The sequence below is a fragment of the Dermochelys coriacea genome, chromosome 13 (assembly GCF_009764565.3).
Source record: "Dermochelys coriacea isolate rDerCor1 chromosome 13, rDerCor1.pri.v4, whole genome shotgun sequence".
Classification (NCBI taxonomy): Eukaryota; Metazoa; Chordata; order Testudines; family Dermochelyidae; genus Dermochelys; species Dermochelys coriacea.
Genome location: NC_050080.1, coordinates 8,155,502 through 8,226,226, shown reverse-complemented (window position 1 = coordinate 8,226,226; position 70,725 = coordinate 8,155,502). Strand labels below are relative to the sequence as shown.

The 70,725-nt window shown below is 43.0% G+C and overlaps 1 long non-coding RNA gene across 1 annotated transcript; it reads right to left on the bottom strand.

Moving 5' to 3' along the window:
• Window positions 1–22,517: 22,517 nt before the first annotated feature.
• On the bottom strand, window positions 22,518–41,057 carry LOC122456417. Its single transcript, XR_006275335.1, has 4 exons — window positions 40,937–41,057; window positions 28,481–28,484; window positions 25,677–25,681; window positions 22,518–22,529 (listed from the first exon to the last, which is right to left on the bottom strand). It is a non-coding gene; the product is annotated as an uncharacterized LOC122456417 (long non-coding RNA).
• Window positions 41,058–70,725: the final 29,668 nt, after the last annotated feature.

The window sequence follows — 70,725 nt, the reverse complement described above, 5'->3', positions numbered from 1 at the left end:
AGACTATAAGTGATCTTTTTTTTTAGCAGCCTTCAGTATTTTGTACCCCTTTTTTCACGCACATCGAATTGATCTCATCAGTGACTACATTAGAGCTACCTGTTTTGCATGTACAGTTGTCTGCATTCATAAAACAGGTGTGTCCCCTAAACAGCTGCATATGCAAAACATGGGCATGCAAAATAGGAGTGAGAGTTTGAAAAGGTGTCTGTAAAGGGCCTAATTTTCAAGAAATGAGGACTGCAGTTGTGAGCACAAATGACATGTTTAATTTGCATGCATTTACCATGTTGACACATGCAAAATAGGAACCTGCACGTGCAACTGACCAATTAGATGTATAGTTGGTCACGGTAATTGTATCCACAGATTAGACCAGAGGTGGGCAACTGTGGCCCACGGGCTGCACGCGGCCAGTCAGGGTAATCTGCTGGCAGGCCCCAAAATGGTTTGTTTACATTGACCGTCCGGAGGCACAGCCACCCGCAGCTCCCATTGGCAGGGAATGGCAAACTGCGGCCACTGGGAGCTGTGGGTGGCCGTGCCTGCGGATGGTCAATGTAAACAAACCGTTTCGCAGCTCACCAGCGGATTACCCTGACGGGTCACAGGTTGCCCACCACTGGATTAGACACTAAACTGCATACCTAAGCTCTTTGAATGCTAGTTTCCAAATGTCTCACTTGCTCTAAAAGCAGCAGGGAACACACTGTCTTGGGGGAAAATGCTTTAAAATGATCATTTGCATTTGCAACCACTTCCCAAAGGCAATAAATAACCCACCACCTGAAGCCCAGTTATCCAGGTGTGCCTGCCCCTCTTCACGAGTATAACACACCCAAGGTGTGTGTGGAGCCAGCCTAATCACACACCTTGCTGCGTGTTGCAGCTCACATAGCTAAAATATTTATTTGAAATTAATAACCACAAAACAGAATTAGGAACAGATGTGTTAGAAGGTAGTTAAACCTCAATAACGTGTTTTAATAATGAGCCCGTATAACATGAGTTACCTCATTAAAGCCTCTATTAAATGATATCAGCAGAAGTTACAGCTGTGTGTCCAAGGGCAGAACTGGATCCTTCATTTTAAAGTGTGAGCAAAACTTCCTGAGCTGCCTGTGTGGAAAAGCAGCATGGGCTGGGAAACAGAGCAGGGGTGGAAAAAAAACCAAAAAAAACCAGGAGTCCTTGTGGCACCTTAGAGACTAACAAATTTATTTGGGCATCAGCTTTCATGGGCTAAAATCATTAAAAAAATCATTTTGATTTTGAGCAATGACCATGTTTTACAGTTTAAATAAAATGAAAGGAATTTTTTTTTAAAAAGTTGTAAGCTTATGTCTAAATAAATTTGCTTTGCTACCTGCTTCCTCGGGACTGGAATAATGAATTCTTGGTTGTAAAATGCTTTGAAGAGCTAAAGGGCTAAGTGCTATTAATTATTATTATTTCATTCATAAAATGATTAAGTGCAGTGCAGGCAAGGCCTGGAATATCCTGCTGAGGAAGCATTTGCTGTTGGGGACAGAATAGGGAAAGACCAGGTGAATTCCAGTTCCTTCCCATTCCTCAGGTCCTGGCAGACAGATCTGTGCAGTGTCACGGCTTCTACTGCATTTGAAGCATGAGGTTATAAGTACAACAGGACAGCTTGTTTGCTACACATCACTGCTTGTGCAAACAATGGGAGTTACATGGGACTCCTGCATCAAGAGTGGCGCCAAGGGAAATAATGGTTTGTCCCAGCCCCTCTCCCAGTGTGCTTTCAATGGGTCCATCTATCAATGTTTTGATCCATTATTTTGGAAGGGGAAAAAAATGTGGCAACAGCCACATGGTTGTAAACAGATCAAGTTCCTAGAACCAGTCTGATAACTTTATGGAGCACAGAGTCAAGGATCTGGAGTATTTTAGGCCTGGCAATGCCTCATGTTAAAATGGTAAAGTCAGGTTTGGATGTGGGAAGAATGAAGTGAGTGATAATGAACAACCAGGTATTCAGCTACCCCCGACACCCGTGTGGGCTGGGCCAAGTGCGTTCAAGAACCTGAGGAATGTGCCTTACTCATCTGGGTCTGTGTGCTGCACTTTCACATGTTTGTGTGGAGTGTGGACAACAGCCCACCAGATGGATACTCTCCCATCTGCCCTCAACCCCCCACAGCTCTGCCAATGCAGCTGAGGCCCGCGCTGCTTCCTTGGACTCCATCCAGGCCAACTAGGGACTGGAATGATGCCATCGCACTCATTTGCACTTGTAACCTGAATGGGGACTTGATTCCAGGCCTTCAGATGTGAAGAGTTACCCCATGATCCCATTTCTACTTCAAGAGCCCTCCCCTTTATGGTGCATGACACAATCAGAGCTCTATGTCCATTTTGGTTTTGGGAATGTGGTAATCTCGTGTTAAACAAACCCAATGAGGGACTCTTTGATTTTTCCCTTTTATAGAAATCTGCCATGATGACTAAAGTAGGAAATGAAAGATAGATTCAGAATAATAGAAATATAGGGCTGAAAGGGATCTCAAGGAGTCATCTAATCCAGCCCCCCATGCTGAGGGTGGGCCAGGTATACCTAAACTATCCTTGAGAGGTGTTTGTCCAACCTGTTCTTAAAAACCTTCAGTGATGTGAATTCCAAATAACTTAACTATCTTTAAAGTTAGAAAGTTTGTCCTAATATATAACTTTAATATCCCTTGATGCAGTTTAAGCCTATTGCTTCTTGTCTTAGTGGACACGGAGAACAGTTGATCCCTGTCCTCGTTAGAACAGCCCTTAACAGATTTGAAGACTGTGATCGGGTCCTGCCCTCAGTTTTCTTCTCTCAAGACTAAACATGCCCAGGTTTTTTACCCTTTCCTCAAAGGCCAGAGTTTCTAAATTTTTTAGTATTTGTTCTAGTCTCTTCTGGATTCTTTCCAATTTGTCCACATCTTTCTTAAAGTGTGTTACCCAGAACTGGACACAAGACTCCGACTGAAAACTCACCAGTACCAAGAAGAGCAGGACAATTATCTCCCATGTCTTACATACAACATTTCTGTTAATACACCCCCACGATGATTTTTGCACAACAACAATCACATGGTTGACTCATATTAAATTTGTGATCCTCTGGAACCCCCAGATCCTTCTCAGCAGTACTGGCCCCTAACCAGTTATTCCTCATTTTCTAGGAGTGCATTTGATTTCTTCTTCCTCAGTGTAATTCTTTGCACTTGACATTCCTGAATTTAATCTAACTGATTTTAGATCAATTCTCCAATGTGTGAAGGTTGTTCTGAATTCTAATCCTGTTATCCAAAGTGCTTGTAACTCCTCCCAGTTTAGTGTCACCCACAAATTTTATGAGTGCACTCTCCACTCCATTATCCAAATCATGAATGAAAATATTGATTAGTACTAGACTCAGGACAAACTCCTGCAGGATTTAACTATGTCCCCCCAGTTTGACAGTGAACTATTGATAACTGCCCCTTGAGTAAGGTCTTTCAACAGGTTGTGTACCCATTTTATAGTCATTTCATCTAGATGACATTTCTCCAGTATTATAAGGGGAATGACATGTGGGACTATGTCAAAAGCCTTACTAAAATCAAAATATATCACATCTACTGCTTCCACCTACCTACTGGGCCAGTAACCTTGTCAAAGAAGGAAATTGGTTTGGTTTGGCATGGTTTGTTCTTGACAAATCCACAATGCTTAATTTGTAATGAAAACGGTGCTGGGGTTCAAGTAATTAGATGCCGGGGCTCAAGCAATCTTTTTACTTTCATAACTGAGGCAGCAAGCCCAGAGGTGCTGGGGCTATGAACTGCCAAGCCTAGAGGTGCCAGAAGTCCTTGCACAAATTAAGCACTGCAAGTCCATGTTGGATCATACTATTAGCCTCTAGGTGTTTACAAATTGATCGTTTAATCATTTGTTCCAGTATCGTTCCAGGTATCGGTGTTAGGCTGACTAGTCTATAATTCCCCGGGTCCACTTTGTTCCCCCTTTTAAAGTTATGTACTATGTTTTCCCTTCTCTGGTCTTCTGGGACCCAACCTGCCCTTCATGAGTTCCCAAGGATAATTGCTAATGGTTCTGAGATTGCTTCAGTTAGTCCTTAAGTACCCTATGGTGAATTTCATCAAGCCCTGCTGACTTGAATGCATCTAACTTATTCTTTAACCTGTTGAAGATGTTGCATGACTCCCAAAAGACATCAGTGTACTTAGATCACTGGCCAGTATGTGTTATACCAGTCTGCTACAGTTCCCAGCTGGGGATTCAGGCCCAGATCGGCAAGGTGCCTAACTCCTATTGATTGTAATGGGAGTTAGGGGCCTAAATACCTTTTAGGATCTGGTCCTTTAGCTCAAGTTGTAAAGGCTCCTCCTGTTAACTCAAAGGTCCCTGGTGATGACCAAGATAACATTTGTTACGTGTGCACCCCACTCCCTTCTTCTAAAGAATCCAAGCCAGTGCCTGCTTTTTGTAATGACTAGCATAGTTTGCCTGAGACTCTGCGTCACACCTGGAGCAGATGCTGTTGCACCCCGGTTGGATTTGGCCTGCAGGCTCTGAAGAACAAGTCCTTAAGCACCTTCAGGCTCTCCTGGAAAACACAGGCATCCCTACTTGTTCAGCTCATCCGCTTTGCTTTCTTTCCCCTTCACCGTATACTGACTGTGATGTCATGCCCAGATCCCCTTTCCCCCCCAGACTCCCCATTCCTTTGACACCTCCATAAGCTCCTCCATTTTCTCCATGCATTGGCTTTGCAGTTCGGGAGAATTTATTGAGGAAGATGAATTGATGAAGACCAGACCACAGAGGACCTGAGTATTCGGTTCACTCCTCCAAACAATGATTTCATTTATAGCCCCGAGCCTTCTTTAGAACTGTCACTTTAATATATACCAGTTCACCCTTCGACATAGTGCTGGAGTGGGAGCCTTTTGAAGCGCTGTCGAAGCGGAACTGGTCATATTTCACAATGACAGGGGCACTTGCTAAACACATCCTCAGTGTTGGAAGCGAGCTCATTGTTTCGAAGATGGAGCCCTGCCCTTACACCTCTAGGCTGTCTCCATAACGGCAGCCAGGTTCAGAAAAGCTATGCCCGAGGAAAGCTAGAGCCGCTTGAGGGAGCATTTGTCGGGGCAGAGGCGCCTGGCTGGATGCGGTAGCAGTGTGGGAGCACAATGACGTTAGATAGATCAGAGACTGTGAATTTCCTGGCTCACCAGGTGAGTTTTCCATCTGGCCTTTCCCGACAGTGCAACCAAAACACCATCTTAGGGGCATCCATGGAACAATGTTCCACTGCCATGTCTGCTGCTCTCTGCACCTTCACTTCCCATGCGCTTAATAATGTTCTCTGGAATCTGGCTTTGGGTCCTTATTTACCTCCCAGGAAAGAAAGATGCAAGTCCTCCCATTGTGTGACCCTGGTGGGAGGAGCCCCATTCACTTCAGTGGAACCCCCTGAAGGAGTAAGCACTGCTCAGTGTAAGGGTTGCAGAACTAAGACCTGGGAGAAATCTTAGCCCCAATGAGATCAATAGGAGTTTTGCCACTGACTTCAGTGGAGTGAGGATTTCACTTGCCTTAGCCTTTCCTAGGGCCTACCACATGTAGCCTCTCTCTGTGTCACATACACATTGCTTTGTGTGGGGGACACTTCAAAGTTACACCCACACTCCTGGCTGGAGAAAGGAGTTAGGATCTTCTTGAAGCCACATGGTTTTCTCATCTTCTTCCTCTGAACTCCTGGAGCCAAATTCAACCCTGATGTAAGTGGGTAGAATGGCTTTCAAGTTCCTAGTGTTTATTTGCTTGTCTTAACTTCTTCCTATCTCCAAGTACATCCCTAATGGGAAAGCTGGTAGGTTTCTGTAGACATTGCTCTAATAGAAGAATCTAATAGAGAATGAGATAATTTCTATTGGTTTTTGACCCATCCTATAGAATTCTATAGCAGACATATTAGTCTCTAATAAATTCTACAGGATGGGTCAATAGACCAATAGGAAAGTTGCCCCTTTCTGTTCAATTCTATAGGACTTTTCCATAGATTCTAGCTTATAACCAGTACTCCACTTAAAGGCACAGCCATCTCTTCAAAGCATTCATAGTCACCAAGTTCCACAAGTCCTGACACAGATGCATGCTTTGCCTTTTAATCTTTTACCAAATTTTGAAAGACAGGGGCCCAATTGTTGCTCCCTCCCCACCCCCCGACCTGTGCTTGCATCTAAAAACCTTACACATGCTCAAGTAAATCAGGTAATTCTGCTCCTAACTACTCACTGTCATGCACAGTACCACATTTGTGGACGTCCTCTGGACAGCTGCCTTTGACACCATAACACTGAGTGGTTTCTGGTTCCCTGGTGATTTTCCCAGCTTGTCACTAATTTCAATGGCAGTGTCAGTCTCATTCAGAGGGAGCAGCCGGACCCTATGGGAATCTGCAGGAAGGCAGGATTTCCATGAAGCTCAGGTTGCAGATCGCAGATTGTGCCAGTGGCAAGAACTCCACCCTGAGCAGTGTTTGCTTTCAAAAGGAAGCGTGTAGCTGAATATGCTGAAGTATTTAAAATACAAATGAACTTGAAGTTTGCCGGGCTCGAAGGCTTTCGCACTGTGAGATGCAGTGGCTTTACCATCAGCAGTTCTCCGGTGTCAGAACAGATTTACATAGTACGCATGCAGAGGCCTTCTGACATATGATTCCTAGACAGGAACTACTCTCGCTAGTCAGACTTTCATTTCCTGGCTCCCCCTACCTGATCTTTCTCTAATTTTAGAACTCTAACTTGGATTTGTACTGAGAGAGGCTGGAGGATCAGTCATGGAGGGCCAGGGCCAGCAGGAGTACTTTGTAGTCCAGAGTGAGACTGTTTTACTTTTCTGATGCACTGCATCCTCTGCAGCTTTGCTGGGTGTTTATTTATTTATTTATTCATTTTATTTTATTTATCTATTTATTGTTGCAACAGACTTAAGGCAGCACGGAGTGCCCGCAAATGGTGCTCCTGGCTTGCACGCCACAAGCTATTTTCCTACGCGGGTGTTGCAAAGGCCCAGGGACGATGCAAAGAGGAAACTCAGCAGCAGCGATATGAAGAGGCATATGGCTTGCCTATGGCTACCCTGGGAGCAGGATTCTTTGTGGTGCAAAATGCTACCGGTCACAATATAGCAGGGCTTTCATCCAACTTGGTGGGTTGGAATGATGGTGGGAATGAGTGCTTGTGGGGTGGGGTGAGGTGGGGCGGAGCAGTGTAGAACAGGCCCTAGGTTTGTTTGCACCCGTGTAGCAACACCTTGGTGCTCCATCAGTACAACTCCCTCCTGCAGATACCCTTCCCCCATGTAAAACGAGACTTGCATCCATTCGCAACCTCTTCACGAGGACTCTGCACTGCTAGTGCAGCTACACCAATGCTAAAAGCCCCTCTGCAGACCAACAGCTGCTTTGGTGGCTGGATCCAGGTCATACATACATAAAAACGAGGTTGCTAAGTATCATCATGATTGCTTCAAAACAAGCTAAACTTGAATGGCAAGACGGTTAGTTTACAGTGGGGCTGCATGGAACAGCAGGCTTTGGCAGAGTTGCTGCTCCTATTTCTTTACATTCAGTATTTTAGTGCAAGCAAAACCCAAAAGCAAATCCAACTAGAGAAAGCCAAGGTTTCAAGTCCCAGCCTGCACATCCGCTGATTCACTTCAATCCTGTGACGTCTGTTTTGCCATAATACATCAATGGAAACAATTATTAAAAAAAAAAAAAAAGCACCCTGGCGTTCGGGATTGCCCATGTCAATTGCTATGGTTTGCTTTAACCATTGTGGAAAATGTCCAAGTCTATTTTTCCCTTGCTATGCTAGCCCTTCCCCCGCTCCTGGGCATGATCCGCCACTGAGGTGGATAAGACCCTTTATTGTTCAATAGGTTCACCTTATCCCTGCTCCAATAGAGCAGTGCCGGGCAGTGTCTCGTGTATGCTCATCACAGTCCTCACTTTGGGCCCAATCCCGCAGCTTTACCCAGGTAAATAGTCATGGAGCTGTAGGATCGGACCCTTTATGCCAAATCACAGCCAAAGCATTTGTAACACCGACAGACACAGGTCATCGGCAGGCAGGATCGAACCTGGGACCTTTGGAGCTAAACACATGAGCCGCTACTGCATTGGTCACCAACTGGTCGATCGCGATTGACTGGTCGATCCTAGAGGATCTCACAGTCGATTGCGATCTCTGGTGGTACAGCGTGACTGCTGCTAAGGCAGACTCCCTACCCCAGCCCCATGTCGCTCCCAGAAGCAGTCAGTGCAGCCTTGGGGTTGGGGGAGGCAGTGGCCTCCCTCTGCGCACTGCTCTTGCCTGCAAGCACCATCCCCGCAGCTCCCATTGGCTGGGAGAGCTGCGGGAGTGGTACTTGCAGAGAAGGGCAGCAGGCAGAGCCACGTGCCCCCAGCCCTCCTATCCCCCCAGGGGCTGCAGGAGAGTGTTGGCCCCTTCTGGGAGTGGTGTGGGGCTGGGGTAGGCAGGGAGCCTGCCTTAGCCTCACTCTGCTTAATATTAATATATTAAGCTTTGTTCTTCTATATCTGGGGATAACAACCTACCCTCCAAACATTAATTAATTAGGCCTCAATCCTTTGTGAAGTTGGTAGAGAACTGTTGTTACCCACATTTTACAGGGGGGTAAACTGAGGAGCACAAAGATTAAGGGATAAGACCAAGGCCACAGAGAGAGGCAAAAGCAGAGCCAGGAACAGAATTCAGAACACTGAACTCACACACCTTTATGCTAACCCTTAGCCACAGTCCCTCCCCTTAACCAAACCTCTCTGTTTTGGAAATCAGGTTGAAAATAACTTGGAAAGACTTTTAATAAGTTTGATAACAATGCACATTACAGTATCAGGCAATATACACACTATTGTCTTATCAAGGTAACCCTATTCAGTCATCAGTGAGAGATTTTACATTTTTGGTGCAGAAGAATATTCCACTGCCCTCTCTTGGATGGAACGGCTCAGCTCAGTGCCATAGAACTCACACTGTTAACAACTAATGGAGATTCTCCTTCAGCTCATCTTTTTGGACAAGATGGCTGTCATGGTCTAGGGAGGAGTTTGATACTCGCTGAAGGGTTTGCCTGTTCCAAGTTTGTTTCAGTCTCTTTTAAAATATAATTTCTAAGGGCCTCATGTTCGTAACCAGATACATGCAAAAGTGCTTGTGCACCAGTTAAACTCCGTATTTCCATGCCTGGCTATTGGAAGACCAAGAATCCTCTTGCATTCCTGATCCCACATATGCATGCCAGCTTATGTATGCAAATAGGGCTTATGTGGGGGGAGGAGTGCATGAACATTTTGGAAGAGGAAACCTTTGAATGTTAGTTTGACGATTTGGCCCTAGCCCTCATTTTGCTTAGCTCTCTTTTTAGCCCACAAAATTTATGCACTGTGGCTAATTGAATTGTGGATAGCCAAGTTACTTGCACTTTGAAATTCTTGGTTGGCACTTTAGAGCTGATAGGTGGGTGGTTGAATGGCAGGCATTAAAAATGTGTCTTGCAAATTTGGCAAGCACAGCTAGGAACAATGGTCTCCATAGGGCTCAAAAATGCAATTCCCTCCTCATTCCAGCTCTTACTCTGCTCCCCACATGTCTTATTCCACAAATGATGCCTGGGCTTGTACAATTAAGGAAGAATAAAGCTTTTTGTCACAAGAATGAATTGTATCTGTGCTGCTATAAACTAGCAACCTCTGTTGCTGCTGAGTAATGCCAGGTTTGTGCATCTTGAGTCTGGGTAATGAACATGCAAATAAACAGAACAAATTTCTGCCCATTGGGCACGACGAAGATAATGAACTCCTTAATTGAACTGGCTTTTGTCTGCAACATTATTTATAAGAATGGCGTGTGCTCCAGTGTTTCAGACTTACAAAGCAGAACCAAGTATTTGGTACTCCCTTGCGCTGCCTGGCTAGCTTTCCCTACTGAAAAGATCCAAATTAAAGTGTCTTTTAAAAATAGGGAGGGTCACACTAAAGGTAGTCAGCAGCAGCTGGCATTGTTATTGTCAGGTAGATGGAAATGAATGGAAGGATGTCCCGGTTTTCAACAAAACGACTCTTTTCTCGGAATTGATAGAAAGCATCTACTAACAGGTTAATATTAGTCAGACTTTGCTCCTCTTTGCAGGTTGCCTCTCGGCTTCTTCTTGACTCTTAACAACCTTTGTGCCAGGCCTCAGGGCCTTCTTAGGGCCAAGAATTAAGACAAGTTTTGGTGTTAAGGCAGAGAGAGACTAGCCAGATTGAACACATTCATTCTGTCTGCATAAAAATATCTGAAGTTTCCCAAGCCCTGCAGATATTAAACCTGGAATGGATTATTTGTGAGTTGTCTCTCAAAGAGAACTAGCACCATCCTTATTCCCACACCTCCTTTTTCTGTGATCTTGTTGGCTCTTGAGCTAAGTAGGGTCAAGCCAGGGGAGCCTTGATTTGAGAAATCTCTCATCATGAACCAGGTGCTGCTGGAAGCAGGGTGGTAATCTGGTGTGTGACATTCTGAGTCAGTACAGAGCCAGAGGTCCGGTACGGTGCTACAGGGCGCTGTGCTGCTAGAGGTATAATCCTTTAGATAAGAGGCTGTGTGGGGTGTCAGGGAGCCAGCTTCCGCTTCCTCATTCTTGGGCCAGTCTTGATGAATTTTAAAGCTGCTGCCAGGCAGCTTTATAGCCTGCCACTGGAATGAAGCCTAACCAGTGGAAGCCTTCTTCTGCCTCCAACACCTCCTCTACACCAGTAGCAGGAGGGCAGAGGAGCAAAATCTGGCTGCGGTGCAGATGCACCAGTGGAGGAGGGTGTTTGCAGCTGGATTATAACCCCTTTGTGCCAACTCACAAAGAGCCCACCACACTGGCTAGAGCTGAAGCCAGGAATGGTCAGGAAATATTTCCCTTTTCACAGCGGCAGGGGTGATAAACCCCAGAGTCCTGGTCCAGTGCCATCTTGGGTCATTACATTCTGCCCCCATAAAATCTGACTGTCATTTCCAGTGACTAGTCCTCTTCACTTCAGTATAGCTTCATATTCACTCAACAACCCCAAAAACGGAAACATTTTGGTAAGTAATATTCCTTCTGTGTAAGGGGAATAGAGGTTAGAATCTGGGAAAATATCCCATCATTCTTGCTCACAGAAGAAAGGGTAAGTACCAGCCCAATGCACTTCACTCCCCTTCACCTCTTGCATGCTCGGATCGATCCATTTCTTCTTATTGATACAGCTACCAGAACTGCCCATCACCATGGCATCTAGGCTAGCATTCCCAGAGCGACAAGATAGCTGCCAATCAGAAGCCTACTCTACGTCTTGCAAGTGTAAATGGTTAGTCAATATTTGGAAAGAGCTTTGACAACTTAAAGCACCCTATTGGCTTATTCATTATTTAAATAAACTCAGCACAAAAACCCTGCAATCCTTTTAGCTAGGCATTTATACTGGTCAGCAAAATCCAGAGAATAACTAGTAGGAAAGTGTTCTCTCTTTTATGAACAGACACATGTGTTCTGCATTGCTGCCTGCACAGTACATTGCTGTCAGGCAGGGCTAGGTCGATGCTATCCTGGGTAAAGTATGCTCTTTCCTTCAATACCATCTCCATCTCATCCCTGCTCTGGCCACCTCCCTGCCTCTCAGGGCTGCTCGCTCAGGTGGTTGTGTAATATATTGCTGTGATCTGCCAGAGATGCTCTGCATCAAAAAACCTTCCCTTTCTCAGACCTCCTTGGGACTGTTTATTAGCTGCATGTTCCTTCAGGTTAATGGAATGTGATAGCATGAAGTGCAGAACAGGTCCACAGGGCCATAAAGAGGCCTTGTCACTGTGCACACCTACACAATACACATACCAGGGCACTCAAGCAGTTACTTACAGTAAGATTTGCTCAAGTCTCCAGTGTTGGGCAAGCTCTTGTATTTTCATGCTTCCATCACGTTCACAGGATTCTTCGAATGCAAACAATAGAGTCAGTGTTCTGATTAATGCTCTTTGTTCTAAATTCAGCTTTCGGGTCGTTCGTGAGAAGCGATGGCAGAATTTAGGGCCTTATCCTGCGAGGTTTTAAGCACGGTCATGGGCCTTCAGTCTAGTGGGTCAAACACGGGGCTGGGAGTAAAGAGGTCTGAGTTCTATTTCCACCTCTGCCATTTACTCACTGTGTGATCTTGGGCAAGCCACTGAACCTCTCTGCACCTCAGTTTCCCTCTCAATTGGTTGGGAAGAAGAATACTTTTTGGCAGGGTGTAGTGAGAATGAGTGACTGTTTCTGAAAGCGCTTGATTGAAAGACACTAAGTATCCTTACTGTCTGTCCATTGCAGGGGCACATATAGCTACTGTTAAACAAGTTGGAGATTCTACTTCTTGTGGGTAAGATGGCTCACTTCTCTGGTTTAGAAAACAAAAGGCTTGATTTTGCATTTGTTGGAGCAGTAAGCCAGCCTGCAAACCGAAGTTACTACTACAAAGCTAATCTAGTCAGATGCTAAACTGAAGTTGTCCTAAAGCACTACATATTTGCTGACTGGTTAGAACATGTTCATTCCATTCCCTTTCTCACCAAATTTTAGGAGGCGAAAACATTTGTATTAGGCCATGTTTGAATAAGACTTTAGGAGGTCCAAGTTTTCTCTTCTCCCATGGTCTGACCCAGTCCGCCAGGCAAATTAAATTCCCTATTCAGCAAGATACTTTAGCACATGCCCATGGACATCACAGGGTCAATTCACATGCTTACAGTTCGGCATGTGCTTAAATATCTTGCTAAATAGGTGCCTTAGCTGTGTCATTGACAGTGTTGTAAAAACAGCCCTGCAATCCTTTGGTTAGATGATACTGCAGACTGGAAACAAGCTGCTATACAAGAATAGGATTTGGGGGGTCATAGTAGATCACAAGCTAAATATGAGTCAACAGTGTAACACTGTTGCAAAAAAGCAAACATAATTCTGGGATATATTAGCAGGAGTGTATTAAAGAAGACATGAGAAGTAATTCTTCCTTTCTACTCCACATTGATTAGGCCTCAGCTGGAGTATTGTGTCCAGTTCTGGGTACCACATTTCAGGAAAGATGTGGAGAAATTGGAGAAAGTCCAGAGAAAAGCAACAAAAATTATTAAAGATCTAGAAAACATGATCTATGAGGAAAGATTGAAAAAACTGGGTTTGTTTAGTCTGGAGAAGAGAAGACTAAGAGGGGACATGATAACAGTTTTCAGAACTTTTAATGTTGTTCCAAGGAGGAGAGAGAAAAATTGTTCTCCTTAACTTCTGAGGATAGGACAAGAAGCAATGGGCTTAAATTGCAGCAAGGGTGGTTTAGGTTGGACATTAAGAAAAACTTTCTAACTGTCAGGGTGGTTAGGCACTGGAATAAATTGCCTAGGGAGGTTGTGGAATCTCCGTCATTGGAGATTTTTAAGAGCAGGTTAGACAAACACCTGTCAGGGATGGTCTAGGTAATACTCAGTCCTGCCATGAGTGCAGGGGACTGGACTAGATGACCTCTCGAGGTGCCTTCCAGGCCTATGATTCTATGAATATCTCAACTCAAACTGGGAGAAAGAAGTGTGCCTGACACCATGGAAGGTGTGGGAGGACCTTCTATCCAGCACAGTCAACCAGCCCTGACAGTACATATACCTCACTGAGGTCCAATTCCTCCATTGCTCCTCCTGGGGCAGTGAGATTTGAATGGGTCCTGGGAACAGATTATCTCTGCTGGCTAGTTTCCTTTTGGGACATTGTAATGACGTGCCCCAGTGCAAACCCCACAGCCAAACATCCTCAGACCTTCAGGGCTTTGGAATCCAGGTCTGCAGTTGGCAGTTTGAGCTCGTCTGTACACGATCCATGCTGGAAAGTCAGTTGTTTCTCTTTCTAGGCATTAAATAGCTTTTCTGATGAAAAATCCACCACACCTCTTCCCAGCCTAACAATAGCAGAGTGGATAATACAATTCAGACGATGCTGAGAAGCGGGAATCTAATATCCTACCAATGATGAAAAGACATCCCTATGCTAAAGAAAATGACAAAGATTGTCTGACTATTACAACATTCATTTAAAAAGTGATTTCCATAACTCCAACACATTCATTCTTTCTCCAGCACAGCTCTTTGATTTCCTCTCCTAGGGAGGATGGCAACTGATGGTTTATGCAAGGATTTGTGACTTCTGAAAAGTGTGAAAGAAAAGCTTGGCAAGAGCCACTACTATTGAGTCAGGTAGTCACTGAAGGAGTCCTCTGCTTGTGCCCTTTTAGTTAACTGCACAGAAGATAATGGGCAGTCATCAATTTCTATGATGTCCCCCAAGGTTCAATCCTTGGTGTCCTCAGCCTATGAATTTTAATACCTTCTAGGGCTCCCATTAACAAGGCATCTCAGTAATGCCAAGATTTTCAAAACTAATAGGCCAGATTCTCCTTTCACTTACACCTGTTTTACCCCAGTGGAACTCCATTGATGTCCGTGGATTTACTGCTGATGATTTACACTGGCATAGGGAGGGCAGAATAAAGCCCAGTCAGTTTGCTTAAGGTATTTTCCCACCCATCTATGTGGGCTTCCATTTACTGCTGCCATGGCAAGTGAGTGCAGCTCACACATTAAGGGGTGTGTCATAAACATACAGCTAAGGGTAGCATAAAATCCCTTCTTGACCTGTAAGGGGTTAAGAAGCTCACATAACCTGGTTGGCACCTGACCAAAAGGACCAATAAGGGAAGAAGATCCTTTCAAATCTGTGGGGGAGGTTTTGTTTTGTGGTTTTTTTTTGTTGTTCTCTCTGGGACAGAGAGGGACCAGGGCAGGAAAAACCATCTCCTAAAGCCCTACCTGAAATAAGCATCCAAGATTACAAAAACTGTAAGTAATAGCAAGGAAATGCATTAGCTTATCTTTTGTTTTAGCTTGTGAATTTTCCCTATGCTAAGAGGGAGGTTTATTCCTGTATTTTTGTAACTTTAAGGTTTTGCCGAGAGGGGAATCCTCTGTGTTTTAAATCTATTACCCTGTAAAATTACCTTCCATACTGATTTTACAGAGGTGCTTCTTTTACTTTTTTCTTTATAATAAAGTTATGTTTTTAAGAACCTGATTGGTTTTTAGTGTCCTAAAAACCCAAGGGTCTGGTCTGTGCTCACCTTGTTTACCTATTTGGTTGGTATATATCTCAAGCCTCCCCAGGAAAGGAGGTGAAGGGGTTTTGGGGGATATTTTGGAGAAACAGGAACTCCAAGTGGTCCTTTTCCTGAATCTTTGTCTAACTTACTTGGTCGTGGCATCGATACCGTCCAAGGACAAGGAAGAATTTTTGCCTTGGGGAAGTTTTTAACCTAAGCTGGTAGAATTAAGCTTAGAGGGTCTTTCATGTGGGTCCCCACATCTGTACCCCAGAGTTCAGAGTGGGGAAGGAACCCTGTCAGGGTGTCATTCTGAGAGGGGTCCCTGCCAGGGCTTGATGTGCATGAACATCGTTATGCACTGTGGCTTCCCTGCCTGCCATGAATGCTCAATATGACATATGCTTTTAATGTTAAAAGACATCTTTCATGAATGGTGCCTGTCCATGTCCAGAGCCTCATTACACATTGCCTGTGGGACACACAGAGGGATGTGAATTAATCTGAGCACAAGACTGGGAACAGGAACCCCTGAACTCTACTCCCAGCTCTGACCCTGGCTCCTTCAGGCAAATCAATTAACCTCCCTGCCTCAGTTTCTCCAGATGAGTATTAGGGATAATAATGCTTACCCTGCCGCACAGGGTGGATTGTGAAGAGTAATTTTATGGTACCATAAAGCCCGTCTCCTCCTCTGCAGATGTAGAATGGCCTACAGTTATTTTATTTATAGGCACTTCTAGGGCACACATCACCGAAGGGTTTCTTCAATCCTGCCAGTACACAGAATGGAGGGGAGAAGGCTATGGGAGAGTCTAGCCCACCTGGGCAAAACTGCCATGCATGAGAGAGTGCACTATGGACACCACCTCTACTAGAGCAGCAATTTCACTGGTGGCTTCCTTCTTCCTGAGGTGAGGAAAGGGAAGATCCCATCCATGCATCCCCACAGAAGCATCTTGCATAAAGCCCATTGACTGCCCCTTGCACAGGAGTCCAGGTTTTGGACCCTAGCATTTGCAAAGCAATTATAAGCTCTAAAGTGCTATATAACTGCTCAGTGTTTTTACTGCACCAATGAGCATTGTCCAGCAGACACACTGGTGCTGGACCTGACAGCAGAGAGATACCACACTGGGATGTGCTGAGGGTGTGGGAATCTCACAGCATTGTGAGCATGGGAAAGAAACCACAGCAATCTGATTCCCAGTTCTCTGTGGGGGAAAGAAGAGCAAATTCCTTTCTATCCAGGAACAAAGAGACAACTGATTTAGGGTGGGGAAGAGAGACAGGTAAGAAAACCCCAATGATCCAGCTTTAAGTTATTTGTTATCAAGTGCATTCATGGTTTGGTTTGGCGCAATACTTGAATCAGCTAAATACTTTCTGTAAAACTTGTCGCATTTAAAACAGTGCAAATGAAGCAATGGAAATGTTGCATTTAATAATGTCTATCTCTTCCATAGAGCACTTCATCCTTAGATCTCAAAGCTCTTTACAAAGGAAAGAAACAACATTGTCCCCCATTTTGCCAATGGGGAAACTGAGGCACACAGCATGGAAAGCGACTTGCCCAAATTCAGTCAGAACTATGAAAAGAATCTAGGCCTTGTGAGTCCCAACCCATTGCCCCATCCACTAGCCCACACTACCTGCTGTGTAAAAACACTTCCGTAACAATTCCTGGCTGTGCAATGTTGTGAGCTGTCAGCGCTATACAGAAAGGAAACAGAGAAAGGTGAAAGAACAAGTTTTGTTTTCTTGGACCCTTCAAGCCACAAAAGCAAAAGTATTCCAAGAAAGCTGCCACCTTGGCCCTACAGGGAGCCACCTCATTGTGATTGCAGCACCCATGCTATTAAAGTCCACCCACTCCTCAAAGACCTCTGCGGTACAGCAGGGGAGTTGTGGATAGAGTGGACAATGACTCAGTGCCCACTGCAGTTGTTTAACATAGAAGCCAGTAGACAACAACTGTCCTTCATTTTTTGGGGGTTTTTTTTACACTTTTCCCATCCTGTCCCAGTTGTTCCAGTGCCATTCTGCATGGGCTTCTCCAAAGGTCCCGATCCATGTTTTCCAATCACTGGCATCCATGAACAAGCCTGTTAATGTAGATTGTAGCAGAACCCTAACCCAGTGGCAAATCTGATCATTTATTTCAGTTTGATTTAGATTTGGTTGACATGTTCTAAATTTGAAATTCCAGTGACATTTCACACCAAAATTTCAAACATAGTTTGATGTGTGAAAATCTCCCTCTCCTTGCCCTAATTTTTGACCAGGTGCAGCTTGATTTAGCAAAAGGACCAACATGGACAACCAAGACCAAAGACCAGAGAAATGGAATTCTGACTTAATGTGGATCTCTGCTGGCTTGGTTAGTTCATGTGCTGCTCCAAGCTGTCTCCCTCTCCCTTTGCAGCAGGCAATGAATCCAGCTGATGCAGTAGAAATCCAACTTTCTCTAGATCTCCTACCAAAACTGGAAGGAGGGAAAAAACCCTTCTGGATTATAGCCCTGAATCCCTGAACAGCTCCACATATTCAGTTAAAGATTGAACAGGACCTGATACAAGGTACTGAGTGACAGGTCTATACTCCTAAGCGCGTAAGTGCTTTCCCTCCGCAACTCTTCCTCCATTGTGGGCACAAAACTAGTCAGCTTTTTCCCCGCTTGCTCCATGCACGGGATGTCGTGGATAGATAAAGGTCACTCCATGCACAATGTTACTCACGCTGTGTTACTGCTCCTCTCTCTCTCTCGACTCCTCCAGCAGTCGCTTGTGTTAAGTCGTGGACAATCGCCAGTCATTTGGTACACGGGAGATAGACGGGAGCAGTGTGGGTGAACTTGCACAGACAATAAGCCATAATTTTTTCTTTTCGATCCAACTTGCTCTACTGGTTTACGTTTCTTTAACCCAGCAGCAGAAAGGCGGCACCACTTAATCAAAGCTGCCAAACAGGTTCTGCTATAATACAAAAAAGTGGTAAGACCAGTTTGTTATGAACTCAGATAGAGATTTGATTGTTTTCCCATAATTATAGTTCAACTTGGTTGAACTCAGTCATGTTAACAAACTGGCCCACTGAAATAATGCATCTGCCGTTAAGGTGGGATTTTTTTCTTCTTTTTACATAAGGTAGCTGTTTTAGAGAGAAAGCACAATGGCATCCTGTTTAATCCTTCTACACACATTCAGTTGGAACAAGCTGCTTAAAAGGCTGCCGACTCCACCATTCTGTGCACATTAAGGATTTTTTTGGGAAAATTATTATTAATGTTACAATAGAGCCATGTGGCCCCAATTGTGATGGGGGGCCCACTGTGCTAAGAGAGACAGTTATTGTACCAGAGAGCTTACAATCTAAACAGAAAAGACAGACAAAAGGTGTGGAGGGAAACTGAGGCACAGAGAAGCACAGTACCCACCCAAGGCCATTGGCAGAGCTCAGATTACAACACCGGTCTCCTGATTCCCCAGCAAGTGCACAATCCACTAAACCATGGTTCTCTTAATCACTTGTGGTCGCACCACCTTTGGTGCACCTCCAACTGTGGGAATGCTAGTGAAGACAGACAGGCCCATGTTTTTAACCACCCTACCCACCTATCCCTTCCCAGAGAAGGTTTTGATGGCATGACAGTCAAAACATCAGGGAGCCCTATCTGCATGAGAACTTCCACCATTGCTAGCATCAATGACACAGTATTGTAGGTAGCGTAAGAGTGGACTGCTCTGTAAAAAATAATAGCATAGACCAGGCTTTTGAGGCAGAAATCTTGTCTTCTTCTCTGTATGGAAAACAAGTAGCTCACTGTACAAATAACAAATAACCTCTTGCTTACAAGCATGAAACCAAGATCCATTTCCTGTTTACTTGACACAGTAGATTTCTCCATTGCAGGAGGACTGATTTGCTTTTGGAGGGTTGCTCATTAGGACAGTGCAAATGTGCAAAACATGTATTTACAGTCTAAAGGACTTTGACTTCAGATTAAGGAGAACAGCCAAGAAAGAAAGGATGGCTATAAAGTCTCTGCGAGACACAGCAAGAGAATGACAGAGAGAGCAAACAGGGAGTCGCCCTATAACATTCTGCATCTGAACTGAAACACAACATGGTAACTGCCTCTGCAGCAGGCTGGGAGACTCTTCTGCATCTAAAAGTACATGGCAAAGATTGCCTTTCAGTTACTTGGCGGCACCCATGGAGCTAAAGGCGCATGAAAGCATTTGTCTAAGTAAACCAAACATCCACAAAAGCCATCACCACAATGGGTACACACTGGCAAATGCTGCAGAGAAGCCCAGGACTAAGTGGACATGGAGATTAAACTCCCCTCTTGCCCCCAAAGTAGGTTCCTCTAAATAGGATAGTGGTATTTTGGTGGAGCAGGGTGGGGAAGGTTACACTGCTGTTGCCCATATCACACCTGTTCTGTAGATACACACAGGATCTCAGCCTCCAGCTCATAGGCAGGATCCTCAGCTGGTATAAACTGGCATAGGTCCATTGATGTCAATGTTGCTACACTAATTTACACCAGCTGAGGATCTGGCTCATTCAGAGTGTCCAATTTAGAGCTAACCATCCATGGCAGTGTTCCTAAAGACACTTTATCAATCACAGAGGCAGCCTCCACTGATTCCTTATGCAATACCTCGACTTTGCATTTCACTGATGTAATGTCAGGTTGTACTGGGGGCTGAGGTGCTGCTGTTCCAAAGCAAATGGTTGCACACCTGTATTATGTAACTAGCAGGCTGGGGAAACAAGCCACCCGATCAGCTGTGGTCCTTCAGGGACCTGTCAGGACTGTTTGTTGCACCACGTGGAGGGAACTCTTCACTTACTCTTTGTGCAAGGGCGGTACATAACAAGGTGACTCAGGGATCATTACTATTGATCCAGGGCTCCGCAGGAGCATTCCGAAAGAGCAAATAGCTACAAAGCATCTTTTGGCTCCTTTAATCATTGCTCATTCCCTACAGATAGTTTATTTTGCTGAGGGATATGTCAATTACTGGTCGATTGACTGATACAGTGAAATATGCCGGGCTTATGAATCCAATAATGTAAATAATGGCAACTGCACTGAAGAAAGATCTTTACTTGGACCAGTGCAGTACTCTAGTGGGAACTGCTATGGGGTAACCTTTAGGAGCATAGGTTTGCAAGATAGCCATCACCAACTAAAGGTCGAGTCTCTTAAGGTTGGCAGCATGATGGCAGTTATAGTGGGCATTATTAAAATCTTGACTTCTTCTGCCTACAGAGTGACAGTCACTGTGGTATCTGTAAAAAGAAAAGGAGGACTTGTGGCACCTTAGAGACTAACAAATTTATTTGAGCATAAGCTTTCGTGAGCTACAGCTCACTTCATCGGATGCATTCAGTGGAAAATACACTGGGGAGATTTATATAAACAGAGAACATGAAACAATGGGTGTTAACATACACACTGTAACAAGATTCAGAGTAGCAGCCGTGTTAGTCTGTATTCGCAAAAAGAAAAGGAGTACTTGTGGCACCTTATTTGTTAGTCTCTAAGGTGCCACAAGTACTCCTTTTCTTTTTGCGAATACAGACTAACACGGCTGCTACTCTGAAACCTGTCATTATGCAAGGCACTGAATTTAGCCGTATAGAGTGGAAATCTGTCAACTTCATGAAAAAATTTGTTAGTCTCTAAGGTGCCACAAGTACTCCTTTTCTTTTTACTGTAACAAGAGTGATCAGGTAAGGTGAGCTATTACCAGCAGGAGAGCGGGGGGGGGGGAGTGAGGGGGGAACCTTTTGTAGTGATAATCAAGGTGGGCCATTTCCAGCAGTTGACAAGAACGTGTGAGGAACAGTAGGGGGGAAATAAACATGGGGAAATAGTTTTACTTTGTGTAATGACACATCCACTCCCAGTCTTTATTCAAGCCTAAGTTAATTGTATCCAGTTTGCAAATTAATTCCAATTCAGCAGTCTCTCATTGGAGTCTATTTTTGAAGTTTTTTTGTTGAAGAATTGGCACTTTTAGGTCTGTAATCGAGTGACGAAAGAGATTGAAGTGTTCTCCGACTGGTTTCTGAATGTTATAATTCTTGACGTCTGATTTGTGTCCATTTATTCTTTTACGTAGAGACTTTCCAGTTTGGCCAATGTACATGGCAGAGGGGCATTGCTGGTACGTGATGGCATACATCACATTGGTAGATGTGCAGGTGAACGAGCCTCTGATAGTGTGGCTGATGTGATTAGGCCCTATGATGGTGTCCCCTGAATAGATATGTGGACACAGTTGGCAACGGACTTTGTTGCAAGGATAGGTTCCTGGGTTAGCGGTTTTGTTGTGTGGTGTGTGGTTGCTGGTGAGTATTTGCTTCAGGTTGGGGGGCTATCTGTAAGCAAGGACTGGCCTGTCTCCCAAGATCTGTGAGAGTGATGGGTCGTCCTTCAGGATAGGTTGTAGATCCTTGATGATGCGTTGGAGAGGTGTTAGTTGGGGGCTGAAGGTGATGCTAGTGGCGTACTGTTATTTTCTTTGTTGGGCCTGTCCTGTAGTAGGTAACTTCTGGGTACTCTTCTGGCTCTGTCAATCTGTTTCTTCACTTCAGCAGATGGGTATTGTAGTTGTAAGAATGCTTGATAGAGATCTTTTAGGTGTTTGTCTCTGTTTCCCATTCCAAGTATTGGAAATACTGCACTACTAGACAGGTAAATGCAATGAGATTTTAGTGGCACTCACTGCGTGCCTCTAATCTGTGAGTGGACAGGGTGCAAGATCTACCTTCTCTCCTCCACACAGGAAAGGTACAGAGCAGCTGATGTGACTGTCAAACTACTGTTGGAAATACAGAGAATGTTGCTGTATGGGAGTGTGGGACGAGGAGGTATGAGAAACAAAGACAATGCACAGGAGAATAATCATGCACTGAGCACACAGTGGACTGTAGCATCCAGGATGATGGTAGTATTTCCAGACTAACTCAAATGAAACAGGAGTACTTGTGGCACTTTAGAGACTAACAAATTTATTTGAGCACAAGCTTTTGTGAGCTACAGTTCACTTCATCGAGCTTATGCTCAAATAAATTTGTTAGTCTCTAAGGTGAGTACAAGTACTCCTTTTCTTTTTGCGAATACAGACTAACACGGCTGCTACTCTGAAACCTGTCAAATGAAATAGAAACTCTCCCCACCCCTAAACTAACACCCAAGGCTAAATGCTGCTGATAGTCACACTGGTGTAATTGTTTCCAATAGAATCACTTTGGATTTACAGTGTCGTTACTGACAGCAGAGCTAAGTTTTCCAGCCCATCTTATCCCTCTGAGTTCTGTTTAAGTATTAGGCATTATTATTGCATGGGTTCCTTGTGCTCCCCTGTCTATCTGTCTGTATCCACCTGTTGTCTCTTGTCTTACACTTAGATTGTCAGCTCTTTGGATCGGGGGGATCATCTTTTTGTTCTGTGTTTGTACAACGCCTAGCACAATGGGGTTCTGGTCCATGACTGTGGTCCCTAGCCACTACCACACTACAAATAATAATACATGACAAATATGGATTTGGTCTAAATCAGTTCACACTTGTCCTGCTTCATTAGGGACAATGTAGAATTAAAGATGAAGGAATAGAAATCCGAATGTCTTTGTTTCATGGTTTGAAGTCAGACTCCCAGCCTTCCTGTAGCATTTCTTGTTAGTTTGCTCTGTTTTTTCTTGTTAATAGGCATCTCAATGGAGGTTTAAGAAACATTTCTATAGGCCATCAATCATCAAAGACCATGTCAGCATGGGCTCCACGAGTTTTATTGACATCATAAACTTAATGGCCATGAAGGGGCCCTTAATGTCCACCATGTCAGTGGGAATTAAAAAAAAAATTCCCACATTTCAAATTTACTAGGCTATGCTGCACCTCATTGTGGAAACTGGGACCCTCAATGGGAAGAAACTGCTGCACCTAAATCTGTTTAAATTCAACCAAACCAATCTGAAGACATTGGCTCCTATCCTGGTCGAAAGGCCTGAACATAACGGATATTTTAAAATCAAAGCTATTGGAACAGGAGCCTCAGACGTCCCATGGATCAAGCCCCATCTCTTCTCCTTCAAATCTCTCCTCAGAACCCACTAAATAGCACCCCAGGAATGTCAGAAGGGAATCCCTTAGATGCCCAAGTTCGAAGGGAAGCACTACTCCCCTCTCCAAATTGTGTTCGCTCTCCCATGGCAGCATAGCGACATATACTCTATAGACCTTCCATGATTGCATGGTCTAAGCTTCAGGTACAAAACACTTATTACAGGGTCTGATTCTGATCTCAATTACACTGCTGTAGCGTCATCAAATCCAATAGTTACTCTCCTGATTGACATCTTCAGATCAGAATAATGCCCAATGTCTTCCTGAGACCACAGGATAAAACTCTAGTGGGGCTGGCTCAGCCATCCTTCAGAGCTAAGGAGAATGAATACCATCCAGTTTGCTTGGGGGGGGGCGGGAAGTGCTGGTGAGCTCTTTGAACCAGCATAGCCCAGAGGTGGAGGTACGACAAACTCACCTACGCTCCTCCCTACCATCAGGACTTTCAGATCAGATTGCAACTCAGGGGCTTGCTCTGGGATGCTTAGATATTAAAGACTCTGCGGCACTTTTTGTAAAACAGGTGTCTTGTTGGCTAAAATTTCCCTCCCTCCACTGTTGTTTGGTGTGTTGTGTGTCAGTTTCTCTCCATTTTGGAGGTGGCTATATTTCAAAGGGGCTAGATGTGTATAACTGTAAAGTATTTGGGGTTCCTTCAGCATGAAAAGAGCTACTGACAGTATTATGAAGTGAGCTGTAGCTCACGAAAGCTTATGCTCAAATACATTTGTTAGTCTCTAAGGTGCCACAAGTACTCCTTTTCTTTTTGCGAATACAGACCAACACGGCTGCTACTCTGAAACCTATGAATAAGCTTTAGATCCTTTTCATAGCCTCTTCCTCTTGGGATGAAGGATTTTGTAATCCTCCATAAATCCTACCAAAACAAAACACTGCACACTACACACACAATTCTCCCCCTAGGGAGAGGTAGAGAGGAAAGAACAAACCACACATAGCAGATGTTAGTCACGTCAGTTAATGCACATCTCCATGGTGCTCAGATGCTATTGGGATGAGGGCGGTATGAGAACCTGTATAGAATAAAACAGAAGGATTTCACAATGAAGTGATTAAAATCTCTCTCATTCAGATTATCATATCCCAAGAGCTCTGTTGTTTTCAGTGGTTGGTATATGGTTGTATATTACAAGTACCATCCACCAGAGGTTGCTAGCCAACTTTAAAAAACAAACCACAGTGCAAACAATGGACTGCAACTCTCGACATTCAAGAATGATCCCGAGAATTCTCTCATCTCTGCCCATGAATGGGATCTATACTGGGCAAAGGCAGAGCCTTGACAATTTAGCTCAGGTTCCAAACAAGATTAACAAAGACTCTTCAAAAAGAAAAGCAGTACTTGTGGCACCTTAGAGACTAACAAATTTATTAGAGCATAAGCTTTCGTGAGCTACAGCTCACTTCATCGGATGCATCCGATGAAGTGAGCTGTAGCTCACGAAAGCTTATGCTCTAATAAATTTGTTAGTCTCTAAGGTGCCACAAGTACTGCTTTTCTTTTTGCGAATACAGACTAACACGGCTGCTACTCCAAAAGACTCTTCAGCGTGTGTATGTCAGCGTATGTATGCTCCTGCTTAGAATTTGTGTTCCGTTTTACTCCAGACTGATTCTGTTATCTGTGATCCCTTTGAATGGATGTCTGAGGACATTTCATGCATCAGAATCAGTGGGACCCATACAGGATGTCATTTGATCACCTGAAGTACCAGTGTGGAGGGGCTTTTTGGTCCTTTTTCCTGCATTGTGAAGGTGGAAAGGCCCTGTAAGAATGTGGTGAGCAAAGGCCAAAATGAACCAATTGTTCACCATCACCATAAACTTTTAAGTAACATCACATTTATTTCAGGTTTCAGAGTAGCAACCATGTTAGTTTGTATTCGCAAAAAGAAAAGGAGTACTTGTGGCACCTTAGAGACTAACAAATTTATTTGAGCATAAGCTTTCGTGGGCTACAGCTCACTTCATCGGAACTTCATTGTAGCCTGCTGCATCTAGCTAACAGAGGTGATTTCTAAGCTACGACAGAAGCACCAATATTTAAAGGAACAATACACCAATGGTACTGTCAGCCTGTTCCCAGATTTTAGGTTTCAGAGTAGCAGCCGTGTTAGTCTGTATTCGCAAAAAGAAAAGGAGTACTTGTGGCACCTTAGAGACTAACAAATTTATTAGAGCATAAGCTTTCGTGAGCTACAGCTCACTTCATCCGATGAAGTGAGCTGTAGCTCACGAAAGCTTATGCTCTAATAAATTTGTTAGTCTCTAAGGTGCCACAAGTACTCCTTTTCTTTTTTCCCAGATTTTATCACTCTTACATATCAACAGCAGCAAAGAAAAGAGCCGTGGTACTAATGTCTCCCACGTACAAGCCTGACATCCTGTATTTGTACAGTGCTTCCTGGTAGTATGCCACTTGTATATTCATTTTAAAGTGCATGCCTGAGTCTGCGGGACTGGCACTGGGTCAAACAGGGTGCAGGCAGGAATGAGTTTTTTAACCTTTTAAAGACCTTTATGGACATCCTCCAAATCTTGTGTTAAAAATCCTGATTTAGAAACCATTTTGTGTACCTTTGTACATATCCTGTATTTCTATTCCACTGGTTTTCTGTTACTGGAAGATACTTACATGAAAACAGGCAGCAATTTATCTGGGTTGGAGGAAGCCATTCCAAAGATACTGATGGTGTGAAATAAGGCTTGTCTTCTTATAGGCCTTGATTCAGTAAACCAGGGATCTTTGGCATGCAGCCCGCCAGGGTAAGCCCCTGTCGGGCCGGGCCGGTTTGTTTACCTGCTGCGTCCACAGGTTCGGGCGATCGCAGCTCCCACTGGCCACGGTTCGCCACTCCAAGCCAATGGGGGCTGCGGGAAGTGGTGCGGCGTGAGGGATGTGCTGGCCACCGCTTCCCACGTGCCAAAGGTTGCCGATCCCTGCTGTAAACACTGACTCACATGCTTAACTTTACTACCATGAGCAATCATTGATTTCAATGGGACTGCTCAGATAATAAAGTGTGTGGAGGAGTGGGGCCAGATTTATGAAATCACAGCAAAATATGTAATGGAACAGGGAAAAATGCTGTCCCCAATGAGCAAACAATTTAATATTTAGATTCAAGGCAACAGGTGTCATTTCTCAGAGCTAAATAAATATGAAAAAAGCCATGTATTTGTTTCATAGAGTGACATTGTCAGATTAAAACATATACGTTTAAAACAGAGGTTTCCTTATCAATGACTACCCTAATACACAGACACGCAGAACATTACAACTGACATTATTTCTGAGAGACAAGCGGGGGAGGTAATATATTTTATTGGACCAACTTCTGTTGGTGGAAAGGACAAGCTTCGAGCTCCTTTCCAGAGGGCAAGGCCTTGCTCAGGTCTGGAGAAGGTAACCAGGGTGTCTGTCTGAGCTAAATACATGGTGGGACAGATTATTAAGCATAAGGGATTCACATATGCTATGTGTTGCCCCAACAAGAAGTATCTGAGTGAAACCAGACAATCACTGTGCTCTTGAATGAGCTCACACAGAAAAATGATGAAAGACAAAAACACCCTAGATCCCATGGGCGAACACTTTTCACAAAGCGGTCACCCATATCTGACCTCTCAGTCCTCATCCTCAAAGGAAACCTGCACAATGTCGTCAAAATGCAAGCTTGAGAACTAAAATTCATAATTCTGCTGGACATTAAAAACCATGAATTTAACAGAAGCACTGCTTTGATGGCTCATTACAACAATTTGTAACACAGCCTACCGCCTGCTCATCCTTAATTGCCTGCTTAATTTTAAATGGTCTCCTACAAGGATGTGTGAACCTCTTATACTCAACAATCTGTTCCACCTGATTGCTCAAGGTAACATAGCTCATTGGAAGAGCTGGGACTAGAACTCAGGTCAACTCTAAGCTCTCTAGGGCAGGAACCCGTCTTTTTACTAGATTCTTCTATAGCATCTAGCATTGTGGGGACCTAGCTTACAAACTCCAGCCACTACAGTAATACTAATAAATAAATGAATAATAGTAAATAACAATAACAATTACTTCCTGGTGGACTGATCTGCTGCACTTAGACAGAGAGCAAGACAGATAGACAGAGCTGGTCACATTTTTTTTTAAATTTGAAATTTCAATAATTTTTTCATTGATATTTGAAATTCAATTAAAAATGGAGGACAAATTGTGAAAATTATTTCAAACATTACCCCGTCCCTCAACACCTCCTCCCCCCCATTTTTGGACCATTTCTAATAAGTAGCTTTCTGGCTCGCTGCTAATTTGTTCAACTCTCTAAGTTACTAAGATGTACATTACTTTTCACTTTAATATGTGTTTCCCTGAGTTTGGAAAATGGAAACAGTTTCACCATGCCTCCATTTTGTTTTCCACTTCTCAGGCATTAGCAGGATGCTGCCATGTTTGGACTGCAAACACTGCAGCAGGGTGTTTTTCTTTCAAATCAGGATTTATACACAGATACTGGAGTTTGTACATACACACACGTGTGAAAATTGGGTCCATTTCTTTTCCATTGCAATGTAAAATAGCAATGAAAAAATGTCTGTTCAGGTTACGCTTTGTCAAAGCTTGTTTTTACAAAATCAGATTTTAAGTTTTCTTGACACTGTTGCTTTCTAGAGTTCACCTGCTTCTACCAGTGTGAGCCAGATTTTCAAAACAGCTTGCTCTGCTTATTAATGCTGAGCTCTTCTGAAAATCTGGCCAAATATGTTGCTCTGGAAATTAACAGAATATGATTATAGCTTAAGGAGAGTAATAAATGGGAGGAAGTGATGACAAAAACAAAGATCCAGATTTCATACAAATGTGTGTAGTAAAAAGAGAAGAGAGGGAAAAAATAAATATATACTATAACAGCAAAGTTATCCTGAAGTTTTTGATGTTCCCCAGGAGGTACCAGGAGGTGTTTAACAGTATCTCACTACTGTACTCTCATACCAGACTTCCTGCGATTTACTAATGACTGCTGTCAGTGCATCAGAAAGATTTCCATTGAGGAACTTGAGCACCTAGAAAGAGCAAGCTGGATTTTGCAGGGTACGAAGCTGGTTGCACTGTCTTTGGAAGACAGAGGCATATTGGAATAATAACAAATACTTTATTAGAAGAGATTAAATCAATTGCATGAACAAGTTGAGACAGGGAGAGAAAACTAGTTTTGACCAGTTTCTCAGGAACTCCAGGCACGCAACTCCCTAGCAGGACACTAAGTAACAACATACCCACCCAGTGAAACACAAGATAGGAAAATCCTCATTTGCTGACGTGCGGGTTAATTATATTTGCCTCCTAAATAACGTTTAACACTGATTACTTCTATGGTCTTGGGCAACTTTCTTAACCTCTGCTCTGCGCTCTATTTGTTGAATAGGCAGAATAATGTGGTAAGAAATGGATGGCTGCCTGCCTATGACTTCACTTTGCTATAGTACAGAACGGCCACTCAGAATTTCATAGTGGCACTGAAGAATTGTACCTGAAACCTTCCTTCTTCAAAAGCACAAGCCCTTATCACTTCAGCTACAGAAGAATCTTCATCAGGAAACAACACGATTTTGCCTATGACAAACAGTTGAGCAGCTTAGATTCCATCCAGTAGAGGGTAGAAGAACATACACACTAGACAGTTTGTTACAGTATTCACTTAGCTCTCTCACATGGGTTAGTTCATTTTGAAGATGAAAAGTATTAAATATTATTTCTAAGCTTCTCTATTAAAGTAGGCCTAAGTCTATATAGCCATATCCAGCCGTGCACGTGGTTCTACTATGCAGTGCTGTCAGCTGGGCCCTTAGGGTCTTCTGCATATATTATACCAGTTTGTCTTTGCCCAGATACACCAAGAAACCCTTGTAAACTACACAGGGTTAGACTGGAAATTTACAATCTGCCCTTAGTAAAGGCAGTTTGTAGCTGTGCTGCCCCAGGAGCCCATCAGGGTCTGAATTATGACTCTGAGTCACAGTCTAGTTCTGTTTACCCCTTGCTCCTCAGAGCCTCACCCATGGGCCAGCCCTTTTCCTGGTACAGCTTATTCCTCCCTCTGTGCTGGCTGGCTGGCGTATTGGTGCGGGGAAGTGGAGCCAAGGCTCTGCCCTCTCCTTATCCACCAATGTATGGGAAGGAGAAGTAGCCTTCTGGAGACTGTTCTCCCCCACTGTGCTTCTATCTGCAATATGGGTAGCAAGCACAGATGAGTAATGGAGGGGTTTAAAATTCCCTTGACATGAACATGCGGCAAGAGTCATGGTCTGGCCCCAGGGGCACCAATTAGGTTCTGAGGGGAGGCCAACGCTCCCTCCCACAAAGATTTTTGCATTTGCTCAATGTTCCCCAGACTGCAGAGCCAGGGGGTCACGGTCTGACCACTTTTAAGCAGTGGTTCCATACTAAATCAGTATGGCTACTGATGGAGAGGTCCAGAGCACCACTCTGGCTGCGTGGTCACAACGCCACTGAAATCTAACCTGGCCACCTTGCTGTACAGATGAAGGGGAGGCCAGGCCAAATTTCAGTGTGTGGAGTTGTGACCAGGTGTATGCACGGGATCACAAAGCCACTGAAATCTGGCCCGGCTGCCCTTCCAATCCCGATGGAGTGACACCTGGGCCAAATGGTGTTGCATTCTGGTGCAAGGGGAGTCTTCTTCTGTATGGCAGAGCACAGGGGAGTCTGCTGAGAACTCAAGTACTGGCAGTACCAGCTCATGTGCTGTGTGAGTAAGAGAGCAGGAAGGACTCCCCAGCCAAGACAGGCCCATGATGAGCCGGGACTGGAATGGGGTCCCTGATGGGGATTCATCTTGGGAACTGGAATTTGTCCCCTCCTCTCAAGAAACACCTGAACTGGTGCCAGTGTCTGGCCCTTGGAGCTGCTTTTGTATCACTTCTCTTCTGTCCTTGTACGAAGCCTGATCCATCTTTCTCGCCTTCTGTGCAGTTGTCAAATTATTGTTAATAAGTCTTTTGTGCTATCTGATAGGAAATGTGTCCATTCTTTGTTGTCTTTAAAGAAACGAATACGCAAATAAAACCTCAAGGTGAAAGGCTTTAGCAATCGCCTTCATCTCCGATGTCTGGCCTGATTGCTCAGGCTGGGGAAATTTATGTTTTGTTTGAGTTCCTAACACCTCAACTGCCACACTGATCACATGATCCCTTGCCTGTATATTATTTTCACATTTGCATCTTGCTCCCCCCACACCCACCTGCATCTCCTTACAAAATAGCTTTCTTTTTTATTAAAGCAATTTATTCGTGAACCTGCCAAAGGCTTATCAGGTTCGGCATATGTTCAGACAAGTTGTACCCAGTGACTTTGGGGAAGAAAATGAAGGAAAGTAACTACAAAAGGGTAACTGAGCTCCAAGTTGAAAGAATATGGCTGCTTTTCAGAGAAGAGTTCTGTATTCTGGGTCAGGGTGGAGGTCACTAATAAGATAGTATTATAGGGAGTCAGGGAGGGCCCCAGAAGGGGAAAAGGGTGCTAAGTCTAGGATATTTGCACCTTACCAGAGTTGTTTTTCACCAAATGAACAAAACTGATACCTGTCCAGAGCTGCCTGTAATTAAAGGGGCAATTACAAGGTATGGTTCCCCGGTTTATTTATCACTTGTTGTAGAAACTCCCTTGGAAATTTCAAAAGAGGAATCTGCTTTGTTGATAAATTTTCCTCATGGGCTTGACCGTACTGTTTATGTTGCTAGCAAAATTCCTTTTGGTGTCATTAAAGTTTTGCCTATATTTATACTCTGATCTGAGGCCTGCGGAAATCAATCAATCGGAGCCTTTCCACTTACTTCAATGGGCTTTGGGTCAAGCCTATATACAGCAGGATAATGCCTAGGGTATGCTTGCTATTATAGGGTTATTCGTGAGCAATTGGTTATTGATATTGTCTTTATTTTAAATGGAGGGGGAAAGTGTGGAAATACACCATGGAGACAGTGAAGTCATGTATTTCACAAAGCCATTTAACTATCAGTGGAGATTCACTGTAACCCAAGTTACAGTTTGCACATTGCAATATGCTGAAATTATTTCATTTCATGCTGAAATCATGCTGAAATTTAATTCTCATTATAAACTGCCAGTGTCACTTTTGTTCTAGATTAGATCCTGAACCCAAACCGAGTCCTGATGTGGCCTGAACCCCAATCCAGATCCATACACCATCTCCTAGGTTCATCATGGCCAGAAATACTATTATTTAGACAGCATGATAGATGTGCACGGTGCTTTCCAGAGAAGTAAAACATACATACAAAGAGTCTCATTGTGTCCGAGTTCACTATGAGAGGGTTCTACTCTACAAAGAACAATATGGGTTATGCCAGCAGAGATAATACCAGCAAATCTTGACAGTGTCACTTCTCTTCTTGCAAGAACAGCCATTCCACTCCAAAGGAACAATGGCAAAGCCAGCATAAAGCACATTGCATGAAACAACATAAGTACTGCTTATAAGGCAACATTTATCAGCTTCCCATTGCTTGCTGCATGCTCTTCCCTGTCATTCTGACCCAGGAGAATGAAATATCTCTTGAACAGACAGTATTCAAGCTAGCTCCTTGAGAGGCAGCTAAACATGGCTTTTATCAGTACACGAGAGCTTGCAAAGATAAGACTTCAAAGAAAACACATTTTAAATATACCTTTAAAAGCCTTAAAAATGTAGTTTCATAAATGTTTGTGTTACTTGGTTGACAGATAAAGCAGACTGGTATGATTGAAGTGTAATATGGCCGAATACCTGCAAACTGCACTTGTGTCCATATCAGACAAATGGTTTACTTATTAATATATGTCTGCATACGGTGGAGTTCTCTCCTTTATGAATGATCTTTCCCCCCTCTTTATAACTAACAGCCTTTGGAGCCAGAAATAATTTCTCTATACTTTCCTCATTCAGAACAACTCACATAGGAATGCAGAAATCCTAAAGGAATAAATGTTCTTGATGTCTAGGAGGAGTCAAGAGATCTGGGTTTTAGCTCTGACTTTGCTTTAGGCCTGCTGCTGTGTGACCACAGGCAAGTCATGTCACTGCTCCGTGCCTCAGTTTCCCCATCTGGAGAACAGGGACTTTAATACTGACCTATCTTGCAGGGGCAGTTAGTTACTCTTTGTGAACCATTTAGAGGTTGAAGGATAAAAGTTGCTGCTAAACCGCAAGATGGTATTTTTTCATTTCATTTTAAACTGGCTTGGAATTTGCACTCTTTTTAAATCTCATCAGGAACAGCTGCATTCACTTCTTATAGGCCTGATTCACCCACCACGTACACCAACATAAATCAGGAATAACAATAATGAAGTCAATAGCCCAGTCTGGACTGTGTCTGTGACTGTGTCTGTGTCTGTGTAGAGTTGGCACAGTTCAGAAGGGAATGGAGGTACAATGGCAACTTTAAGATATCTTTACATCTACTCCCCCAACTTTGATTCTGGAAAAAAAAAGTGTACATCACAAAAAATTTCAAGAAATTCTTTTTTTGATGCATTTGAAATTTTCTGTGACATTTACTTTTTCAACAAAATTTTTTAATGTCCTTAGAGAGAATAGAAAAGGCAACGGAGTAGCTCTAAGAAAAGTGTGTCATTTAACCATTGTGGACATCTGCTCAAGAAGTATCTGATTTAGTGCTATATGAAATCCTGCATTTAGCTCCACTGGACTGGGGCATTCAAAGTAGGTGAAAATGATTAACCATTCGCTAGTTGCCAAAGGAGGAATCTCTGCTCTACAGCTCCTTGAGGAAGGGTGTCTAGCCTAGAATGGCGGTGGATATGTGTGTGTGTGTGTGTGTGTGTGTGTGTGAGGGGAGGGATGTGCAGAATAATGATGAAGTTTCCTGATAAATTTTCCTGTAGCTTGTTTAGTTTATATGGGTAGATGGCACATTGTTTAATTGTCAAATGGTCTGTTATATGTCATGTTAACCCGACACCTTTGGAAATGTTAAGTCTTAAGAGTGGCGTCGCAGCTCTGCAATTGTAGAAATGGATTCGGCCCTCACTGACACATGTGCAATCTCATTGCAGATAATGGGGCAGTACCTATGTAACTGAGCAGGATTTGGCCGAAATTGAGGGTATGTCTACACTGCAATCGGAAGGTGTGAATCATAGAATATCAGGGTTGGAAGGGACCTCAGGAGGTCATCTAGTCCAACCCCCTGCTCAAAGCAGGACCAATCCCCAATTTTTGCCCCAGATGCCTAAATGGCCCCCTCAAGGATTGAACTCACAACCCTGGGTTTAGCAGGCAAAGGCTCAAACCACTGAGCAATCCCTCTCCCCCCATGTGTGATTGCAGCATGTGTAGACATAGCCCAGCTAGCTTTGATCTAGCCTGATTTATCTTCTCAGCAACCCCACTGGCTTCATTAAAGTTGGCCAGGGTTTGAGGAAGGCCAGGATTTGGTCATGCATGTGAGATAAAGGTCTAACTTCAGACTTAGTAAAAACAGGTGCAACTCTAGTGACTACACAGGACTGGCAGTTGCCCACAACATGTCTACAATGCAGAGATAATGGGGCTCCCGATCTGGGCCCTGAAGGTTTATGTATTGTGCATTGAGAGGGACTGGAATACAGCACCTGAGAAGTTGAACTGGAGCTGTTCAGGTAAAGTTTTAGGGTCTGATCTTGTGCTTGTTACTCCTGCCAGTAAAGGACCTACACATGAGTAAGGACTGTTTGCAAGAGCAAAAGGGCAACAGGATTTGGCCCCTAATTGGTTGCTGAAGTGCCTGCTTGTGCCACACTCACATAGGTGAGCGCTGACATAGAGGCACAAAGTCAATGGGACAATACGTGTGATTGTGTTCACTAATGTGAGTGAAGGTTGCACTCAGTTCTAGAGTCTTTCCCTTTTCCTGCTCTATGCTGAAGAGCACACATGAGGCTAAAAGCTTTGCAGAAAGACATCCCAGTCCACACCCTATGGAAGATCCCTAAGAGTCTGTCTACACTGCAGTTAAACACCTGTGGCTGGCCCATGTTAGCTGACTTGGGCTCAGGCTGTGGGCTGTTTAATTGCAGTGTAGATGTTTGGGCTCAGGCTGGACCCCAGGGTGTGGGATCCTGCCCCCTCGCAGGATCCCAGAGCATGGGCTCCAGCCCAAGCCTGAACGCATTGCAATTAAACAAGCCTACAGCCTGAGCCCTACAAGTCTGAGTCAGCTGACATGGGCCAGCCACAGGTGCTCACTTGCAGTGTAAACAGACCCTTAGACTAATCTAATGGCCTGGGAGTGGAAATCAGTGTCAGTGAAAAGGCAGAAACAATTGATTGAAACTTTTGTCAGATGGACAAAATTCTTGGCATATAATTTAGTGCCCTTAAATAATTAACATTATTCCTGACTACTTTTTCCCTTTAAAATCCTGTGTGTTGCTATATGTTTTTTTTTAAAGAGAGTCTATCTTTCAATCTCTAGCACTTCCTTAGCGACACAGATCCTCTTGATTTCTTACAGTACCAGGGAGCAGGCATTTTAATATTGGTTTGAGACCAAAACCCATTCTTCCCCTTTGCAAACATTTATGCCAGAGATAAATAATGCCTCTGAAATCATTTTGCATTCTATGGTGTACGTAGCTACTTAGACATAGGGGAGAGACTTTGATTTTGTTTTCTGCTTATTTTACCTTCAGAAGCCTTTCCACCATAAAAATGACACTTGCAACACTTGAGATCCCCTTCTTCCTCCAAACTACTACTGATCAAACTAAACCAAAAACCTACCCCAAGGAGAGTTTTTACCCTAAAAAGGAAGGAGTGCCAGAGAGCCCATAAAGTCCTCCAGGGACTTTGCTATTGCTGTAGTTTATATGGAAGATGCTCAGACATGAAGTGATGGGTGGCAATATAAAAACTGAAAATCTGAGGGAATCTTGATCCTGGGGGTGGGGAATCAGGACTGAGAGTCAGTTCAAGATGGAGGATCTTACAAAGAGAGAGGAAGGGAGAGAAACGCTGCATTTTCTCTCATGGAGACAATGCTTTCTTTTCTTCCTTTATCTCAAGCAAAGGTCACCTTATTGAAAGTACATGCTTCGCTGTCAGTGCATGGAACACTTAACACGTTTCATTCTAGTTCGTATCTGAAGGCAAAACCACCCTGCAGGGCAATGGGTGAGAAAACATTAAGAACAACCGAAAGATGATCCAAACACTTGGAATTAGGTGCCTATTTGTAACGAGAAACCTTTCTTCCTTCACATGTAAATTAATCACATAGGATGCAATTGTGGCTCCACTGAAGTAAATAGCCAAACACCCGTTGTCTTCAATGCAGCCAGGATCTCACCCATCATAATAATTACTTACAGAATAATTGCATAACAAGGAAGATAATAATTTATACCAGCTGAAGGTCTGACCCAAAAGTTGGTACCATGTGTGGTGTAAGTGAGTGCTGTCTTCAGTGGAATTATGCCTGATTTACATCTGTCTGGGAGGAGAATCAAGCCCACGGTGTTGTTTTATGCTTTAGTATCTACAAACACCCTACTGAATGTGTACTCATCCCACAAAAAAACAGGCCTGAGATCTAAGGGGAGAAGTGTTGCTGGGGTCTCTATCCACATGTCTCTTCAGAAGACTGATTTTGCATTCCTCCTGCACCCTGAACTCCCATTGGCTTCATTCCTTTAGTGAGAGTTTTGAGTGTGTAGGGAATGAATGCCAGACTGGTACCCTAAGCTGGCAAATGAGAGTTGACTGGTAAACAAGGGCTTAGTCATCTGTGTAACCTTTCCTGGTTCCGACTCCATGTCAATGACCAACCAAAGCAGTTCCTCTCAGCCCACCATTAGGCTCCGGCCTAGCTGTCAAAGTGTGTGATTAATAGCACTTCAACACCCCACAATTAAATGAATACTAATGGCTAGGAGAAAACATCCCACATGGCACAACATTAAAACCGGAGCTCTATTTGGAACAAACCAGAGCCATTCGGGAGGTTGTTGAGAATATCCTTGTCTGGTTTCTAATAGTCCCTCCTGTTCTGTAGAGCAGAATGTTCCACTTATGACAGGGTGACACTCAAAAATTCTCCCTCCACCCATCTTCACACACAAAATCTGACTCAAACATCAGATGTGGATGAGCTCCCCTTGGGACAACTGAAGGGGGAAGGGGACAAGGTCCTTGAGAGTTTGTCTACACTGCAATTAGACACCTGTGGCTGAACCATGCCAGCTGACTTGGGCTCACAGGGCTTGGGCTAAGGGACTGTTTAATTGCAGTGTAGACTTCTGGGCTTGGCTGGAGTTCAGGCTCTAGGACCCTGCAAAGTGGGAGGGTCCCAGACTTTGGGCTACAGCCCAATCTTGGAAGTCTACGCTGCAATTAAACAGCCCTGCAGCCTAAGCCCTGGGAGTCTGAGTCAGCTGATACAAGCCAGCCGTGGGTTTTTATTTGCAGTGTAGACATAGTCTTTGAGACACTTAGCAGCTCTTTAACTCTGACACTGGCTGGGGGATGCTTTGGTCTAACCCAGAACAAGTTAGAGCAGCCTTTGTGCTGTTGTACCAGTCCCCAATAGGCTATTATGCAAGCTGACATACTCACTAGAGTGCAAGGACTCTGACCAATCCCCCTTTCCCTGGCTGCGCTGCCTATCTGATCCAGGGTGCTGCAAAGTGTGGCCAGTGTAGGGCTTGTCGGAAATATGTGGCTCCCACTAGACAAAAATATGGGCCTATGTTGTTTTGCTTGACTGTTAAAGTAGTTCAGTGGTTGTATGCCTCCTCTGCACCTTGGTGAACACAAGCTTTTGGTGTATAGCAGTAGCCTGGAGGCTGAATTCTATTTTCAGTTCCATCCCCATGCTCATTCTCTGCAGTCAGCAGGGTTACAGGGCTGTAGCTGAGGACAGAATTTAGCCCTTACAGTCTGTGCTGTTTTGGGTGCCTTTTTGTTTCTCAGAATCCTTCTCAACTAAATCAACGTGCCCAAACCAATAGCACCTCTGGACGGTCGCGAACAATGGAGCCATCCCTGAGTTCCTGGCCCTGCAGAGGGTTAACCACAGAACCCCTTTGGCTGGGCTATGTGATGCAGAGACATCTTCTAAAGTCAGGGTGCGGCAGGGCTACCCGATAAAAGGCGTCATGGGAAGAGATAAGCAGGCTCAGTATTGAAATTCTGTTCCCCTCTTTGGCATGGAAAGGCTAAAAATGTCTCCATTCCTGGCAAACTGCCCTTATGCCACCCACAGATTAGATGCAAAACAAATTCAGGCCAAACGTTCGCCACCCAGATTAAATATCACCCGAGAGAAAGCGATGCCAGAGCTGGCAGTGCAGGAAGTGAAGAGGTGTCAAATTAGTGACTAAAGAACATTAAAAAATGGACAAACAATTTGTAGGCCCTTTGGGTGTTTGATCAAATATTCTCCCATTGTTCTTATTTTTGACATTACTCTTCCTGTTATTGCAGTAAAGTTGAGCCAAAGGTTCCCGAGTGTTTAGAAAAGTAACAGTGGAGGTAAATGTAAGAATGAGCTCATTTCTGTGCATGCGAATGTCTCTTATTTCGGAGGGTGCATTAAGATTACTCCGTAACTTTGCAAATTAATATTTTGAAAGGTGAAAAAGTGATTCTGATCTCACTACTGTTTTAAGCTAGTGCAACTGCATTGGGTCATACTCTGGTACTGGTTACAATGGGGTCAGTCTGCTGTAGTTCCATTGAAATCAATGGAGTTAGTCAATATTAGATTTACACCTATGTAACTAAGAGTCATCTAGCTTAATGAGTTGCATCAGTTTAAAATGGTTACTCCCAATTTACACAGGTGTAAGTGAGATAGAAGCTGGTCAAACAATTCTAACAAATGCGGCTTTATTTTGATTGAGGGGACAATACTTTCTGGGTTGTGAATTCTTGAACCAGATGCTATTCCTGACGCTGGTCAAATTAGGTTTTAGTTTGGAAAGGCTGTTTTTTCCCCATTACCTTTTATTTTACGATCATGCCTTTTTTTTTCAGTAAGATGAGCACTGAACATGAATGTTGCTACCTGCCTTTTGAGATGCTCAGTCCATTAAATCTCTCTGTGAAGACTAACATTACTTAAGTTTTATATTGTCTCTGTAATGTGACTAGCAATGCATTTTACCCTGGGTTCTGCTCACTCACAGTGCATGTAGTCTGATAATAGCTTGGTTCTAGCCATTCCTTGCTTCCTTGCATAAGGGTACGAGAGGGCTGCTGAAGTTATATGCACATGAATTAAAATTTTGATTTATTGAACATAGTTTGCTCTATAGTTGTGTTAATATTATGGCAATTCCTGAGCTGGCACCAAACAGATTAAGCAAGTTCCTGGAGGCCTGATGCTACCCTCATTTACACCAGTGTAAAACAGCAGTGACTCCACTGAAATTAATGGAACGGCGCTGGTGCGAGCAAATCATACCTAGCAATCCTGAACCAGGGTGGACGCACATACAGAAAGGAGACAGGGGGACAACAGTGTAGGAGTTCATGGTGGAGTCCCAGGAATGGGGTAGGGATCTGGAAGCCCAGGAGCAGCCTGCATGGGCAGATGCCCTGATGGATGGACTAGGTGAGTTTTCTGAATGATAGGAACAGGAATATAGATGGAAAGGGGAGAAACTAGCAAAGAAAATCCTGGCCTAGGTCTTCATCTCCAGAACGATGGCTGTATGGGAAATGGATCACCAGAAAGAGCTAGCTCATCACCTCTTCCCAGTGTGGAGGCCAAATCAACAGAGTGGGTTAATTCTGTACCATTTTGCAGAGCTAACAGCTGGTGCTGTTAAAATAGGGATCCTGCTAGTTCTGTTTAACTGAAAGTACAGGCCAGTGATTCCCAAATTGTGGTTTGTAGATCTCCCTGTTGTGGGGAGCTGACTGGTCACAAGGTATTGGTGCCTCCATCTTGCTTCCAGTAGCTAAGTTACATTAAAGGAAGTTAAATACATCAAATGTTTTCCTAATTTTATCTCCCATGAAGCAATCACTGTAGTTGTCCTAGGGATGTTATTTGATCACCAGAAAAAAAGGAATTGGTCTACCCAACCATGAATGGGAATGGTTGTCCATAAGACAATCTTCCTATTAAGATGTGGTCCATAGTTAAGGTGCTTGAGAACCCCTGAATACGTTGTTAGCTCTTAGAGAAAGGTTTTTCATCAACTATGTTGCAATTCTTTTAACTAATGAGTGTATCCCCAGTAAAGTCTGTTTTACCCATGTCTCATACTCTGATTTATTTCTTAGATGTAGCTGCAGTGTACAGGTTACACCCAGTTCAGCAAACAAAATTTTACATGGGTCACGGTGCCAAAACATTACCAAGGGTTTGGGTTCTGACAGTTTGCTGAACTCCGACTTATAGGTTCTTCTACCACTTATACATAATGAAAATAAAAATACTGTAGTTGTCTCTATATGGGGGGAGAGGAAGAGAATATATATAGTGGTATGGCATTATATAAGTATTGTATTGGACTAGGCACAGGATGGCCACTTTACTCATATGTGGCAAAATGATGAGGGAGTCATTTGGATCACTCTGAATAAAATAATCTCTATGTGCCATGTATTTTATAGAAAGAATATTTTTAAAATGTTTTAGACAGCGTTAACATTTTTTGTAAGTATTGCTTTTCATATCCTATTGCATATTGTGTGGATACTAGGGCTGTCAATTAATCACAGTTAACTCACACGATTAACTCAAAAAAATTTAATCACAATTAAAAAAATGTATTGCAATTCATCGCGGTTTGACTCGCACTGTTAAACAATAGAACAACAATTGAAATTTATTAAATATTTGGGATGTTTTTCTACATTTTCATATGCATTGTATTCTGTGTTGTAATTGAAATCAAAGTGTATATTATTTTTGATTACAAATATTTGCACTGTAAAAATGATAAACAAAAGAAAGTATTTTTCAATCACCTCATACAAGTACTTTAGTGCAATTTCTTTGTCATGAAACTGCAACTTACAAATATAGATTTTTTTTGTTACATAACTGCACTCAAAAAACAAAACAATGTAAAACTTCAGAGCCTACAAGTCCACACAGTCCTACTTCTTGTTCAGCCAATTGCTAAGACAAACAAGTTTGTTGACATTTACAGGAGATAATGCTGCCCTCTACTTATTTACAATGTCACCAGAAAGTGAGAACAGGCGTTTGCATGGCACTTTTGTAGCCGTCATTGCAAGGTTTTTATGTGCCAGATAAGCTAAACATTCGTATGCCCCTCCAGCCAAAACTGAGGAAGAAAATGTTAAAGAATATTTAGATAAATTAGATATATTCAAGTCAGAAGGGCCTGATGAAGTTCATCCTAGGGTACTTATAGAACTAGCTGAAACAATCTTTGACCATTAGCAATTATTTTTGAGAACTCATGGAGGACCAGCAAGATTTAAAAAGGGGTACAAAGATGACCAGGGAATTATAGACCAGTCAGCCTAACTTTAATACCTGGAAACATACTGGAACAAATTATTAAACAATCAATTTGTAAGCACCTTGAGGACAACAGGGTTATCAGTAATAGCCAACATGTATTTGTCAAGGATAAAGCATGCCAAACCAATCTAATTTCCTTCTTTGACAAGGTTACTGGCCTAATGGATGTGAGGTGGTGGGGATAAGCAGTTAGATGTGATATATCTTGATTTTGGCACAATCCCACATGACATTCTCATAAAAAAACTAGGGAAATGTGGTCCAAGATGAAATTACTATATGTGGGTGCACAGTTGATTGAATGATCACACTTAAAGAGTAGTTCTCAATGGTTTGTTGTCAAACTGAGAGGGCATATCTTGTGGTTCCTGTAGGGGTCAGTACTAGATCTGGTACTATTCAATATTTTCATTAATGACTTGGATAACAGAGTAGAGAATATGTTTATAAAATGTGCGGATGATGCCAAGATGGGAGGGGTTGCAACCACTTTGGAGCAAAGGATTAGAAGTCAAAATGACCTTGACAAATTAGAGAATTTGTCTGAAATCAACAAGATGAAATTCAATAAAGGCAAGTGTAAAGAACTACACTTAGGAAGGAAAAATCAAATGCACAAGTAGAAAATGGGTGCTAGTACTGCTGACAAGGATCTGGGGGTTATAATGGATCACAAATTGTATCTGAGTCAACAAAGTGATGCAGTTGTAAGAAAGGAGTATCAGTTGTAAGACATGGGAGGTAATTGTCCTGCTCTACTCAGCATTGGAGAGGCCTCAGCTGGAGTACTGTGTCCAATTCTGGGAGCCTCACTATAGGAAAGATGTAAATAAATTGGAGAGAATCCAGAGGAGAACCACAAAAATGATAAAAAAGTTTAGAGAACCTGACCCATGAGGAAAGGTTAAACTGGGAATGTTTATTCTTGAGAAAAGAGGATTGGAGAAAGGACGTGATAACTGTCTTCTGGTATGTTAAGGACTGTTATAAAGAGGAGGATGATCAATTGTTCTTTATGTCTACTGAAGGTAGGATAAGAAATAATTATCTTAATCTGCAGCAAGGGAGAGTTAGAAAGTTTTTCCGAATATCTAACCTAACTATAAGGGTAGTTAAGCTCTGAAATAGGCTTCTGAGTGAGGTTGTGAAATCCTCATCTTTGGAGGTTTTTAAGGACAGGTTGGACAAACACCTGTCAGGGATGGTCTAGGTTTACTTGGTCCTGCCTCAGCACAGGGGGACGGACTTGATGATCTTTTGAGATCCCTTCCAGTCCTACATTTCTATGCTTCTATCATATAAAGCCAGGTGCATTAGTTACCAAGAATCATACTGCCCAGGACTCACAAGAAGAGCAAAGTTATAGTTCATAGAAACCTCTAAAAATGACCTAAAATAGCTTTTCCATATATCATAGTGTCGTTATTTTACCCTTCCAAGGCTCAGAGCAAGTGCTGTATATTCTATGGAAATTCTGAGAATCTCCTCTTTTAAGTGGCACATTGCTTCCTTTTTTAGGCCTCATAAGGTCACGCTTTACCAGAATTTAAGTCTGTCACTGGTCCTGGGTGATGAGTGCTCACCATGCACCACAGCCAGTGGGATTGTAATGGGAAACGCCCCATTCGAGGAGAAGAGGAAACATACACCTGCCAGATTAGTGTTTCAAAGAGATATGGTGACACTTCAGAGCTGCTCAGAGGTTTAATCCTGGAGAAGCATTAAGGAGCAGAGTGCAGATGAGGCAGTTAGTGGTGTGGCGCATGATAATTTATCACATCAGTATCACCCTGTCGCACAAATAGTATCTCCATATACTTACAGAGACCCAAACTCACCCATGCTGTAACTACACCAACTTCAGTGGAGTTACAACAGGGATGAATTTTGGTCCTTGTTGTTATTGCAGGGGTGAGTTCTTCCATTTTTCTGGCCTAATCTCGTTGCCCCTAATTATATTCCCAGGCGGGTTCAGAAGAAGATGAGCCTTCTACCGTCCCCCAAAGGGTCCAGACCAATAACAAAATGTCTCTAGAAATATTACAAGTTCTTCTGAGTCTTCCTGCTTCTAATGCAAATGCCAAATTAGTCTTCACTGACACTGGTGTAAATTATGAGTAACTCCAATCAAGGCAATGGGTCAGCTCTTCAGCTGGGGTACAGTAGCATAGCTCCATTGAAGACAATGGAGTTATGCTGATTTTACACTAGCTGAGGATCTGGCCCAGGGAAGCTACACTAGTGTAAGACTAATTACATTATCATAGCAATAAAAGAATCAGCCCGCATATGAATGTTATTTCTTATGGTGTTTTAGCATCTTTGCTTCTGCTTCCCAGCCAGAAGCAATAATTGCAGGGATTCATGAAATTGAAAAATAATTTAAAATCAAATCAAGTAATTCTGAACCTCAAGAAAGGTGCTCAGTTTTGGGCAGAGGTTTGGACTGTTTCTCATTACATTCAATCTCATATGCCCAGTGGCTGCTGTGCCTCATGGCCAAGTGGTCGCAGATGCTACTTTCTCTCTGGAAACTGGCTCCAGTTGCTTATAAACAACGCTGTGCTATATTTTTTAAGAAGTGCATTTGGTCTCAGGAGGATTCGTCAAGATTTTGATGCCAAGCAGAAAATAAAAATATTTGCACTCAGTTCATTTCCAGAGCTGCACATAAAACAGTTCCCCTCAGGGCATATCCAAGAAAAAGACTAGAAATAAATTATAAATTCTAAATAGCAGTAAAATGGTTATTGCTTTTGGGGTTATGAGTGTTCAGCTTTTATTGCTATGAAAATCAATTTACTGAACTTAGGTTTACTGCAAAATCAAAAAAAGTTAAAATCTGAATTCATTTTGCTTCAGTGGGGTTTTTATTTTATAGTCAAGACAGTAAAAGGAGATTTGCTTCCCCTAACAGATGTCATTCAGCACTGAATCTGCAAACCATGTACTGTTTTGAAACCATCTTGCTAAACATCTGCTCTGACCTGCCTGCATCTTGGCTTTCATTTTCCCATCCCACGGAATAGGAAAAGCAAGTTCAAATGTTTGCTTTTTTTCAGGACAGACACACACTCTTTGCATCCCACCCCCCCATTTATTAGTGAATTTATGTCTGATAAAACACCAGATTGGCAACTGCACTAGGGATGCCCTCTCTGGAGACACAGAACAGTCGCAGCATGGACAGTGGTAAGTTGTTCCTCCACGCTATCCTGTCCACGTGCCTCACAGTTCTTCTGGTGGGATCACCTCGAAGGGTAAGAAAGTGGTTCACTCTCCAGGCTTGTTTGCACTGCTTTGGGAGACCAAGGGTTGCTTTCCAGTGCTGCCAAGAAAACTTGCTTTGCACATGGGAAGAACCTCTTGTTCAACAGTCCCCTCTGGTCAGTGAGTGTGGCACTGATCCTCTCTGAAGGAGCGAGGAAGGACAGAACTTCCACGAGCAGAAGCTGAACGTGGATAGATGTGCAGAGCACTAAAAATTTACCCACTGGACTCAACCATGGAGCCAAGTTTTAATTTAAACCAAGCGTCCCCCCAAAACACAACATCCCCAAATGCAATTTAGCAAGATTCTGGTTTGAAAAAAACAATGACAAACAAACCGGGGTGGGGGCGGGGAAAGGAAGTAGCCAATTTTTCCTAATGGGATTTTCAGTTGCACTTAGGCCCTCCTCACACCATCTGCTGTGAAGTACCTATATTACTCCCTTTTCAGGCTCTCAGACATGGTGCATAGCTGTAGTGTAATAAGCACCTTTTGGTGCAATTCTACTCAGTGTGGGAATGTTGGATACAACTAATCGATGAGGTTATTAAAAGCTTAGAGTATTAAATAACCTTGCGTTTATTTAATTGCTGATAAAACAACTGTATTTCTGTTCAAATGTGCAGCCACAAGTCAAATAAAAATATTTTGTCTAGAAAACAAGAATAATAATTTTTAAAAAATCACCAAACTAGTCAAAAAATACAAGAATTAAAAAGGCATATAAGTAGAAACCAAAAGCGAGCGTTCAATCCAACCTACTGATGGGTCCCAAGCTCTCTTCTACCCCACCCCCATATTTTGTTTCTGGAAATCTCAGGACCTAATGGATGATGTAACATTGCTAGTTAAGAGATGTAAAAACAATCTGGCAAATTTCAGGATTGTATTCACTTTGCAGAGTTCAAACGAGACCCGTTTTCAGGGATGTGTGTGTGAAATTTTGCCATTTATGACATTTGTAATCATTTGTCATATAGTGAAAAAATACCCTAGTTTTCAGTAAATGAAAAATTCTGATAAGTTTTTGATAGAGAGGGAGAATTTCAAGTTTATGAAAACTTTTGTATTAAAAAAGAGGCCTCCCCTCCCGCCCCAACAAAAAAAAACTTTTGGAAAAGTTTTTGCCAGTTCTTCTAATTGAATAATGAGTGTCTAATAGTCAAAGCTAACTGCTCGTGGGCAGCCCAGAGGATGAAAGTTACTGAGCCAAGCTACTCAGCAAATACTTGGGAATAATGAATATGAGAGGCTCAATATGGGAAAGTTCACTTGCTCAGGGCAGAGCTAAATTCACAACCAATAATAATGAGTTTGGCCAGCGCTACAGTATTAAAAGTAAGTTATATACACATGAAAATAACACACTTATGAAGGAAGTGTTGAGACAGTACTGTGAAACATGCCAGTTCTAGGTTTGGGCACCTTACCCATCACATGGGTACTGGGGTGGTCTACACACAAAGCCTGTGCAAGGCTGTGTATAGTCACTTATTTGAGAATAAACACTTCTAGTCCAAAATAAGTGAGTTACAACTGACTTGGTTATTTCAGTAAAAAGAAAAGGAGTACTTGTGGCACCTTAGAGACTTACAAATTTATTAGAGCATAAGCTTTCGTGAGCTACAGCTCACTTCATCGGATGCATCCGATGAAGTGAGCTGTAGCTCACGAAAGCTTATGCTCTAATAAATTTGTTAGTCTCTAAAGTGCCACAAGTACTCCTTTTCTTTTTGCGAATACAGACTAACACGGCTGCTACTCTGAAACCGATTATTTCAGTGTAAGTCTGGGCATAGACTAGCTCTAAGAACACCTTCACCATGGACTCCGAGCACAATAGTTCATTGCCTTGGCCCCACTCTATCAGAGAAGGTGTTAAAGGGGTATGAGCATGGGGAGGACTAATGCCAGTCAATCTGGATTCCTTGTGTTTCTTTCCCAACCAACACTGCACTTTCCTTGCTGATAGGCTTATAGACTTATACTGTATCCGGGGAGTTTCTGTTTTGACTCCATAGAGACCTGCAAATGCACACAAACAAACTTTCCCTTTTACTCGCAAAGAGAAAACAAAAGTTCACAGATAAAAAATGTCTGTCAGAGCAGCTGAACCCAACAGTGCCAGAGAGCAGCTCCAAGCACAATCTCTGGTTCCACATTTCCATGGCTCTATATAAATGAGGTGCCTTCAGAGCAATGATCACCAGCTCCTTCCAAAGATCCAGTGACTACTGCCAAGATTGCAGATTGATGGGGCAGCCATTAAAATGACACTATAAACAGTCATGTCTGCATGTGTGATATACAGTACTGCTGTAACTGTAACTAAGGTGCCTAAGAACCACCAGGCTGTGCTATGCCAGACTCTAACTACCAGCACAAAATCTTAGTTAACCCCCCATGAAAGTCCAGGTTAATATCAGGGATGTGGCCTCAGACATTACAGGAGTATCAGCCATTGCAATTGTAGGTTCTAGCACTGATACTTTCCTAGAAACACCAGTGACAGGCAAAAGTGGGCACAGAAAAGATGGGTTGGCAGCATGCAAGTCGGAACAGGGCAGTAGAAGAATTGGTTGCTTGCTGATGATGACCTTACTTTTCTAATCCATGCACAAACCACCAAGCAGTACTGCTGCTGCTCTGCAGTGCATCAAGTTGGAGCAGTCAGTTCTAGCTGCAATCCCAAGAGAGACCATCACATGCACCATTGTCTCTTTTACCAAGTCCAGATTCCATGTGAAAGTACTAGGTGTATGCAAGAGAGAAATGATGGTTGAGAACCTGCTTGTCTACACAGTGAGGTAGTGCATGGCAAGCCAGGGTATTAATCTACAGCGCACTAGCTTGCCACGCACTAACTTGCTATGTGGAACCTCCCATAACAGGAGCGCTAACAACGCGCACTAGGGAACTTTTAGCGCACAACTGCAGGAGCCACCTGGTGAGTTGGCACACAGCAGGCTAGTGTGCTGTAGGCTCACATTGTGGCTTGGCGAGCACTAACTCACCAAGGAGGCAAGCCCTACACCAGAAGTCATGCTACCGTGAAAGTCATATTGCCTGCAACTCAAAACAAGATGAGCAATGCTTCCATAGGGCCAACCCCACTGGGGAACATTCTGTACACACATATGCAAAGGAACCTTTCTCACATATGCTGGCAGAGGAGAACCTTCCTTCTCAACACCAAGACCCTAATGCGCCCTCTTGAGAAAAATAAATTTTATATCTCCACCACACTCTACAGTTTCAGCTTTATCACCGCTAAGGGCACGATACAACTGCCCATTTATAAAACAATATCTACTGCAGAAAGATGGTTGGAATTGGAATGTAATTGACTCTGAACAAAGTATGAGACAATTTAATACACATCGCAAAAAGAACCATAAACTAACGTACAAGAGTTAGTGCCCCAGCAGTCTGGCAGGTGTGAATGATTAAGTAAGTCATTGGAAGGGAGTAGGGCTTGTGCCACTCTCCTTATATATGGCATTGAGCCCTGGCATCCCTTTGGCACTTTCGCCATGCTGATTTTCTGTGCTGCTCCCAGAAAAAGGTTCATTTATCTAACTTGCAAAAGAAGGAAAGTGCTTTACCATTTTGCAGAGGGTCATCTGATAACCTTGTCAGGCTTAATTATATCATAATCAAATTGCTCCCTGGAACGCCGGGGATGCAATCAATCGCCTGCAAACACTACTGACATACCCTGCAGACATGAAAGCCTAGTGCTCACAAATAATTTATGAAAAATGTACAGAATTGAGAGGATTCGTCTTCATTTAGTAAGAAAGGTTTTCTTGGCTTGTGAGACAGCAAACGAGAGAGATGGATTTTAAGCTGCAATGAATCATCTAGACTGTGTGGGTGGGGATAGTACCTCTGCTGCTGAAGAAGGGAAGGATAAGCCTTTTGGGGATGATGATGTAGTGCCCTGGAAATTCAGGGCTGTTTCACTTTCTTGCTGATCTGTTGCACGGAAAAAAAAACTTTAGTGAAGATTGCGTAGCTAAGTTCTGAAGACAAAATATCTTCTACAAGGCCTGGTGGGCGGGACATTGGCCTTTTAAATCACTTCCCCTGCAATAGCTACTGATTTATTGTTGTAGTCTTCTGCCTGCTCTTCCCAATGTAGGGCTCTGCTCTGGCTCTCTAACAGTGGCATTCTTTTCTCTTCTGGATCCTTCATGGCTGCATAGACCCAAGTAATCCAGAGCCTGTTATCTAAGGGTGAGAGGAAGGGAAATTATTGACTACTGCTTCAGCGCTGCTTATGGTGACATTGAATCTTAGCAATGGCCTGGCAATATAGAATCTGTCACAGATTGTTCTGTGAACATTTTTGGGTAAAGTGAGAACACTCACCACACACAGGATCAAATTCCATTTTAATGACTATGCCACTCCTGCCCCAATGCATGCCCCTGTTAGGTAGCCTGTGGACCCACAGCAAAATATATCTAGTAACAGGACGTGAGTCTATGGGACCAACGCATGTTACTGAAGACTGTTAGAACCTTGGTTTATGCAGGCCTATAACATGGATCTGTATCATAATTACAATAGAGGTTCGCAAAAAGAAAAGGAGTACTTGTGGCACCTTAGAGACTAACAAATTTATTAGAGCATAAGCTTTCGTGAGCTACAGCTCAAGCTTATGCTCTAATAAATTTGTTAGTCTCTAAGGTGCCACAAGTACTCCTTTTCTTTTTGCGAATACAGACTAACACGGCTGCTACTCTGAAACCTGTCACAATAGAGGTTATGTCTCATCCACTCAGCTAAAACCAGTCCATGTTGTACCAATGTCAGCCCATTATTGTGTTATATCTAGTGCTGCTTGAAAAAAATGAAATACTGACTTTGTGAAAAAATTCTAAGTTGTTTTTGTTGAAAAGAGTTTGAAGAGAGTCCATTTTTTCAAAATTGTGTCATTAAAATTTCTCATTTTCTGAAAGCCTGGTTTTTGGTCAATGGAAACTTGATAATCATTTTAAATGCAATCTTGATCAAAACATTGGATTTTTCCACTAAAAATGAAAAATTTCCATAATTTCTTTTACATTTTTTTTGAAAAATTGGCAGAAAAACAAACCAAACCAAATCTTTGAAAAGTTTCCATCATTTCTCATTGTAACAGTTGCCTGACAAAGCACGTGTTCCTGTTTAGATGGGTCTTATGTTAAACTACAGCCTGATTCTTACAGAGTTCTCAAACATTGCATGCCCATTCTGGTTATGGAAATGGTGCTGGAACCTTTAAACAAATATTTATCTCACAATCGGAGTATTGCTTCATGAAGCTGGTGAATCCTGACAGATTGGCAGGGAATCGGTTTCCTATGGTGGAATATTTCTTACTAGCAGGTGGGTTTGTCTAAAAAAAAAATACAGTGAAAACTGTGTAAAAAAGACTTGCAGTCAGCCATATATTTAATATATTCAAAGTATTATAATTTTAGGGAGGATAAGTTGCATTTATTATACATGAAGCAGTTGAATCCCTGCTTTCAGTGCAAAACTCCACCTTCACCATTTTGGAAGTTCCTCTTCTCATGAGAGGGAGCATTTTTTGTCACAATTACAGTATCAGTGCAATGGCCTCTTCAAAGTAACACTCAGCATAAGAGGTACTCACAGGATATATAATGGCATATATCACACAGTAATATCATGACAAATCTGTGGCCAGCTAGGAATTCACCAGGTCATTCCACACATGGCCTCTTGCAACAGCACAGTGGCATGGGGAATAGACTTCGGATTCTCCTGCTTCAAATGCACAGTCCGTCATTACTTGAGCAAAAGGAGAATCTCCTTTTTCTATTTGCAGTATAGGATTTAAGACATGTTAATTTCTAGCAACTAAAGAGCAGTGGCAAACAGACACACAAGTTTGTTAAAGATACTTTAACTGGCAGAGTGTCTTGGGTCATTCACTTAATTTTTAAGGGGGCAAATCTTGCTTGTCTTATTCCAAGAGTCCCCAGGCCTCTCCGTGACACTATTTGCACAAGTAAGGTAAGATGGATTTGACTGAAAGTTTGTAATTAGGGTTTGGGTTAGGAAGACTCAGGCCCCCTGAATTTGACTTTAAGACGAAGCCACTTTCAAGCAAAACTGAAAACTCATACAGAATTCTGCTGAAATCATTCAATTTTACCTGGTTTGGGATCAACATCATTTTGAGTCCTGCATCCTTTGAAGATAAACTGTAAATCCCTGCTCAGAACTCATGAGAAGGGGAAAGGGGGCATTTGAAAAGTGACCCAGATTAGCCCCCAAAGTGCCAAATTTTCTGGGAAAGAAACAGGAATTTCAGTGATGAACCTGAGTTGGTTTGACTCTTTACAGAACCTTAAAAAGGTTCCTCGGGGGAGAAGACACTGCACCTCTGTTTGTAAATTGTTTAAATCTTCCCTTTTCAGTTAGTCATTTTCTTCTGGTAACACTGATCCACTCCCACTCCACACCCAAGGGCTGATTCTCCTCTTGCTTACCAGTGCAGGTCAGGAGCAGCTCCACTAAAGTAAATGGAGCTGTGGCAGCCTGAGAGGAGAATCTGGCCCAGTCTTTTGAAAGGAACCGGAGATGAACAGCTCTTTGCACATCTGTCAGTAATGCTAGCTCAGCTATGTCAGCGGACATGCTCACTCTGCAGTAGTAAGAACACAAATATGTTAGGCCCGCCATAAACATTGACTATTGTGTAATTTTTTGTAAATAGGGAGAGATTTGAATGCAAATCAGTTAGATGCAGTTGCCTATCTTTGTGTGTACAATCTGATTTGCCCACTGTCCTTCAACTGTTGTGAATGTCTATCAATAGGAATTTGTGATAAATATTAAACAAGTTGCGGTAGCTAATGATACTTGCCATTGCTAAAAATAATTAAAGATGATATAAAATACAAACGTGGTTAGCTGTTTACAAGTGTGAATGAAAACAGTATTTGCCAGCCAATTTCCTCAAGCAACTGAGATAAACTTTATTTATTTTTAAACAATTGGATTGCAGCACTGTCAGAGCCATTTATATGATTTGGGCTCAAATACAACTATTCACAAGGCAGTCAGCTGTAAGGTGGAGAACCTAGTAACTGTCACAGGTGAGCCGTGTCTCTAAGTCCCCTGTGCATCATGTCCCAAGTATTAAATTGTCACCCCTCAAAAGGTGGAATTAGTAATGGATTTTATTTTTGTTTGAGGGTTCTTATTCTGCTCTGCCATGTTGTCTGTTCTATCTCCATAGAGAGCCTACCTACAGACTGATTCTCTTCAGCTCCTTAAAAAATAGCTAGGGTCAAGATTCCTGCCATAAGAACTGATGCACAACAAGATTGTTTTTTGTTAGGTCTAGTCTACAGTAGAATATTAGGTCAGCATAACTGCAGAGAACAGGGGTGTGAAAAATCCACAGTCCTGAGCGGTGTAGTTAAACCTATCTAAGGGCTGGTCTGCACTACGGGTTGGGAAATCATAGCATCATAGAATATCAGGGTTGGAAGGGACCTCAGGAAGTCATCTAGTCCAACCCCCTGCTCAAAGCAGGACCCAATCCCCAACTAAATTATCCCAGCCAGGGCTTTGTTAAGCCTGACCTTAAAAACTTCTAAGGAAGGAGATTCCACCACCTCCCTAGGTAACGCATTCCAGTGTTTCACCACCCTCCTAGTGAAAAAGTTTTTCCTAATATCCAACCTAAACCTCCCCCACTGCAACTTGAGAGCATTACTCCTCGTTCTGTCATCTGCTACCTCTGAGAACAGTCTAGATCCATCCTCTTTGGAACCCCCTTTCAGGTAGTTGAAAGCAGTTATCAAATCCCCCCTCATTCTTCTCTTCCGCAGACTAAACAATCCCAGTTCCCTCAGCCTCTCCTCATAAGTCATGTGTTCCAGTCCCCTAATCATTTTTGTTGCCCTCCGTTGGACGTTTTCCAATTTTTCCACATCATTCTTGTAGTGTGGCGCCCAAAACTGGACACAGTACTCCAGATGAGGCCTCACCAATGTCGAATAGAGGGGAACGATCACGTCCCTCAATCTGCTGGCAACGCCCCTACTTATACATCCCAAAATGCCATTGGCCTGCTTGGCAACAACAGCACACTGTTGACTCATATCCAGCTTCTCATCCACTGTAACCCCTAGGTTCTTTTCTGCAGAACTGCTGCCTAGCCATTCGGCCCCTAGTCTGTAGCGGTGCATGGGATTATTCCATCCTAAGTGCAGGAGTCTGCACTTGTCCTTGTTGAACCTCATCAGATTTCTTTTGGCCCAATCCTCTAATTTGTCTAGGGCCCTCTGTATCCTATCCCTATCCTCCAACGTATCTTCCTCTCCTCCCAGTTTAGTGTCATCTGCAAACTTGCTGAGAGTGCAATCCACACCATCCTCCAGATCATTAATGAAGATATTGAACAAAACCAGCCTGAGGACCGACCCTTGGGGCACTCCACTAGATACCGGCTGCCAACTAGACATGGAGCCATTGATCACCCATTGAGCCTGACAATCTAGCCAGCTTTCTGTCCACCTTATCGTCCATTCATCCAGCCCATACTTCTTTAACTTGCTGGCAAGAATACTGTGGGAGACCGTGTCAAAAGCTTTGCTAAAGTCAAGGAACAACACATCCACTACTTTCCCATTATCCACAGAGCCAGTTATCTCGTCATAGAAGGCAATTAGATCAGTCAGGCATGACTTGCCCTTGGTGAATCCATGCTGACTGTTCCTGATCACTTTCCTCTCCTGTAAGTGCTTCAGAATTGATTCCTTGAGGACCTGCTCCATGATTTTTCCAGGGACTGAGGTGAGGCTGACTGGCCTGTAGTTCCCAGGATCCTCCTTCTTCCCTTTTTTAAAGATGGGCACTACATTAGCCTTTTTCCAGTCGTCTGGGACCTCCCCTGATCGCCATGAATTTTCAAAGATAATGGCCAATGGCTCTGCAATCACATCCGCCAACTCCTTTAGCACTCTCGGATGCAGAGCATCCGGCCCCATGGACTTGTGCTCATCCAGCTTTTCTAAATAGTCCCGAACCACTTCTTTCTTCACAGAGGGCTGGTCACCTCCTCCCCATGCTGTACTGCCCAGTGCAGTAGTCTGGGAGCTGATCTTGTTCATGAAGATAGAGGCAAAAAAAGCGTTGAGTAAAATTGATTGAAGTTACGCAACTTCAGCCATGTGAATAACGTAGCTGAAGTCAACGTACTTTGATCTACTTACCGCAGTGTATTCACTGCGGTGTGTCAATGGGAGATGCTCTCCTGTGGATTCCCCTTGTGCTTCTCATTGAGGTGGAGTAGACACGATAAATTGACTCCTGCTGGATCGATCGCTGCCTGTTGATCCAGCCGGTAGTGTAGACAAACCCTAAGTCTCCGTGTAGACAGAGCTAGTGTAACGCCGACAGACTCCAGTCATTGGAGGGCGGGAATCGAACCTGGGACCTCTGGTGCTAAAGACATGAACCTCTACTGCATGAGCTAAAAGCCATATAGCTCTAAGCTAAGGCTATAAAGCAGACTCATTAATCTCTCTCTAAGTGGTCTCGGTGCCAATTGATGGGACAGAACACCACACCCAGGAGGTGTGTGGGTCACACGAGGTCAATGGAAGAATTCTTCCATCGACCTAGCTACCACCTGGTGGGGAGTTGGATTACCTATGCTGACATGAGAACCCTTCCTGTCAGCGTAGGTAGCATCTACATTGAAGTGCTACACTGAAGTGGCTCAACTGTGTTGCTGTAGCATTTCAAGTGTAGAGCAGCCCTTAGAGCCAAGGGTCTGATCCAGTGGTTCAATCATTGGAAATTTTCTCATTGACTTTAATGGATGCTGGATTAAAATCTGAGAGCAAGACCCCCAGAAGGTCCTAGGGAACTGATCCCACTTTCCCAAACAAATTGCTGGAACTCTGATGCAACAGCTTTTCCTAAATATAGGGCGTGACTGCTACCACCTCTAACCCTCTGACTGCTATTGGAGTGAGCAATTACTGGGTCTCCTTGAATGACTTTGAGAATGTGAAAACTTGTTATACTGCTTACTTGTACTGTAGATATAAACAGTTGGACTCATAACACAGAAACAAGCAATGGCAGTTATCCCAGACCTATTAGCTGTGTCTGAATATAATGTACTAGAGGCTTCCTTGATCCACTGGAATTTATACAACCATTAATGGGCATTGTAAATTGCTGTCAGGCTGGATAACTCAATCCATGAGTTTTTTCTGGAGAGGATGGGGGTGAGATGGGGCGGATGGAGGAAGAGAGGGAGGCACCCCATATTAGTTAAAGATCATGACAGAAGGAGTTGTACAACAGCATTAAAGCTCTGTTGTCTACTGGCACATAACAGATAATAAAAACCAAGTTTTAATTTAACATATAAGGATATCATGTCAAAATAAAATGGCTTAACAGATGCCTCAGGGACAAGCAGGGAATATAAAAAAGTCATTGCCCATGCAGTGAGGATCAGCTACACATAATAAAGATATATATTAATGGTATATTTCTTAAGAGAAATTCTAATACTTGGGGGTTTTATGAGAAATCAGAGTTTAAAATATTAAAAGCAACAATGTTATGATTGAAGGAAAAAAGTGTTCAGATTAAGGTGACATGGAAAAAAAGAGTGCAAAAAGCAAAGGGTTATTAATTGGCCTCCTGATAGCAGAGAGAGAGGAGGGGGGACCCTTTGTGTGTGAACTTGGATGGTTTGAAACAAGCTTGCAATGTGAACTCTTCACTTTATTCTCTTCTGCATGCATTGAAGCCCATAGGATTTTTTGAATGGGAACAGGATCAAGCCCCACAGGGAGGTTGCTGGAGATGAATGAAAAATCATTTAAGTTTCATTGCAAAACAACAGTGAAGCAAAGCTAGTTAGACAGACACACTCATGTGCCAAAAGGCAAAAATAAAATAAATGAGGGAAATAATGCTGAACTGTCAAATATAAATTTTAAAAGAAAAGGCAATTATTTGGGGAATGAGTCAGTGTGGAATAGATTTCCTTCTGATTTTCTGTTTGGAATGTGGATGCTTTGCAGATAAATGGCACAAGCTATTGTAATATCTAACCTGGGAATCAAATCTAGCAGGAGCTGCTGCCAATAGAAAGGCTCTTAGCTACTGTATGATCCTGACTAGATGATAGTTTACTTTGTTTTCATAAATCGCCATGCCTTACCTTCACTAATGAAGTCAATGGGAATTTGGCTTGTGTCAGAAGGGTAGATTCTGGCCTTACAAAAATGCCTTAAAGAAATGGAATGCATGCTATCAAAGCATCTTTGTAGCGTTAACAGTCTTAAGAAATATACTCTAATATCATGGAATACGAAGTGGATTCACTTGGGTTTTGGCATAATAAACCCAACCTTGAATTCATTTTGATAAATGTAGAGAAATATTTTGAACTTGAGTTGCTAAAAACAAAACTCAACTCACCATTCTCTCATTTCTTTGTCAACGGCTGGAAAGAATAACGAGGCATTTCCCCTCTTATTGAGTGCTGTGATGGTGTGAAACAGCTCAGATCTCAGGGGTTCAGTTTCCTAAGGTGATGTGGACATGGAATGAATGCTTTCACCCTGGAATTTTACAGCCTGGCCTCCAATATGCAGCTAGAGATAGCTGTGGGCTCAGCGGGGCTTAATGGCCAGGGGATTGGCCAGGGAATTGGAGCACTATTCCAGCTCTGCTGCTAACCTGCAGTTCGACCATTGACAGTTACATCACTCCTGTGCCCATTTCCCTTCCCACATTTTTTCAGTGCTGTCAATTTAGATCATAAGCTCTTCAGGATAAGGATTGTCTTATATGTCTGACTAGTACCTAACTTGATGTGGTCCCAGACTTTAGATGCTACCATAACAGTCTTCCCTATTGCAATAAGATGATGTTTACTCAATTTTTCATTCTGCATCTAAACACCAGAGAGGGAGAGATTGGGTTGCAGAATGATCAGCTCCTAAAGGAAGATGCAGCTCTTGTAGAGATTGGGTCTCACTTTCTTACAGCTCAAGGTTTTCCATTGCCAGCTTTATAAGAAGTTCCCCAACCCCAGGCAGTGGACATGCAGGAACAGGGCAACATTGGCTATACATAAAAAGAAAAGGAGTACTTGTGGCACCTTAGAGACTAACAAATTTATTAGAGCATAAGCTTTTGTGAGCTACAGCTCACTTCATCGGATGCATACAGTGTATGAAGTGAGCTGTAGCTCACGAAAGCTTATGCTCCAATAAATTTGTTAGTCTCTAAGGTGCCACAAGTCCTCCTTTTCTTTTTGCGAATACAGACTAACACGGCTGCTACTCTGAAACCTGTCATTGGCTATACATGTTAGATATGGAGAACAGGGAAAAATGGAGCACAGCTAAAGGCCAACAATCATTCCACCTACTGGGTTTAAAGTTACAACTCAAGAGTAAGAAGGATTAAAATGTCACCTCATTCAAAACTTAAATCTGTTGCTTTTTTATCATCTTTATGTTTGAAAAAAGATAACTAATTTGCAGTGGCATGGATACTATAAATATTAATGCAGAGTATTGCATATTATAAATATTAATGATGCAAGGATATTAATCCTCGACATCTGAATTCCTTCTCAGGACTCCTGGAGCTCTTCATGGAGCACTCCAGTTGGGCTTCTGTCGGTCATATTAGGAAATTCCTCCCTCCCTGGATTCAAGACCTTATGCTCAGTGCAGGACCAGCAATTAGCCTCAGAGTAATTTGGCATTCATGAGCAACATTGCCCGTCATATGCATAATATTAGAAATTTCCTTTAAATTAAAAAAGAAATAGCTTGCCCACTCAATTGGCATCGTGATCATATAAAGCTATCGTACCTCGATGACATCTTTTAGCTGGTTGAAATCCATATGCGGATTAAGGTGACATGATTTTTACCAATGCTTTTAAAAGTATTTGTCATGATCAGAATGCCCAGAGTCTTGTGTGGTCCATTATATTTTATACTGGGTTCCCAAACATTCGTGGTTAAATAAACCATGATAACACTTCATAAACATTTTTCTAACATGCGGAATGTTTGACATGAATTTCAGCTATTTGAAAACTAATAAACAATTGTCAATTGGACTCTGGAGACTAAGCAGAAGCTGCACTGTTTTTATGGAACATCAAAGGCATAATTAATATCTTCTTTAAAAAAAAAAGTCTTTTGTACTTCTGCATATGCGAGCCTCTGTCAGAGCCGGGGCAGTGAGCACTGGGGCTGTGTGTTATTGTCTGCCATGTTCAGGGCTTTGTGAAGCAGGCTATTGAGTGAGAAATATGAGGAGTTACACTTTATATGATCAGACTGCACTTAAGAAATCTCCTGGTACTTGAAAGAGATGTGTGAACTACAGACTCCTGCCCCACTAGCTGCTAATGCACTTTTCTCACACGCAGCAAGGCTCGGTTCTATCTCCAGGTAAAACACGGCACACACTGAAGCCTTTTACACATGCCTTCAGAGTGTGTGCATGCTCTGTCCCTATCTCTGCTTTGTGGGGCTGCCCTGGTTCCCATTGTAGTTAGTGAATAGAAGTTTGAACCCTCTGATCAATCCAGCTAACAGAGGATACCCTTACAGATCATTTTACCTGTTCGGAGTGGATGGATTTACAGCTGCTTCTTTATCCCAGCTGTTGACCCTGGAGCTGTAGCTCACAAAAGCTTATGCTCAAATAAATTTGTTAGTCTCTAAGGTGCCACAAGTCCTCCTTTTCTTTTTGCGGATACAGACTAACACGGCTGCAACTCTGAAACCTGTCAGTATGAAAGTTGTGCTTCCAGGGAGTGTGCAAATGTTAATGTAAGTGCAGCTGGGATGAGTAAGAAGAGTGCAAAGTGAGGGTACTTTTGGAATATTTCATCATCCAGGGGATCCGCTGAGACTCTTCAGGAGTCCTGCCAATTCTCCATGTTTCCCTTCCTTCAGGATCTTATCAGTGATCATCCGCTAGAGCAGCTCATTGTATTTTGTTAGCAATTGTAAAAGAGTGGGATATATCCTAGGCCCAATTATGAACTCTGTATTGTTTTATGAGTTACACCGAGCCTGGACATGCCCAGAGTCAGCCTATTGTGCTGCATGCAGACAGCTGCCTTGCCAAGGAAAGGTGTTCGACACCTCCAGAATAACTAACACTAACAGCCATCAAGACGGCAATCTAAAGCCATTGACTTTGAATGGCACAGAGTCCTGGGGCACCTTATAGACTAACAGACGCATTGGAGCATAACCATCCGTTAGTCTATAAGATGCCACAGGACTCTTTGCCGCTTTTACAGATCCAGACTAACACAATTACCCTTCTGATACTTGACTTTGAATGACTCAGCTACTGGCCCTCCCTCATGAAAAACGATTTTTCCTGCACAGGGGCCTGCAGGTGGGGCAAGCATGACGGGTGAATGGGCCTTGAGCTTCCAGCTGAGCATGTAGCATTGTAGTCCAGAGCAGAGAACCTGCTTGAGAGTTGGGTTCTGCTTGGCCCAGGGGTTCTGGCCATCGTGAGATGTAAGAAGAGACAGGGCAGGATGGACTCTGCCCAGCCTGAAATGCTGACTAACCTGACTTGAAAGAAGGGGTGGGCTCTGCCTTGGGAAGGGGGCATCTCAAGACTTGTTATTTTCAAAGATCTGTAACTCTGGAGTGCTTTAAGAGTTTCTGCTGTTAAGAAATTCCTTTGCTAAGCCTGTGCTTTGTGCTTTCCTGCCCCAAGAGGGGTTAAACTAGAAGCCCGGAGTGCCCTTAGGCTAGATGGAGCATATACAAGCAGCTGTGTCTAGACTTTCCAAAGCCAGTTGACTTGGGAACATGGGGGATCAAGCAGTTGGGGTCACTTGCAGCTGACCAGTGACTAGACAGTGGGGTACTGGACCAGGTTGTAACAGAGGTATCACTCTTGAGCCAGTTAAGGGAACTCCCTCTTTCCTGCAAGGGTTGAATGCGCTATTGCTGCATGCTTTACAAAATGTAGAACATTGCTTCCCCCACTTCTCTCGCTGTTGCCTATGATCCCTTGAAAATCTGAATCTGAAATCGGTTTCCGCCCTTGCATGGCTGCATTGATTTGCTGTTATTCAGTTAGTTCCTCATTGATGCTGGACTGCTGCCAGTGAACTTTGAATCTCATTGAATCATCTGTTTTTTTTAAAAAAAATTACAAGTGAGGAATTATAAGGACTTTGCAAACAAATCTATATCAATTCATTTAGACTAAATATTAGGCTAAACCAACCTCAACTCTGACCCTTTAAGCATCTGACAATGTTTTCCCTCAACCCCTACCGTCTTCCAAGTACTAAAATGCATTGGAAGGAGGGAATAGTAAGTAAAGTCCATTTACTCACTGGTGACATAGCAGAGTTTCTGAAGCCTTCTCAATCCATTGCTAACTGCCCACACTTAGCAGCTGATCTTCCAATGATCAGTCACATACCATTTGTCCCTCTCCTCACTGGTCATCCCTGACTACTATAACCTACAATCAAAAGTTTCAGAGTAGCAGCCATGTTAGTCTGTATTCGCAAAAAGAAAAGGAGTACTTGTGGCACCTTAGAGACTAACAAATTTATTTGAGCATAAGCTTTCGTGAGCTACAGCTCACTTCATTGGATGCATTTGGTGGAAAATACAGTGGGGAGATTTATATACACACACAGAGAACATGAAACAATGGGTTTTATCATATACACTGTAAGGAGAGTGATCACTTAAGATGAGCCATCACCAGCAGCAGAGGGGGGAAAGGAGGAAAACCTTTCATGGTGACAAGCAAGGTAGGCCATTTCCAGCAGTTAACAAGAACATCTGTTTCTTCACTTCAGCAGATGGGTAACTTAGGCTTGAATAAAGACTGGGAGTGGATGTGTCATTACACAAAGTAAAACTATTTCCTCATGACAGGTTTCAGAGAAGCAGCCGTATTAGTCTGTATCCATAAAAAGAAAAGGAGTACTTGTGGCACCTTAGAGACTAACAAATTTATTAGAGCATAAGCTTTCGTGAGCTACAGCTCACTTCATCGGATGCATACAGTGTATGAAGTGAGCTGTAGCTCACGAAAGCTTATGCTCTAATAAATTTGTTAGTCTCTAAGGAGCCACAAGTACTCCTTTTCTATTTCCCCATGTTTATTTCCCCCGCCCCCCCGCTGTTCCTCACATGTTCTTGTCAACTGCTGGAAATGGCCCACCTTGATTATCACTACAAAAGGTTTTCCCCCTCCCCGCTCTCCTGCTGGTAATAGCTCACCTTACCTAATCACTGTTACAGTGTATGGTAACACCCATTGTTTCATGGTTCTCTGTGTATATAAATCTCCCCACTGTATTTTCCACCAAATGCATCCGATGAAGTGAGCTGTAGCTCACAAAAGCTTATGCTCAGATAAATGTGTTAGTCTCTAAGGTGCCACAAGTACTCCTTTTGATTGTAGAAAGAAAAGGAGTACTTGTGGCACCTTAGAGACTAACACATTTATTTGAGCATAAGCTTTCGTGAGCTACAGCTCACTTCATCGGATGCATTTGGTGGAAAATACAGTGGGGAGATTTATATACACACACAGAGAACATGAAACAATGGGTTTTATCATACACACTGTATGGACAGTGATCACTTAAGATAAGCCATCACCAGCAGCGGGGGAAGGGGGCGGGAAGGAGGACGACCCATCACTCTCACAGATCTTGGGAGACAGGCCAGTCCTTGCTTACAGACAGCCCCCCAACCTGAAGCAAATACTCACCAGCAACCACACACCACACAACAGAACCTTTAATCCAGGAACATATCCTTGCAACAAAGCCCGTTGCCAACTCTGTCCACATATCTATTCAAGGGACACCATCATAGGGCCTAATCATATCAGCCACACTATCAGAGGCTCGTTCACCTGCGCATCTACCAATGTGATATATGCCATCATGTGCTAGCAATGCCCCTCTGCCATTTACATTGGTCAAACTGGACAGTCTCTATGTAAAAGAATAAATGGACACAAATCAGAAGTCAAGAATTATAACATGCTAAAACCAGTCGGAGAACACTTCAATCTCTTTCGTCACTTGATTACAGACCTAAAATTGGCAATTCTTCAACAAAAAAACTTCAAAAACAGATTCCAAAGAGAGAGTGCTGAATTGCAATAATTTGCAAACTGGATACAATTAACTTAGGCTTGAATAAAGACTGGGAGTGGCTGTGTCATTAAACAAAGTAAAACTATTTCCCCATGTTTATTTCCCCCCTACTGTTCCTCACACATTCTTGTCAACTGCTGGAAATGGCCCACCTTGATTCCCCCCCCCCCACGCTCTCCTGCTGGTAACAGCTCACCTTACCTGATCACTCCCGTTACAGTGTGTATGGTAATATGCATTGTTTCATGTTCTCTGTTTATATAAATCTCCCCACTGTATTTTCCACTGAATGCATCCGATGAAGTGAGCTGTAGCTCACGAAAGCTTATGCTCAAATAAATTTGTTAGTCTCTAAGGTGCCACAAGTCCTCCTTTTCTTTTGCGGATACAGACTAACACGACTGCTACTCTGAAACTGGGGAAGAAAAACTACTAGAGCCTCCCCTGGGATAGTGCTTGGGGTGTGCTATAGACCACCGGGATCTAATTTGGATATGGATAGAGCCCTCTTTAATGTTTTTAATGAAGTAAATACTAATGGAAACTGTTTAATCATGGGAGACTTTAACTTCTCAGATATAGACTGGAGGACGAGTGTTAGTAATAGTAATAGTGGTCAGATTTTCCTAGATGCGATAGCTGATGGATTCCTTCATCAAGTAGTTGCTGAACCAACTAGAGGGGATGCCATTTTAGATTTGGTTTTGGTGAGTAGTGAGGACCTCATAGAAAAAATGGTTGTAGGGGACAATCTTGGTTCAAGTGATCATGAGCTAATTCAGTTCAAACTGAACAGATGGATTAACAAAAATAAATCTGAAACTAGGGTTTTTGATTTCAAAAGGGCTGACTTTCAAAAATTAAGGAAATTATTTAAGGAAGTGGATTGGACTGAAGAACTTATGGATCTAAAGGCAGAGGAGGCCTGGGATTACTTTAAATCAAAGCTGCAGAAGCTATCGGAAAGCTGCATCACAAGAAAGGGGAAAAATTCATAGGCAGGAGTTGTAGAACAAGCTGGATGAGCAAGCATCTCAGAGAGGTGATTAAGAAAAAGCAGGTTTCAGAGCCTACAGGGAGTGGAAGATGGGAGGGATCAGCAAGGAAAGCTATCTTATTGAGGTCAGAACATGTAGGGACAAAGTGAGACAGGCTAAAAGTCAAGTAGAGTTGGACCTTGCAAAGGGAATTAAAATCAATAGTAAAAGGTTCTATAGCCATATAAATAAGAAGAAAACAAAGAAAGAAGAAATGGGACTGCTAAACACTGAGGATGGAGTGGAGGTCAAGGATCATCTAGGCATGGCCCAATATCTAAACAAATACTTTGCCTCAGTCTTTAATAAGGCTAAAGAGGATCTTAGGATAATGGTAACATGACAAATGGGAATGAGGATATGGAGGTAGATATTACCATATCTGAGGTAGAAGCGAAACTCGAACAGCTTAATGGGACTAAATCGGGGGGCCCAGATAATATTCATCCAAGAATATTAAAGGAATTGGCACATGAAATTACAAGCCCATTAGCAAGAATTTTTAATGAATCTGTAAACTCAGGGGGTGTACCATATGATTGGAGAATTGCTAACATAGTTCCTATTTTTAAGAAAGGAAAAAAAAAAGTGATCCGGGTAACTACAGGCCTGTTAGTTTGACATTTGTAGTATGCAAGGTCTTGGAAAAAATTTTGAAGGAGAAAGTAGTTAAGGACATTGAGGTCAACGGTAAATGGGACAAAATACAACATGGTTTTACAAAAGGTAGATCGTGCAAAACCAACATGATCTCCTTCTTTGAGAAAGTAACAGATTTTTTAGAAAAAGGAAATGCAGTGGATCTAATTTACCTAGATTTCAGTAAGGCATTTGATAATGTGCCACATGGGGAATTATTAGTTAAATTGGAAAAGATGGGGATCAATATGAAAATTGAAAGGTGAATAAGGAATTGGTTAACAGGAAGACTACAGCAAGTCCTACTGAAAGGTGAACTGTCAGGCTGGAGGGAGGTTACTAGTGGAGTTCCTTTAGGGATCAGTTTTGGGACCAATCTTATTTAATCTTTTTATTACTGACCTCGGCACAAAAAGTGGGAGTGTGCCAATAAAGTATGTGGATGATACAAAGCTGGGAGGTATTGCCAATTTAGAGAAGGACCAGGAAATCATACAGGAAGATTTGGATGACCTTGTAAACTGGAGTAATAGTAATAGGATGAAATTTAATAGTGAGAAGTGTAAGGTTATGCATTTAGGGATTAATAACAAGAATTTTAGCTATAAATTGGGGATGTATCAATTAGAAGTAATGGAGGAGGAGAAGGACCTTGACGTATTCATTGATCATAGGATGACTATGAGCCGCCAATGTGATATGGCCATGAAAAAAGCTAATGTGGTCTTGGGATGCATCAGTTGAGGTATTTCTAGTAGAGATAAGGAGGTTTTAGTACTGTTATACAAGGCACTGGTGAGACCTCACCTGGAATACTGTGTGCAGTTCTGGTCTCCCATATTTAAGAAGGATGAATTCAAACTGGAACAGGTACAGAGAAGGGTACTAGGATGATCCAAGGAATGGAAACCTGTCTTATGAAAGGAGACTCAAGGAGCTTGGTTTGTTAGCCTAACTAAAAGAAGGTTGAGGGCAGATATGATTGCTCTCTATAAATATATCAGAGGGATAAATACGGAGAGGAGAGGAATTATTTAATTTCAGTACCAATGTGGACACAAGAACAAATGGATATAAACTGGTCATTGGGAAGTTTAGACTTGAAATTAGATGAAGGTTTCTAACCATCAGAGGAGTGAACTTTTGGAATAGCCTTCCAAGGAAGCAGTGGGGCAAAAGACCTATCTGGCTTTAAGATTAAACTCGATAAGTTTATGGAGCAGATGGTATGATGGGATAACATGATTTTGGTAATTAATTGATCTTTAACTATTCATGGTAAATAGGCCCAATGGCCTGTGATGGATGTTAGATGGGGTGGGATCTGAGTTACTACAGAAAATTCTTTCCTGGGTATCTGACTGGTGAATCTTGTCCATATGCTCAGGGTTTAGCTGATTGCCATATTTGGGATTGGGAAGGAATTTCTCCAGGGCAGATTGGAAGAGGCCCTGGAGGTTTTTCGCTTTCCTCTGTAGGACGGGGCACGGGTCACTTGCTGGAGGATTCTCTGCTCCTTGAAGTCTTTAAACCAAGATCTGAAGACTTCAATAGCTCAGACATCGGTGAGAGGTTTTTCGCAGGAATGGGTGGGTGAGATTCCGTGGCCTGCGTTGTGCAGGAGATCGGACTAGATGATCATGATGGTCCCTTTTGACCTTAGTATCTATGAATCTATGAAACATACAATCAGTCCTTCCAAGATGTAACCAAAGCACACACATTTGTGCCTGTTGATTTCGAGACGAGAGTCTACTTCTTTCCAATAATAGTTCTGACACAAGTGTTAATCTTCGTTTCCATCCAGGAGCATACACATCCAAAAAGAGGTGAAGACAAAATAAGTTGTTTTTATTAGATAAAAATGCTGTATTTTATAGCAGTGATGTGCAGCAACCGAAGTGATTAATCCTGACAATTCCTTTGGGAATCAGGTACTTCTAAGGAAGGGAGTGGGAATATGTCCAAGTAGGTCTCTCCACCCTCTAGTGGCTGGATCACATAAGAGTGTATCAGCCTTCGGTTAATTCCAGTTGACAGATTTGCTCCTTTAGCTCAAGTAGTAAAGACCTGTGCTTTTGAGTCCCAAATTCAAGCCCTATTGGTCACCCCCCAAGAGGTGAACTATTTCCCAGATAGGTGAACTAATGCAGCAGGAGGTTAGGGGGGTGATCTTTCAAATATGTCGTCTCACTTTTATAGATGCAGGTTGGTGGTGCTAAATTTGCACTTCCACTATTTTATGCCCCCATTTGCCTCGAGGACCTTGGCACCTCTGACTGCCAATCCATTCACATTAATGTCCCAATTCATTTTGGGAGTGCAAAAATTAAAATGGCCAGCCACCCAAAGGTAGCCTGACGCCTTAGGCCCTTGAAAATTTACAGGACTTGCTGAAGAACAAATTGAATGAACAGCATGGCTAGGCAGGGACACAGTTTAAGAGTCCCAGACTTCAGCTCTAACCACTAGATTATTAAGCCTGTGTGTCTCTTCCTAAACTCTTCAGAGTGGAGGAATAAGCCTTTGAACATTCCCTGCTGGGTGGGGAGAGAAGACAGCTCACAAACATATTTGTCTAGAAAAATACAATCGGTCAGTGGAATATTTTTTGAGGCATGCCCTGGGTTAAGAAAGAAGCTAATTTAAAATAATAACAGCTCATTTAGAGAGAGAGAGTCTGGCTTCTTTAATCCATTGTTCATATAGTTAAAGGCTTCCTTGCCCGATAATGATAACTATTCAGTTTAGGAAAGGAAGCTACCACTGCTTAATATTTGTCTCCTCAAAGGAGGGAAGCTTCCATAAGAGCAAATCTATCATACACATACATGCTCATCTTTCCATCACCAGGAAGGATGTATGGAGACAAGATGAAAGCTGTCCTGTATTTAGGGTGACAATTTTTAGTCTGGAAAGCAGAATGCCTGGATAACAAAACCCCAACAAATACAAAAAAAATCTTCCTCTGTGATTTATGAAACTACATCTACGGGAAACAGCCCGGGTCTCTGGGCCAGATGCAGGGCCGTCCCTAGAGATTGTAGTGCCCTACGCAGCCCCCTGTGCTGCGGGGGGGAGAAGTGGGCTGTCCCCAGGCCTCTGAGAGGGAGGGCATCGCAAGACTCTGCACGGGGTGGGGGGCACCCCAGGCCTCCACGGGGGGTGGGGGGGATGAGGGGAAGAGGTGGGGCAGGGGCAGAGGCAGCTTTCCTGGGCTGGGCTGTGTGCAGCCCACGAGGGGCCTGCTTAGCTGTCCAGGGATTGGGCTGGCCGCTGGAGCTGAATGCGGCACGCAGCTGCGTAGGGCACCAGGAAATTTGGGGCACCAAATTGCCCCAAATTTCCTGGTGCCCTATGCAGCTGTGTAGGTTGTGTATGGGTGGGGATGGCCCTGGCCAGATGTATTCATAGCTTTCATTCCTCTTTCACGATACAAGAAACAAAAATCGGATCAGTTCTTAAAGTCTGTTTAGGGGCTTGCCTGGGTTTCCATTATATGGGCCCAATTTTCAGAGGTACCACGCTCCCACAGACGTCAAGTGAAGTTGTGGGAACTCAGCATCACTGGAAAAAAAATCAGGCCCTGCAGAAATTGGACCAAGTCTTTATTGGCACTGGACCTTCATGGTGAAGGATATTTGCCATAACATTAAAGTACCAATCAATATAACCACAGTTATAAAGGGCAGAGATGCATTAATCAGAGATTTATCACTGTTTTTATAGCATTGTATCTTGCAGCCTTACTCAGGCACAACTCCCAGTGAAATCATGGGGGAGAACTTGTATGGGTATTCCTTAAGCTTGATACACTCCCCACTTCTTTCAGAGTAGCAGCTGTGTTAGTCTGTATTCGCAAAAAGTGATGAAGTGAGCTGTAGCTCACGAAAGCTTATGCTCAAATAAATTTGTTAGTCTTTAAGGTGCCACAAGTTCTCCTTTTCTTTTTCCCCACTTCTTGTGCACTATGTTTCTTCCTCCTCTCTTACAAATCCCTCTTTAAAACTCAACTTCTCTCACGAGGGCTTCCAACACAGATTCCTCAGTGTGATTATCTCCTACCTGCCTGGTGTTCAGATTGTTCACTTGCTTTGTATTCACATGTCCAAATTAGACTGCAGACTCCCTGGGGCCAGAGAGACGCACATGCAGATTCGACATTCAATGCTGAGGTCTGTCCAAGCAATATTGTACCATTTTCAAGGAGGGGTTTTGTTTGTATGGCTTATCTCACTGATCGTGTAGCTGCTGAGGCGGATGCAAAGATACTTGTAAACCCCAAACGGGGGGATTGATTTTGGATGTTAGCTGTTGTTAGAGCAGCACTGGCTTTTGCTAGCTGGCACTTTAAATTTTCCCTCCTGTGCCAGAGCTGTAGTAACATTTTTGATAGTGGCGGCTATCAGTGTTCTCATGTCAGCTTAAGGGTGGCCACAGGAGACTGGCCGCTCCATCTATGGCACCACTTCTTACACCTTCTGTGTTGTTTTTTTCCAAAGCATGACATGACTCGCTGGAATGGTAATAGCACCCAGTGCCTCATTTTTCCCACTGGCAGGAAAAAGCCCGTGAGACAAAGGAGCCAGTCTGGCTGATTTCAGCTGAGCCAGTCACTGGGTAGATAAGTAAACACTTGCAGCTCTGACATAAATTACTTTAGTCCTTGACAGCAGGACACTGACCAGGGTCGCTCTGATAAGGAGGGAGAAAGCCTTGCATGTCTCTCAGTCCCACTCAGATATTTCACAATAAATGTCACTGGGAAAGAATAGACACTTCTGTAACCATTAGGCAGCTGGGTGTTCCTGTCACCTTGAAAAGAAGGGATGCATTGTCAGAGCTGTCTAAACAGGCAGGAACCAGCTGTTAATCAGCTCTTACATGCTTCTTTGCAGACCCAGTGTGAATGGGGTGTTCCCAAAGTCAGCGGGGATGGTGATTAAAAATAGTTCCCCAACACACACCTGAGCAGTTTGTCATCGCAATACTGTAAGAGGCACTATGGTCTAGGCCAGTGCTTCTCAAGCTATCTGATGTGGGGGACTGGCATTTTTTTTTCCCAATGTGTGCGCAGACTGGCAGTCGATGGCTCGTGGACTGGCACCGGTCCACGGACCACCACTTTGAATAGCACTGGTCTAGGCAACTGAGCCAGGGCCTGGGAGGAAGGAACTCCTGCCACTAGTTCCAACTCTACCACTGGTTCTGTGGCCATGGTCACTTAACCACTCCCATACCTCAGTTTCCCCAAGGGTATTCTACTACTTATCCAGCTCACGAGGAGGGCTGAGAAAGTTAATGAATTGTACATTAACTAGTGGGTGTAACATGCTTTGCTTTGTAGGCGCTAAGTATTATCTTTAGCACAATTTTAAACAAACATTTCTTAAATAAGTTTGGTTGCCTGCTTCTGGCTTCATATTGTGAAGATAACTATGAAAAGGTGAAGTGGATGTAACCAGTGTAGTGCGTTTGTATGACCTTGTAGACAGTCAAAACTATGGCTCCTATAGGCACGAACTACCCCATTCATTTCAATGGGTTTGTTAAACTCTGAACCCTAAAGATGGCAGTGTCAACATAGTTAACTACTGCACTGCTGAGCACTTTAGCAGGAACAACCAGATAATCTGAGGGCAGCATATGACTGTAAGAGGAGGGGTGTTCAGCAGATTATGAAGTGCAGGGAGGAAGTATGGCAGTGAATGGATATGTATGTGAGGGAATCACTGAATGGAAGAGGATTGTGGTAGGAGGAAGCCATGGAATTCATACAGATATCAAATTGTCACCCATCAGCATGAATTCTTAAACTCCTGCTTTGTCATGCCACTGCTACTCTGGCCTACAAAACCTCCTACCTCCGTGGTATTGCCACCTAGGGTCCATCTACCATAGACAAAAGCTGTGCTCTGTCTAGCCTACTCGAGCTAGCTTGAATTCAAGTTAGTGTAGGTAACATTAAAAGTGAAGACCATGGAGCACAGGCTTCAGTGTAGGTAATACCAGCCTAGCACAGACCTGAGTACGTTTGCTAGCTTGTGCTACTATCTTCACTGCTATTGTTACCCGGCCTAGCTGGATTCAAACTAGACTGGTAGGGTAGGCCCATGTACAGCTCTTGCGGTATAGACAGTCTCTAGAGACAGCCTTGCTTCTTACCTGCTGAGCTGCAGAAGTGACACAGGCATCTTGCTATAGCAGATGTGTAGCTGCTGCATGTAATCAAGATGTCACTTCATGTGTCTGCACCTATGTGAGATTACCAGCTATGGATTAATGGAGAAGGCAGCCCTTGAGGACTCCTGCTAGTTAGGAAGCCTTCTCTAGCTGCAATGGACGTAGCTGTACCAGTGCAAAACCCTAATGTGGAAGTGGTGCGCTGATGCAGCTTCATGGATATAAGTGCATTGGTAATTAAAAAATAATAGACATCTGTAGTATGTCTAAATACTACATAAGACTGAGCTAGTATATCCCAAACTAGATGTGTTTTTGCAGAGGGGAAGAAAAGGTTTCCCAATGGAAATATTCCCAACTTCAGTGGGATCCAACCCATCTCCCCTAGATCTGTACATATTATCCAGGATATGGGCTGATGGTATAAAGAAGGGGAGGAGGTTGAATTGGGTGGAGAGGAGGGCAAGTGGGAGATTCAGTTCAAGCAGAAGAGCTAGACCCAGGATTTATGAAAGGAAAGTGACGCATTCTCCATTTCACACAGGCACTGGAGGCAGGATTTGGTACCAGAGAAACACATGGCGAGTTCAAGGAGCTCAATTAGTTCAATAGTTTCAGGAGCAGTTCAATTAGTTTCACATCTACTGTATTCAGAGTAGCAGAACCGTGTTAGTCTGTATTCGCAAAAAGAAAAGGGAGTACTTGTGGCACTTAGAGACTAACAAATTTATTAGAGCAAGTGAGCTGTAGCTCACGAAAACCTTATGCTCTAATAAATTTGTTAGTCTCTAAGGTGCCACAAGTACTCCTTTTCTTTTTACATCTACTGTATGGACAGCTTCACCAGGTTGATAAGCGGGAAACGATTGACCTTGCATTCACTAATCAATAGATACTACTAGAGAAGATGGGATTTGAACCGAAGATGTATTGCATTGCTCGGATGAGTAATTGTGTTTTATAAAAGCTTAGGAGCTGCACTGCAGTTCCAGTAGTATGGTGGATTGATACTGTACTCTTCAGCAAAGTTTTAATTAGATATGGGCCGAATTCCTCCAATTGTGAATCATCCCTTGGGGTACGATGGGTCACATACTTACCTAATGCTTAAGTTTAAAAAAAAACCAAACACTATCAGTCCACAACTACATCAGGCAGTCTTGCTGAAACCTATTTCTGCTCTGGTGTAGTTTTTTTTTTCTTTTTTTTTTTATAAACTTGTGCGACTTCCCCCCTCATTTTCTATATTGTGTGAGCCGTCTGCAAACAATATTTGCCAGATCTCCCATTTAACAAAAGAGAGTCTTAACTATCTGGAGGGAGGCTACTAAGGAGCTCCCCAAGGATTGGTGTTGAAACCAATCTTATTCAACATTTGAATGATGACTTTGGCACATGAAGCAGGAGTGCGCTAACAAAATGTGTCAATAATACCAAGTTAGGAGGCATTGTCAATCCAGAGGAGGATCGGAACAT